Source organism: Phlebotomus papatasi, chromosome 1, assembly GCF_024763615.1.
Source record: "Phlebotomus papatasi isolate M1 chromosome 1, Ppap_2.1, whole genome shotgun sequence".
Classification (NCBI taxonomy): domain Eukaryota; kingdom Metazoa; phylum Arthropoda; class Insecta; order Diptera; family Psychodidae; genus Phlebotomus; species Phlebotomus papatasi.
The window spans coordinates 5,252,403-5,323,329 of record NC_077222.1 but is presented as its reverse complement, the minus strand read 5'-3'; the positions used below and the strand labels follow the sequence as shown (position 1 = coordinate 5,323,329).

The following is a 70,927-nucleotide window of genomic DNA, read 5'->3' as shown; positions in this document are numbered from 1 at the left end:
ATGATGAAAAATTCATTGAAAAATATGTTCGGTGTGCAGTGCTTTAGTTTTTTGCTATTTTGGTCACTCATTCTAAATTTTGCAGTGCTTTTTTTGAGAATTATTTACATTTTCAATACCTTCTTTATAATTAAGAGTTGTGGTGAACGCCTAAATTAACTTCAATGGGTGAGAAAAACAGGTGTTTTTTGGTGCCCCAGAAAGTGTTTATTGGTACCCCGGGTGGTCGGAAAAAAGCGAAAAATGCATGGTGACACAATTTTCATTTTTACGGAAAATTGAAGTGCTTCACATCATGCTTGTATACATTAATATGCAGCCTATACCTAAGACTATAACATGGGGTAAGCAACATTTTTCAAAAATTCACAGTTTTCTTAGGAAATTCAGTCAAAATCGCATCTTTCAAAAGTGTTTGGTGGTACCCCAGTTTCCCCTAGTCAAAACAACGATTTTTCGGAAGGATAAAGGCCTTTTTTTTACAAGGACACCCAGCGTTTATCGTTTTGGGTCCCGGCATTTTTCTCAACCTTATATCAATATCTTCAAAATGCGTCTACTCTAATCTTTGTATGAAGATGAACCAACGCTCATATACTTTTGATCATTTTTCATAATTCTAAAAAATAATTTTTATGCTATAGAACTGTTCCTCCATGGTTTAGAACATTGGTCCCAGAACAAAAGTTGTTACCTATACTAATGTATATCCAATGCCGCCATAGGTCCCGTTCGTGGCGATTCCGGGACCGGATTTGACCATTCTCCTTTATAAAGAAAAAAAGCCCTGTCCAAATTTTAATGATTTAATGAAAGCAGGAACACATCCCCATATTCCCAGAAATATTTATAAGTCTGATCCTGTTATCCTACAATTTAGAAGCATTTTTATAAAATGCGTATAAAATTGTAGTTTTGATGTTACAGTTTTTGGCCCAGCATTTGGTTTTCTAAGTTGTTAGTAAAGATTTCATAGATTTACTTTGTTTCTGGTTTAATATAGTTAATTAAGAGATATTTTTCACTTGCACAATATTTATCTACTTTTTTTATATAAGGTGGTAAACACTGAAACAGCCCTCGGGGCAGATGTAGCCACTCTTCCGTGGCGGGCTAAAACTATCAATGATTTTCCACTAATACATGGATAATTGTTAGATGAAAAACCACTAGGGGAAAGCACGCTGCCTTCGGACGATTTATACTTCGCACAAATAATTTTTTTCAATGTGTTACATGTGAATTTGGCTCATTATATTATTATATTTAGCATCAGTGGGCTTAAATGTATCACGTGAAACAATATTTGATGTTTACAGTTTATAATTTCGTCTGGAAATCTGGTGGCAATTAGTACCCAAAAAGTGGTTATATCTACCCAGGCCGGGGCACGTTTAGCCAATGTATCATACATTTTTCATTATCCTCTCTCAGAACTACACTGTTTCATACAACCAATATCCTAATGCTACTTATCAAACATAAAAACATTAGACAAACCTTATCATTTTTTCACACATCATGCGCGAAAAAAAGCTTCATTTGCTGGCTAAAAGTACTCCGATCTCCCCTATAAAATTTTTGAGATTTGAAACTCCAGTAATGCCTATAAACCTTAAAAATAGTTAACTTTCGGTATATAATATTCACAGGAAAGGTAGGGGGTGTCAAAGAGTACCTTAAAAGTTAAAAAAAGAATTTTGCAAAAAAATCTAATTTATATTCTGATGATTCTCAGAAATTCAGGATCTTATAAAAAAATAAAATATCCATTTGACAATATTTTTCCGCAGAAACTAAAGCATTTGGCTACCCTTTTTTGTCAAAAAATATGTAACTTTTTGCAATAATACTATTCAATCGACAATTTATTAATAAAGTATTTTATCAGTGTTGGAGAAAGTGGACAAGTAATTTAATGCCCTACGATAAAACGTCGGCTATGAAGATCAGTCAAGGGAAAAGAGCTTTATTTGTTCAAGTGATACTTTTAACATTTTAACGATTCACATCTTCGATACTTTCAATTAATATCATTGCTTTGTTTTTGCATAATTTCTCTATTTCGATTATAGTTTGAGGTGAAAAGAAATGGTTTTCGTTTTTGTCAATTGCAGGCATGGATGCATTTAGCAAAATTGCAATATCATTCTGTTTTATTTCACAATTGTGAAGGCATCCTTGCTGCGGTGGGGTCATCTTTATTTAACAAATGAGGTAGAATTTATTTCGCTTTTACACGTGTCATTGAGAGAGATCATTTGGTTGTTTTATTTTTACGAAAGTTTCTTTTATCGCAAAGCGCTTATCTTAATAAAAAAAAAATATTCTCTGTATTGTTCATTTGAGAGGAAATACAATGGAGAATAATCTTCATTTGTAAATGACTTTTCATTCTCATCTTCTTTTTTTTATATCAGTATTTTCATTTTTGCTCTTTAACATTCTCTTGTATTCGGAGATCCTCAAGTAGAATGAGGGGTCAAGTTTTATATTTTTTTTTAAATTTGATATGAGCTCAATAAAGCACTTTTTTCAAGCGAGGCAAAAGAATACATACTCCAAGAAATTGGTTTGCTAATTAAATAAAAATACATTCGTAATAGGTTATCGCTATTTTTATCATTAGTCCAATTTTCAATAAGGCGGAATGGGAATTGGTTTTATTGGCAAGACGTAGAGAATGGGCAAAATGGTCATATGATGTGGCCATATGTTGATTCCCAGCGAAATTTCACTTGTAATCCTTATTGACTTTTTTTTTTACAATTCTCTGTGTAAATATTAAAATTTAATCTTTGCTTTATCTGTGCATTGGACAATTTTTTCGGCAATGGAGTGTGCAAATAATTATTTGACGTAGAGAGATTGCGCTTAAACAATTGCGTCTCCTTTTTTGCACAGGTTTTTCTAATAAAGAAAGTGGATCACGGAAAGGGAAAGTTTGAAGGTCCAAATTGTGAAAGTATTGCATTTATATAAAAGAAAATTACTAACTCTGTCTTAAAGAGATATCTCAAGGTTATCTTATATACTGATTGATGGCAACCTTTCATGTTTTCTTCAAAATATTCCTTATATTGATTTTTTTTGCCTAACAAAACAGTGTGGAGTGTGAAGTTTTGGAATGAGGGTGATTTGGTATTTTATTTATCCGCCCTCTAATTAATGAGTAGGTCAAACGGTTAGAGATATCACCATGGAGTGTTCAACAAACTTCTGATAAGTCGTTTTTGGGACGAATGACATGACCTTAATTTTCAAACTAAACTCCACCTTCTTCATTTTGAGCTTGAAACATAGGGAGCTATCGTAGAAAATTCCATTGGATTAAAAAGGAAAGGCAATTTTTAGCACTCAAATATTGATCTAATATTGATCACTTATATTAGCTTATTTCTAATATTCTTCGTAAATTCATAATAAAATTGTACATGAATTTGAGAGAAAATGATTGATTCAAATAAGATTGGCAGATTGTATTAGGGGGACATTGTGCAGCTTCGTAGGGAAAAAGATGTTCAAGATTTAAGATTTTTTACTGAATGCCACACAAACCAAATCAATTATATCACTATGTCAAAAAAATCTCTTACTTATTAGATTCATAATTCCGCCTCACAAAATGCCTGGAAGTCCTTGGATTTTCCTCTACAGGACAATTAGAATTTAGTGGCGATTTTTACGAAGCTTCCCTGGTTTGCTCAGCTTCGTACAACATTTTGTCCACCTATGTAGGCCTCATTTTCCCCAGAAACATTACACTGGACACAAAAATTTGCGCATCACTGTCTAGCTGGAACTTTCATCTACTTATTTTCACCGTTTTTAGGAGATATCACGAATTAAAAAATCAATTTTATGCTATTTTTCTAAGACATGTTTAGGTGACACTCGGAAAACCACTTTTGCACTGCATTCTGACAGTCAGTTAAGTGCTTGGTTAGGTGGGATTCTCTCATAATCAGACCTATTGTAATCCTCAGATTTCCTCTAACATCTCCAATTGGTCTTATAAAACATAATTCGGACATTATTGTTTTTAAAAATAACCAGCCACTAATTTAAAGTGAAATGTGGGAAGTTCAACTTTAAAACAAGGAAAATCGAATGAAAAATGCTCAAAATGCATCGAAGTGCCAATGAAAGAATCACAGCTACCATAAGAAATCTGGTTTTATCTCTACACAAATCAGAAAGCACTAAACACACCTATTGTAATCTTCAAATTTGCTCTAATACCTTCAATCTGTCTTACAGAACATCTTTTCAAAATGACCAGTAACCAAGGGGGAGATATTAGAGTCAGAAGTGGTGTACAGCTGAAAATGAAGTGATTGGAAGTCTTTGGAAGTGGGAGTGTTCGAATATAAAATTCTGTCTAATTCCGTATGTGTCAGAGTACGTTACTTTTACTTGATATTTTAAATTTGAGCCGCAGTATATTTTGAAAATGTTTGTTGAAATTTTCAAGTTTTTTTTATGAGTATTAAATTGAGCAAATGCGCCCAAATTGTAATTTCTCCGAGGAAATACTCAGTAGTATAATAGTTTTCCTTATTTTTTACAGGAATTTCCAATTGAGACGCTCAGAGCAGAAGTGGTATCCTTTGTATGCATTGCTCTATTAAAATAGTCCATTTCTGCTCTGAGCGTCTCAATTAATGTACTGTCTCGCAAATAATGACATAGCTATTGCAGTTGACTTTAAATAAATTTGCTGACTTTAAATAAAATAAAATAAAATAACTTTATCGCGATTGTCGTTAAGGGGTATCCCATAGGTTACTTCCATCATTTTTTTTTGTTTACCTTTTTGCGTTTACTGGAAAGGTCTTACATCTCTTCAATGCCAAAAGTATTCTTCAAAAAAGTCGATTTGTGCTTTTGAGGACTTTTACAAGATAAGGAACGAAGAGGTACATTTGTAATATTTAATGTTAGACTAATTTTGGAAAGATTAAGTGACATACTTCCATAAAAAAAATATTTTAAGGGTTTAGTAAAATGTTAAAAATATGTATAAAAATAAATTTTTTGAGTTTTTTTTTTTAAAACTTGTTCTAATTAGATTTTTCATCAGATTAAATAAATTATTGATTTCTAAGTATGAGAAGTGCATGAAGTGCAGGAAGTGCTGGAAGTATTGCAAAATTCTCGAGTGTTGCGAATATATGGAAATGCGAAAGCCTCTTCCATATAAATATTGGAAGTGTCTGGAAGTGGTGTACACATTTTCACCCAAATATCCCCCCTTTGCCAGTAACCAATTTAAAGTAAAATGTGGTAAATTCCGCTTGAAAACAAAGCAATTAGATGAAAAATGCGCAAAACGCACCGCATGGGCAATGAAAGAATCACACCTACTATAAGCAAATTTATGCTTAATGTTTGATTTGATAGAAGTGAAAGAAAAACATCTGATGAAGTCTCATTTTGATGGAAAAGTGCGTGTTTTCCTTCGAGATTGTCGTGAAAATTGTTTAATATCCCAATTTCCTTGTGAACTTAGGGGAGACTGGGGAAAAACTTGTCAAAACGTATATTTAATTCTTTCACGAGCTCTGAGAAAACTTAAACGTTTTATAATGAGCATATTCTTATAGGAAATTACTGCTCTACAGTCTACAACATTGCAGAAGACTATTTTCCTCTATCTCGAAAGAAATGTGATTTTCGGAATCATTTTCTAAAAGTCGATTTTGTGGAGATTCTCAAAATTGCTGGAGCAGATTTTGTCAGTCTTCGGATAATTTGTGACGTTTTACTCGCGCAAACGTTAAAAATATCAAATAGACATAATTTTATAGGAAATTTATTCCTCTACAACTTTTTCAAAGATATTTTTTCTCTATCTTAACGAGAAATATGCTTAGGGGAAGAGTACCAAATTTCGGCCAGCTTCTAATTTCGGCCACTTTGAGTGTAATTCCGGCCATGCAAATAAACAAATTAAAATTATGTATGTTATCTTCGAATAGTCAATGAATTCATTTTTCTTTTAAATATTTATTCATTTTAGGATGTATTAACACAAAGGCTGTTAATTTTTAGGTATAATTTGAATTTAAATTGCGTTGTAAAAAACTCAGTGTGGATAGAGTCTTACAAAAAATGTGACAGATCGATTGTGTTTTTAGCAGTCTTACTATTTGTGGTGAACTGCAAAAGGTTTTCCTTCGATGTTTTTCATGAAAATTGATTAGTTTTCATTAAAAATTGTTTCTGTTTATGTTAATAGTAAATCAAGCTTTAAATTTCGGGTGAAATTTCCCAGCTGGATCTTGTATTTCGCGTAAAAAGTAGATACTTTGTGAGCGTCTCTCCGGTGAGGTAGTGTTGCCTATTCCGGCAACATCTTTTGCTTTCCTGAATTTCTTGTTCATTCTGTGTTTTATTTTTTCAATTTCTGAGTTCTACAATGTCCAGAGAAAATGCCATCGCTTCTATGAAAAATATTAGTAATTTTGACAGATGTTTTTACGAAGCTGTAAAATTCATTTTTCCTGAGCTGCAAAGGTGGTAATTTTTGTGAATTTTCCTCCACTGACGAAAATGACCTTCTTAGAGCAAAAGATTTTCACGGTAAATATTAACCCTGATAAATCCTCTATAACTTGGAATTGTTGTTTTTTCCAAAAAGACACTTGACTTGTGCAAAAATGCATAAAATATTATACATCAGAATTACGATTTTAGGTCCATTATTATATTTGCATTTTGGACACAGGAAAAAAGTTGTAGGCTTCCAAGTTTATCAGGAAATGTGAGCTATTAGAATATATGACCATGGATTAAATTCATTTAGGAACTTGGAAAAAAATCAACTTTTACGAAGCTGCAAAACCTTCCCCTATTCCCTAAGCTTACTATTAGCCCTTCAAAGCTATTTGTAATACATGAATATTATCTCTAATTGATAATTATTACAGGAATATTTTAGCATATTCCATAACCATCTGACTATCAAAACATTCTGGAATAGACCACACTTTTTTTTAGTCATTGTGTTCTCAGCGAAAAAAAAAAACAAACATTTACTTTGCCGTCTCCTTAAAGATGTTCAAAGCTATCCCGGTTTTCTTAGTCTAATCCGTAATTTATTCTTCCAGATAGTTTCAAGGTGAAGACAACTTCTTTAAATCTATTCCGCACTAAACCGGATGGTATTAGTGTGAAATGCACAAATAAAAATTTGAAGGGGAAATGTAGGCTTGGCGCCTTAAAGCCTAATTACATGATCTCTTTTGAGTTGATTAGTGAAGGATGCCCTGGCTATTAGTGCATTTGTCAGGCAAATTATCACATTCTCTATGGTGTATATTTAGCCAAAACATTTCATTTATGCGAGAAACTGTGAGTGTGGTCGAGCATTGAGGGCGTCAAAACAAGATGTCTAATTAGACTGATGATTACTTTTGCAAAGTGACTGAATATTAGGGTTCGCAACCAGATTGATCTGATTCCCAACCGAAATGTGTGTGAACTATGAATTTTTTATTTTAACTTTTAGTCTTTTCTACAGTCACACCTAGTGTTATCAATCAAAAAGTCAATATTCTTTAAAAGTATAAGAATGATTTAAAAAATTACTTTGGCCTGCATAATTGTAAAATAGATAAGATTTAGGGGAGGATAGAAAAAAAGAACACTTAAAAAACACTTTAAAAAAAGAACGCTCTAAAAAAGGAATTGCTGTTAGGCAATATTTTCCTTTTAATTTATTATTTTTTATTTTTTTGTTAATCTCATTCTTTTTTCTTTCTCTATCCTTATCATAACCTGGTCTCTATAATGGCCCATTCGGCTCCCGCTTCGAAAATTAAAGTAAAATGTAGCAGTGAAGTTCAATAAAAGACTACAAGAGTAATTCCTTTGCCTGGGAGCTTATTTGATCGTCTCTTCGGGCGGTTAGAAGGTTTCATCCTACCCCTAGTATCGTAACGATATTTTCTTGAAGGTGCTTAGAGCCCTTAACGATGCGAAAGAGTTATACTGGTTTCAGACAGGAGGCTTAGCCCAGTTCCTGAATGCTTTAAAAATCTAAATTACAACCAATTTTGAAAATTTTTAAAAATCTAATGGATAATTTTCCCTTAATATCCAATCCGAAGCAACAATTTCCTCAAACATCTTGCCAGATAAGGAATTAGAGGATTTAAGCCATATGGCTAAGCCTTATGTCGGCTTCAGACTGGAGGTTTAGCTCTGTCCCCGAAGGTATCAAAAATCTAAGTAACAAGCAATTTTATTGATTTTTCAAAATCTAGTGAATCATTTGCCCTTATAATAAAATTATTATTTTTTAAACATTTGTATAGGAATGAACTTCTTTTTAACTTATTTAAAACAAACAGCTGTACATGTACATTGTAAATACTTTTTTGGAGAACGAATAAATAATAAATAAATAAAAAAATAATCCAATCCTAAATAACTATTTCCCAAAAAATCATGCCTGATAAGGAATTAGAGGAGTTAAGCCAGATTGCTAAGCTTTATACAGGCTTCAGACCTAAGGCTTAGCTATCTGGCTTAACTCCTCTAATTCCTTATCAGGCATGATTTTTTGGGAAATAGTTATTTAGGATTGGATTATTTTTTTATTTATTTATTATTTATTCGTTCTCCAAAAAAGTATTTACAATGTACATGTACAGCTGTTTGTTTTAAATAAGTTAAAAAGAAGTTCATTCCTATACAAATGTTTAAAAAATAATAATTTTATTATAAGGGCAAATGATTCACTAGATTTTGAAAAATCAATAAAATTGCTTGTTATTAAGATTTTTGAGACCTTCGGGAACTGGGCTAAACCTTTAGTCTGAAGCCAGCATTAGGGTCTTGACAGACCTAAGGATTAGCCGAGAGACGGCTAACGTAATTATATTAAAAATAATGGTTAAACCATATTTCCATAATTTTCCACTAAGTCGTCTCTCGGCTTAAATCGTAAGTGTGTCTACTCTGAAAAAAATATCTTGTTAAAGAACAAATGGATTTTGTTGAAATTTTGTCAAAAGGATGTTATTTACTAATTTGACAAAACTTTTTCTTGCATTTTATATAGAAAAACACTCTTTTGACAAACTTTTAACAAGATCCAGTTGGCCGCCGATTTGACAAAACTTTTCCATATTCTGTATGGAAGAACATCATTTTTACAAACTTATCTTGTTAATTTGACAAAACATTTTTTTCAGAGTAGGGCATTACACTAGATCCCGACATTATGCATATTTTCGGGACCGAAAAAAACGCGCGAAATGGCTTTATGCATCGAGAAAATTTGCATACCCGCAGGGGCTTTCTTTTAAATAAATCGGCCGTAGAACGAATTTCACGCGGAGTAAAAGTAGTTCAAACAAAAAGATTCAACTGTTTAATAGAAATGCATTAAGAAACAGTACTTTTTGGCGAGAGTTCTTTAATAAATGGTTAGAATATTTAAAAAAATTACCTTAATAAAAGAAATTAAATTTTTATTCTGAAAAAGTAGCAAAATGTTTTCAAATTTCCCGCGTCGCAACATAATATACATTCAGGTGTATTTCAAAAATGCGTATTTCAAATTTACGGTCTTGGTTTCTATGTATGTTGTGATATCTTGCTGCATTCTTATGGCCAACAGCTAGGATAGCTAGGCCTCTATTCTTATCATTGACTTAGGCACTCATGGACAAACTCAGGATTCAATATAAAAATGTAAAAGTGTAAACCTGACAATATACAACCTGTGAAGGGGTTTTCCATCGTTTTCACCCTGGAGGTTGGTAACCAACACTAAGACGGCGATGGCCGCAAGGTATGAAAGGTTGAACATGGCCAAATATTGTCAATGATAATGGAAAAATAAATACAATACAATACAATACAATTTCATAAATTGACTCCCAAGAGTAGGCAAACTTGCGTAATTGTATGTACGTAATTCCGTCAGGTGCATAATCCCGAAGGACTTAATGCCGAGACTGAGTGTAGATATGAAGCCCGTATTAGGAAACTTTTCTAAGACACTTCTCAATTAAAGCACGAAGAGCTTTATAGTGCTGTAGTCTTTTTAGAATCATAAATTCCAAAAGCTTCCTAGGTTTCTCCTCCATAGAGGGTCTCCCAGAAAGGCATGAGTATGTGTGAGGAGAAGCCCCCGCTGATCTCTGTGAACTCTCTCGGACTGAACATGCCGGTTATCGCCAATGTGTCGCCTCTGTGCGCCTCGGAGATTGTCATGGAGAGGCGCACGCGTCTCTCTCGGGCAGAAGGCGAGGAGAGCTGGCCAGGACGAAGTGGCCGGCATTGCCATTCATAGATCATACATACACGCACATTCAGTCACAATCAGTGACCGGGAGTGGGGAAAATGTGACTGAGGCGTGCTCTTGAGAGAGCTTCACAAATCGAATGACTACTCCATTATCAGTAACTCACAAATAGCTGCGCTTGGCGCACGTTCTCACCCAGAGCTTGCCATCTTGGCTTAATATTCCTTCACTAAAGAAGCTTCCTTTTTCAAGTGCTGTGTACCAAATCCCTTTGCGGATTAGGGTGAAAGAAATTGTGGCCACAAATGTGTCCTAATAGCTACTTAATTTAAAACTTGTTCGTATTTAGTGTTACAGTAACTTCCAGTTTAGCCGCTCAATCTTCAATTATACAGTTACAAAAAGTAAAACGTTTGATAAAAAGAAGATGCAATTAGTCATGAATTGAGCCTTATATCTCTGGAAATTGTCTATTTGGTGCTTTTGCGGATGTTCTATTGCTAATTTTTATAACTTTAAAGAGTCACTAAAAGTTTAAAAGATTATGTGATTTTTTAATCGTTTCTTCAATTTAACTAAATTAAAAGAATTGAAGCAACGTTTCTTCTTCACCAACAAAAAGTGCGTGAATTGTGCAATACAGAATCTTCACAAGATATATTTCACTTCCTCCACATACTCAGAAAAAAAGGTAAGATACTTTTAATTAAGAGAGTGTTAGATATTCTTGAACCGTCTGTTTAGGAAATGAATAATTGCGTGTAACAGTCACCTTTTCATGGACATTTGATGTATTAGAGTACGACAGAGTTGATAGTATTTCCCTGAAAATTTTGACCTTCAACTTGAAGCTAAATTAACACAACAGTTGTCTCCAATGAGAAATCTATTTTTAATGTCTATTTCTTCAATTTAATATCATGCATTTCCCACAGACGATTCCTACATCATTCCTAAACATATGTTTCCTCCGTATGAGATGAACTTTCGAAAATAGCCCATTTGCGCAAAAAGCAATTCAAGTATATAGACGCAAGATATTTCAAATTGTCGGTCTCTTTTCAATTGGTATTTTAGCGGTATTTGAATTTCTAATTAAATTGAGTTTCAAATATTTGTCTTTCAGTTTATTCTCAGATAACCAATGATCAAATGTGCTTTTTGAAGTTGTATTTTATTCTGAAATTTAAATTACTTTTACATTTTCCATCAATGCATGACAAAACGTATAATTTGATGCTCTTCGTGATGTATTTTTATTTAAATTCTTATATAAAGTAAGATGTCGTATCCAAGTGCCTTCGAGTTTTCATTTTCATTTTCGTCTCTTTTTGTATATTTTATAATTGGCCTTTACGCCTGAAGTTTAGGCAAACCCATTTTCTACAATATTTTATGCATAAATGTTAATAAATTTGATTCTACCTTACCAAATTTAATAGAGTAAGTGTGCCAAATTCCGGCCATCTTGCAATTTCGGCCACCTCTTTTGTTCCTCGAATTTTCATGAACTTTTAGATTTTACGTACTCTAGAGATTATACAATGCAAAAGAATAACAAAAAATATAGCTTCGACAAACGAGATGACGTGAAAAAGATATTGGATGAATTCCCGAAGGGCAAGGAACTATGAGAATGAAGGTGGCCGAAATAAGGCACCAAAGCTATGTCAACATTTTTATTTATTTTAAATTGTATTAAGAATTATTTTAAAGTAAATAAAGACGATAAACTTTTTACAAGGTTCCAAGCAACACTCTTTCAGAAGAAAGAATAAAAAAAATAAATTTGTATTTAAAATATTACATTTCAAACTTGAGATTTTGACGCTTGTATGCAACTATGCCGAAATTTGGCACACTTACCCTAATTTATAACGGAACTTAAAGGCCTTTGAGTGGTCTACGATTCTCTAGAACAAATAAAGTTTGAAATAATTTTATTTTACGCACTAAGGAGCTAATCTGGATTTGCATTACAATTTAGTTTTATTATTTGTATGGGAAAGCTTGCAGGCTTCGCACACGCTTTTTTTTTAATGAATCTGGCCTATTTTCTTCAAAATATGTGGCTTAACTCTTTCGCGTCTTTAGGGTCATATATGACCCGGGGAAAAAAGTTTCTTTTTGGCTATTTACATTAATTGAAATCTAACTGGAGTCTTGAGAAAATGAGCCAAGAATCTTACATCCTTCTATTGTGATGTCGTGCACGAACAAATAGATTTCAATTAATGTAAATACCCAAAAAAAACTTTTTTCCCCGAGTCATGACATTACCCTAAAGACGCGAAAGAGTTAAGACCAGCTATTAAAATATATTGCTAGAGACAGCTCATTAAAGGAATGTGGAGAATGTATGAAGTGTCCAAAGCCAGAATATGTGCGAAGCCTGAAAGCCTTTCCCTAGAAAATTCATACATATTTTCTGTATTTTTCGTAAATTAATGAATGAGACATGGGGAAACTGTATAAGAATCGATCACCTAACACCTCTTCAAACTTAAATTAACAATGCTGTTTTCACCCAACAAAAAATTAAAAAGAACCACAAGAATTTAAATTAAAAGCTCAATTTCTTGCGCGGTGTAAAGAGAAGTTAAAAAATTGCACGATTCATTTTAAATATAATAAGATTTATCCCTTAACTCTTTCCGGACCGCAGCATATGCTGCAAGCCAATTTCACAATTTTTAATCAAAAATATCTAAGCTCAGGAATTAATTGAGGTCCTGCAAAAAATATCTTACATTTGGATATCCTTATCGTTTGTAATCATCCACAAGAATCGGATTTTTATCAACTCTGAATAATTAAAAAACATTGTTTTTCATAGAAAATGCATATGCTTCATTGGGTACTAGAGTCCCAAAAGAGACGAGAGAGTTAATCCTGAGATAAATTTTTAAGTGGTAAATCCCTTAAATCAACCTTTAAAACTCGGTTCATATTCTCCGATGACGATCTTGAATTTTAAAGAGTTATTTTTAAGCTTATAAACGGAAATATAACAAAATACAAAATAATGAAGCTGAAATAGTAATGGTTGACATTCATTAAGTTTTTTTTTTTATTTAAAAGCGGGCTGAAACAACCTTTAATATTTAAAATACAAAAAAATTGAATTAAGATTAGAATAGATGAAGCGTAACTGGCCTTTATGTCATAATTAAAAATATTTCATTTTAAAACTAAATATTTAATAATAGTAAAACTTTAATTTTTCCTAGTTTTGAATTTTGGATTTTTTAAATAAAACACTCAAAAAGATCAAAAATTTTGGTAGCCATGCTAAAGCCATACATTGCGAAAAAATTCATCCAAATTTAGCGTCAAAAGGTGGTTCTGAAGAAAACTGTCAATATATTTCAGCGACAATTTGACAGAAGGTTGGAATTTTGAAGAAAATAAGATACTCTTAATTTTTTTGAAAAAAATTCAAGAAAATTTAATAGGGTATGTGTGCCAAATTCCGGCCAGCTTGCAATTTCGGCCACCTTTTTTGTTCCTCGAATTTCCATGAATTTTTAGTTTTTGGATGAAAATTGACGCTCCACGATTTCTTGACTTTGGATTATTACCAATATCTAAAATATTGTCATAACAAGAATTACGATTTATGGTCACGATTTAATTGCGTATGTCAAGTGACTTCAAAATATTTCATTTTGATGAAAATTATTCAAAATGTGTAGACGCTCTTATAGTCTCAGAATGAGTAATAAATTATCTTTTACTTTTGAGCTATTGATCTTAGTGTTTTCGCAGAATTGTTTTTGGTTTTAATCATTAAAGAAAACCTAAAACTTAGACATTTTCGGACAATAATGGCCTCTACACACTAGAGACATTTATGACCATATTGAAGAGTTTTTCCCACACAAATGTAAGGAATTTGCTTCAATATGAACATAATTTTCTCTAGTGTGTATATAGGATAAGTGTAAATGTTGAAAATTGGTAAAATTTGTTTTAGATTCTTGATTTACGAGATTTTCTTCGAGAAAATTAAATTATTATAGAGTGGAGTCATTAGTTATGGACGTTATGGTCTTTACTGGGAGCAATTTTCCTCAAAAAATGTCCTTATCAAAAATTTTTGACATTTCTTCTCACAGTCACAGGCATTCTTTTAAAAGTATTTTTGACGAAAATTGCACCCAATGTGTAGAGCCCTTTATAGTCTTATTGACCGCTAGCAAAAATATTCAATTTCATGAAAAATCACAACATTTTTAATCAAATCATAAAATAAAAATTTTATGATTTCTCGAAATTTATTTTAGGTAAAAAAAATTTAAGATTTCTGCAAGCTCTCTATAAGTATATAACGTTCATAACGACCACTACACATTGGGACAATTTTTCGTCAAAAATTGCATTTTGACAGAATTTTGACGTTTTCAATTGCAGCACTGCAGTCAATTTCTTTCAAAAAACCAATTTTTGACGAAAATTGCTTCCAATGTGTAGAGGCCATAAGTGATGACTCCACCCTATTTAATCTTAAGTTTCTCAGTTGTAAAATATTATATCTAGAATCAATGTTTTTTTGTTATTCAAATTCTTAGCAATTCTTTCTTTGTTTTCTTTGGTTAATTGTTTCAAATGTAATGTGCGAACCTTATCTTAACAGTCTCAAATCATAATGATTGATCACATAATTAAAAAATCGTAAATTTCGATTTTCTTGATAAAAATTGTCTGATGTTTTCAAAATAAATAAATTAGGAATAATTTTGAACAATAAATTGTCCTGTAAATTTCTGACCTTTCTCTTAATTTTTTTAAATCAATATTTTTATCGATCTTTTTCTCTGATATTTATTGAAACTTCTAATCTTGAGATAAAGTGAGCTTAAATATTTATAAGTTAGAAGGTCTTTGTAAATATTTTCAAATTGGCTTAGAATTTAAAGGATTTAAAGTCTGATTTAAAGATTAAACATTCAGTATTTACAATTTATGTGAAGAACACTTAAAATTCTCCAACAGGTAATAGCACAAAAAGTGCTTTACATGATCTCATGAAGCATATGCTTTATGGATATCTTAATTAATTGAAGCATAAAATAAATTATTACAGCAATTAATTTTTATTACATTGAAAGCTGGCTTTCGTACTATCCCATCTTGACTTAAACAATTTCAAATAGATTAGTGTACAGAAAAGGGAACCGCGCCGTTCAAGAAATGCCACAATCAACAGTTTAGCAGAAATCCCTTGATTTTTCTGGATTTCCAGTGAAATTTTAATCAGTGATTTTGTTGAGCTTCGAAACGTTAGAAACATTGCTAAATGAGTGTTTGAGCTCCCACTAACAGTATCTTGGAACTCCTTCACATGCAAAATTCGCATGAAGAAAGATCATTTAGTGTGTGTAGGATGATGAAAACAGCAAATGGATTACTAAAGAAAATTCTTGGGATATATTTCAGTTTTTGTGGCAGTACCAGTGGTGCGATATCTCGACCCCCAAACGATCTCAATCGTTAACCTCACGTGTCCCTCCGAATAGTATTATTGCGATCGAATGCAAATTTTTGTCTTCACAACTGGATTTGCCTCTCATTTACCATCTTATCAATTTCAAGATAGAATCTCCTAAAAACCGTATTTTCTTCTCTCTCTCCTCTTACCAATTAGTTCTTGTCAAACTGGAATTTCCTCCTGCATTTCACTATATATTAAATATTTTTTCGCATAGATTTCTTCCGAGACAATCATTATAAACAAGACCACAAATAAACTCGCGAATGCAAATGATGTCTCTCCAGAATCAATTCGTTAGGCTCAAGCACAGAAAAAAAAACGTCTGTCGTCGAATGGTGATATGAAAAAAGATGGAGTGTGTCTATTATTATCATCATTCACTGGGTGCGTGACTAAATTGAGAGGTGCCCTCTTCTCTTGGCCACCGAGGCGAAGAGGCTTTAGTTTTTCGCGATCCAGATTAAACCGGTTGAAATGTACAGACATCTTCAGGTCTCTTAATTCGAACCACAAAAAGAAATGCCATGTGATTATGTGTGGTAGTAGTACCGCAATAAAATCATCGTGGTCACTCTGGAGTCTTACTTCTGCACAAAATTCAAATTTATGCCATTTTTATCAATGCGATCGTGCTGCGACAAGGTGAGAAGCTACTTTAGAAAGTCCATTACCTCTCTCGGTAAAAATGATACAAGATATACATTGAATCCATTGATATTTGAATTAAAATTGGCAAGATAAATCCATAAAAGTCCATCTGAAAATGTTAGATTTTTCACTTTAAAAGTCTAACTAGATATATATACACATATTTTCACAATTCCACCATAGATAGATTCACTAATCACGAAAATATTATCTATATTGATTGATTGATTTTCATTTCCAATGTAACAAAAAACCATATCTAAATGATTTTAGAATTAAGAAGACGATCTTGATGCAAATCATTTTTTCAATTACTTTACGTTATTCCATCTAAATGGCTTAACCGAATTGGATAAAAGCAGTATCGTTGGAAAGGCCTTGGAATTCTCAACAATCTGCATATAGTCGGTTGCATCGACCGTTGTCGTATCTGCATTTAGTGCAAACTACAATACAGACGTCTGTGTTCTTCTGATTCAAATAGATTAGTTTTCCTTAATAGTCCATTTCTAAGTCAAAATTTTCCAAATATTTTCGACTAATAAGAAATTAGAGAAGTTAAGCCTGACTAAGCCAGGCGTAAGCGTCATGTACGATTTCAATTATCTCAAGCTTTAAAGACGTGTAACTTCAGCCTTTATAATTCTTCTAAGCATTCCAGGGACCAAAGTTCACCATGCGGGCACCGACGATATGTTAATAAAATTTCTTAAAGTCGCATAATTGAAGTAAAATCTACAACAAAGTGTAAAAAATTGCTTTTCCGTAATATTACCTGTATTTATGATTCGATTTAGACAAATATTGCAGACAAATACAGGTTTTCAATTTGTGTAATACAGACAGATTGTGTAATAGTGGCCACTGCCGTCTTAGGGTTGGAAATGAACCCTCAGAGTAAAACGGTTGTATGAGATATCTGCATTATTCAAAGAGAGTTTACATAAGATAAAAAAGAAGATAATAAAAAGCAAATTAAGGCGTTGAAAAGGTTTGGATAAGCCGTTCTGTTTTCTCTAGGAGGGTGGGGCAGTTTTACGTAGCAGATTTTTTTTTTTATTTCAGACTCATTTCCGTAACGAATATGAGTCATACTAAAACTAAATAAGTCTGGGTAGTTTCTTTTGGGTATATTGGATATTTGAAAATATGCAGAACATTGGGGGAGACTGGGGCAAAAAGTGACAAAACGGATATTCATTTTTTTCACAAGCTACCCGAGCGCCTCAGAAATTTCTAATTTGCGCAGTTTTAAATTTATCGCTCTACAACTTTATGAAAATAATTTTCCTCTATTTTGTAAGGAAATACATTTATCGAGCCGTTTTCTAAAAGGTAATTTTGTGACCATTCTCAAACATGCTGGGGCAAATAGTACCAGGCATGGTATCATTACATTTTGATTCGCTTTGTTACAGGCTTCCGTAAATTTAAAAAAAAAATACCTAGATGACATATTTTCATAGGAAATTTATAGATCTCTATACCTTTGTGACACACCATTTTCTCTATTTGAACGAGAAAAGCGCTTTAAAATGATATAACAGCGACGAGACATGGCAATGACGTTTCTTTTCGATCAAAAATTGCTTCGGTTTTTGTTACTTTTTGCTCCAAAACTTTTGTTACTTTTTACCCCAAGTGGTCGTTTCGAACAAAAGGATTTCTGGGGAAAAGAATCTTTGTAAAATTGTAAAATAGATAGCGGCTTCGTATTCAAAGAATCCAAATCATTTAGGAAATATTCACCAGTTCATCAATTTAGAAAAATAAGTAGGCAAACATTGATATCTTGAGCAAGGAAAATATTACAAAAAAGGACTAAGAATTTCGATATTTTTTTATTTTCTAAATTCCTTATTACGATTCTAAGAAACTTATGACATTGAAGAAGGTCTATGGATGCTATATATGGAAGAAATTGAATTTTGAAATGTTCGATTTATGACCTTTTGCCCCAATCTCCCCTACTCATTCTCACCCTTAATGACGTTTTAATAAGCGGATATGAATACTCCAGGATTAAAATAATAAAAAAAAATAGTCTTTTGTACTGACATATTACCACTAGAGATGGAAAGAGAAAAGAAAATATAAATTAATAAAAAAAACTACAAAATAATCTTAGAAAAAATACTACGGAAGGAGTTTAAAGAGCCAAATATCAGAAAAATATTTAATAATATCACTGAAAAAAAAGCGAGGAAAAATCGTTAGTGCTTCACTACAGCTAAATAAGACTGAAGTAGTTCGGTCATATTTCTCGTAATCAATTGCTCACACTGAAATTTCAACAAAGCAATTTTAACTCAAATCATATTCAAAATTTAACGTATTTAGTGTTAAAATCTTCCAAAAAGAACAAATATTTAGATAGAATTCATTATTCATCAAATATTGGAATAAAAATCTATTATTTTAATCAATTTTTATTTTTAGTGTCCAATTTTACCCTCTAAGTGTCCAAATTTAGAAACTGTCCAAAATTATGAGCTCTTCGCCTACACAAAATTCCAGGATATTTCTTTTGAGTTTGAAAAATATTGATTAAAGTCAAAACATAAAAAAAGTTTCTCAAACATGCCGGCTCTCCCCTACTTGTAATTTTTTTTTCGAGTGTCCCTTCTGTAATACTCTTCCAGAGGATGATCAATTACACTATATTCAATTATCGTGTTTTCCAAAAGAATTTATGATATTTTGCTAAATTTAGTATACTTTTCGCACGGGAGAACTGGATAATATTTGTAAATAATGTAGAGGAATGTTGGGCATCTTTGAATTGGGGCATTTGTCAAATAGGTCTTTTCCCTATTTTTAAATGGAAATTATCCTTATCATAAGGTGATTTATCTTCATAAATGGTTTGTGGAGCTAAATTATAATCACGGTAAGATCCAGTTCCATTTAAAAATAGGGTACAAAGCTCTATATCAAAGGTACCCTTATTTAAAGGTCCCCTACATCCCGCCTAACCAAAATTTCTACGTGAAGTTAAGCCAAAAAAAGATTGAAAAGATAATATTGTAGGGTGAAAGGAACGTCTATTGACACTTTAAGAAATCGTGTCAGCACCTATTGACACCCTACTCTGTACCATTTAGGATATGAAATTTGAACATCTTTGTTTATAGTAAAAGGTATATTACAGAAAAAACGTTATGTTACTTATATTTTACTAGATACATAAAATAATTTTCAACATTTTGACAAAAGTGTCAATAGGGGTTCCCTGTCGAACAGATATTCCTCCGACCCTATGTTTAATAAATATGGATATCTGAACTGAAGAAATCTTTTCAAGACTGTCGTAAAAATATTAATCTTTGGAAGATGAGTTTCCATTTCAAAATTTTCATATTTCCCGGATTTTCTGAATATCACAAAGACACGCTTTCCACTGTTTTCATTTGAAGGTCTGCAATGTTTGGTCTCTTAATTTAGAAATTTAAATTTACTTTGTGGCAGTTACAACTTTCTTTTCTCTCTCTCTCTCAAATATGATTTTGGGACAAAACTGTGAAAATTATATTTATTCTTATCATTGGTATACCCAAAATTTATAACATTTTCCTTGCAATCAGTGTAGAAACTCTTCATAATAAGTACAAAAAGTCACTGTGCTATTTTTAAAATCTCAAGACAGAGAACATGACACTTTTTGTATGATTCTTTGAAGTGATTTATCAGTTGAATTAACTGACCTTTCTCACTTTATTCCCTTTTTCTGTTAATAATCATATTGGAAGATGTACTGAATGGGGCAGAGAGCACAGAGTTGGCGATTAAAAATCCTTTATGTTTTATATCTCAAGTGAAATTAAAATTAATCGAGGAGGGCGCAAAATGCAGAAGAGAACATCAACTGGGCACCATCATGAGAAGCATTCCATAATTGGATGCAGTTAAAGTTTTAATAAACTCATTGACTTAGAGAGACGCATCATCCCACACTCCTGTCCACAACCAGATTCTGTTCTTATGCATTTTCATCTCTTTGAGACTCCTCTCGCGCACTTTAAATTATTATCCAGAGTGTTTGGTGGTAGAATTCATTCTGGGTAACTTCACTTGTGGTCAGAGGCAGTGTGCTAAGTGTGTGTCAATCTGGACCTGGTACGGCTGAGGCGAAAACCCTCTCTCGCCATGGAGGACAACGTGGGTTGCGTGCAAATGAGAATGCATAAACCTGTTCAATTATTATTTTGAAAAATTGTAACGTTTATGTTGTGCACCACAAGACACAGGCATCTCTTGCAACATGGGAAGAACCCAAGAAAGTACCCAACATCGAAGAGAAATTATTAAACTTATGTGGTGAACATTAAATTTTATTAGGATGTGGGAATAATAAATCTTAACTCTTGCATCTCCCAAGAGATGTTTCTCTTCTGCACACATCATCGGTCTGCAAATGTTACTCGATAATTTATTCCCTTTTGATATTGCTCAGGGGGTTGCTAATTAAACATCTCCGGTGTTGCTATTCTAATCCGGAGACAGCAGAAATATTGGTCAAAGTTGTGCTTCTAGCTTGAAAAAGACATTCACCCACAGGAGTTTGCCTTTCACAACGTCATAAAAATCTTTATATTGTAAGATACAATCCATCAATTCATTCATATTATTTGTTTAGGAAAATTGTTCTGCATGTTACCTATTTGAGCCATCCTTAATTTGTTCTCTATTTAGAATTTATATGATCTTCTTTATGGTCTTGAGAGAGTACTCTGCGGCTAAACAAAAGTATAATCACATTAAAATATAGTTTCTAGTTCCATTCGAAGTTTATTGCAACGCCTGCAACTATTGAACATGAATATTAATTGAATATTACTGAAACATCTTCCGTATAACCTTCTTAATTCGTAGAACGAGGTGGGACAATAGTAGAAATCCTATATCATTTGATTGTCCAAAAAGTTTTCATAGTCGTACATGCGTGAAAAACTACCCCACCTGTCACTGAGCTTCTTAAAGGGGTAGTTTCGTAAATTCCGTTTCTTTTTGTTTCTAAAATACAATTAAAAAACCTAAATAGCAACCAATTTAATTTGTTCTTCTGATTCAAATAGATTACTTTTCCTTAATAGTCCATTTCTAAGTCAAAATTTTCCAAATATTTTCGACTAATAAGAAATTAGAGAAGTTAAACCTGGCTAAGCCTTAGGTCTGAAGCCCGTATAAGCCTCATGACCGATTTCAATTATCTCAAGCTTAAAAGACGTGTAATTTCAGCCTTTATAATTCTTCTAAGTATTCCAGGAGGGACCAAAGTTTACCATAAAATGTGCATTTTCTTAGTTTTTATCGTTAGTCATTCGCAGCAATTCAAAGCTTTCTTCTACATTTTAAACGTTAATAACAGTGACTTATTTTTTTTTTAAAATTATTTCCAACCATTCTAAACCTAAAGTCTTCATGCAGCCTTAGAAAAGGCTAAAAATATCTGTTACGGCGCAAAACGCCTCTGGTGGAAAAAAAGACAATTAATGCCATCAGGCAACACTTCTTCCTCTTTCATCATGTCACCTTCGCGAAGACACGCCTTTTTATTAGTTTAGTGAATAAAATCCGTTTTTGTTAAAAGAATCAGAAGAGCTTTTATTCAATGAATCATCACACAACATTCCCAAGGATTTGAGGCAGCGAAAGGCGAATAAAGATTGTTTTATCGGGCAATTGGAAGTTGGTTTTTTTCGCCAGATATAATAATCATTTATTCATTTATCTCACAGGTTCGTAGAGATCCACAGGATCCAGCCTGGGAATGCACAAACAGCATTCATTTTAACATATTATCACACTCACAGGTTCGTACAGATCACACAGAATCCAACCTGGGAAGATTCCAATATCATTCAATCTTACACTTATCATACACATAGGTTTGTCTCGCGACCAATATCAGAGAGGTCATGGCTTTTAAAAAATAACTAGAAAACCACATTTTACTGCTCGAACTCAAAGAGAGAGCACTTGCATAATCCACTTTTTCCAACTTGTGACACGGCTAGAGACCAAACGGTAAGAGACATCGACTTCCGGTCTTAGACGATCCCTAACGGCTCCTATGATTTTTTTTCATTTTCGGATATGTTGTAGAGGTAGTCAAGGCGAATATTTTGGAAAAAGAAAAATGTTTGAAATCCATTTTGATATCAATTTTTCGAAGTTCAAAGTTCAACCACTTTGGACGGCCTATTTTTTAACAGATTTGCTTAAATTTAGATTTTTGTGCAAGATCTTGAAATTTCCAACCCAACTGCATCGGACTTAATCGGTCATGAGCTGGTATAACATCTGTAAATGATTTACCTTTCTAGGGTTTACTAAAATATTTTAAAACCAACTTTTCTTAAGCAGTTTCTTATTTCGGAATGGTGTTTATTTTAAATCAGTTTATTCGGTTGTAAAGCGTTATGTACCCAAAAAGCATTCGGAAAGTTAATACACATTTCCGTCTATCTTCTGCTGTAAGCTTTTCTTTAATTCTAGCATTTAAGGATGGTCTTTACCAATCGGACGTGGTAGATCGGATCTGTGAAGACCAAGTAATAGAATTAAAGGAAAATTTTACAAAAATAAGGGGAGCGAGTGGAACAGTCACCCGCATCTTCAGTACTTAGAATACCAATATCCATCCTTGAATTTCATCAAACTTTCAACGTTTAAGGAAATTCATAAGGGTTATCGCTATAGTAAAAATTTGAAACCTCGATTTCTTTTATCTTAGACAATATTGAACTTTTAAATTTACGATTTTTGTGACTTTTTGCCCCGGTCACCCCCATGGAAAAAAAATTTCATTTGCTGGATAATTTTGCCTTAGTAAGGAAAACTGGGGTACCACCAAATACGGGGTAGCACCACACACTGCAATTTTTTAATAGGATATTCGACTTCAGAGGACAAGACTTATAGAAATTTTTAGGCATTATAGGGATGTTCTTTTTCGGTAGATTAGGGGAGACCGGGGCAGAATTAGTCACGTATAGTATTAGATAGTAGTATCTTATATTTTTCCTTTAAAGGAATATTGAGGAAACCGCTTTTTTATTCTAAATATATACTTCCCTTAGTATTTATTAAAATATTTATCAGCATCATACAAACGTTTTTTGTACAAATTATACGCGATGAAAAATTTCATTTAGTGGCTAATTCTACCCCGGTCTCCCCTACTGACGGCAATTCGTATAAGAAGGTCAAGGAGATGAACTCCCTCCGGATGCGTCAGGGGGTGCAATCTTTTCAGGACAGGAAAACACAAAATTTTTTGCCAAAGCTTTCGACGCTTCAACGCGTCTTCCTCAGTGGTCAAATCTGTGATTTGTCTCTGAAATTTTGTCCGCACTGTCTGTCTACTACTCCAAATGAGGATTTACAAGGAAAATCGGGAATTCGTCGCGGGTACTCCTTCTTGGACATTGATCTGAGGCCAACTTATAGGGTTGTTTGTCCACTGAAGCAAATGGTCAAGATAGTCCAAATAGTTTAGAAATAAAAATTAGTGTTTGGTGCTACCCCGTGTTTGGTGGTGCCCCAGTTTCCCATAAGTGTCAAAACTTGGATACTTTCAAAGGATCCTCGGTCATCCTTTCATTTTCACCAGTTGGCTCAATTTGACCCTTTTATTTTGACCAGTGTAATTGGAATATCGCAGTGCTACCTCATGTTTAATAGTGCCCCCTACTACGTGAAACTGCCCTGTTCTTCGTTAAGGAATCTTTGTTGAAGATTTTGATATTGTAATTGAATAGGTACAGAAATGATTCCCGTGCAATATTTTAATTAATTCACCACCCCTTTAGAGTTGAACATTGAACAAGCTGGAAGAATTTCAAGGCGTATTACATGAGAATGTACATGCTAAAGATGGAATTTCATACAATGAATTAAAATGTATCGCAATGATTTTTTGCTTAGATTTTTTTTTGTTAATGTCCTTATCGCATTTTATGCTGGCCATAATCACTGAATGTGATGGACAAAAAGAATAGGGACAAACGTAGTATTTTATGCCATGAAATTTGGCTCAAATGGGTTTATCAAGTATAATAACCATAATGATTAAAGGCCAAGAGATCCGAATGCGAGAAGTGCGCGAATTCTATTAGTGATATTAAGTGTCTCAAGTGCGATTACAGAGTTCAATGGCCTGAATTTTAGCCCAAAAGAAGATTAGTGTCTCTACCAGGCATTGAGATTAACATCTTCTTCATAGGAGTGAATCGAAGCGAAAAATTTTCACATAGTGTGAAATATTTTTCTTGTAAACTAAGAAGAGAGACACTGATCTCTCGCGACTTTGCCATGAAGGTTTTCACATTGAATACTATCCGTGAAGGTATAAATGATTTATTTATTTGGTCTGAACTTCTCTCCGCGGAAACCCACATCAGTTCATTTGGTGTCCGGATGTATGCATTTAAAGTCTCTCTTGTCTGGCGCACTTCTTGGCACTTCAAGCCTCCAAGATCACAATCGAATTTGCACTGTACAGGGAAAATAAATTTGCACCACAAGAACTCGAATGCGTGGGTGGTATTTATATCACTCAATGGAATTCTCAATTCTGCAAAATGAAAACCACATAAATTTTTGCCATTCGAATTGGGAGGATGTCTAAAAGGAACAATAGCAAAAGGGCTGGACCATCATGAGAAGTAGGAGTTAATTGACTGATCCCACAAATATTTCTAATGCAACATTCTTGCTTTTCACATAAATTCAGTTTAAAATTGAAACAGATAAAATAGCCGCAATAGAAGAGCGATTTCCTTTCGTGTGCACAAAGAAAAGTAAAAGTATTTTGATGTGCAATTAGACTAATTAATGCAAACAACAGCATGAAGCGAAAAAAAGGCCAAAATTACAAGATTGTATACTTTCATTGAGGTAAGATTTTTGTGCAAAACAAAAAAATATGCAATAAAATAGAATTAAACTGCTAATTTTATTTGAACATGGTCTCACAGAGAAAACACTCTAATCGCGAGCGATAAGGCAAACCCCTCACTTCTCTATTCATATACTAGAATTAGTAATGTGCAATAAAAATAGCCGCGTGTGCGAAATTGATAAGAAAATCGTCCTATACACTTTTACCTGTAGCTTTTCTCACAGTAAATAAATCACTATTTACAGAACATAAATTTTCAAAACAATGTCGTTTCTTATCATCTATCTCTCAGTTGCGTCAACCTTTCTTTCGTTTTATTGTATAATCCACAATTCACAGACATTGCTGAGACAACACTCTATCCAAGTGCTTAAGCAAATTCTTGAGTTATTGCTGGATTTCTTCCTAACCATTTCTATATCTGTGAAATCCTCTGAAATGTGTGAATTTTATTGGAAATAGTGAATTGCATAAAATGTTGCTAAAGTTGGGATATTTCATTCATAAATCTCCCCAGACTGGGACGCTGATTAATAAGAAATTGGACGCCAACAAATTCCACAATGTTGCAATTTTAATAGTTCTTTTCTTATTATTGAGAAATTTTGATTTGCACGACATTCCAGAAATTTTTATTCTTTATTAGGGCTTAGTAGGGGAAACTGGGGCACTATCGAACATGGACACTATTGAACATGGAAACTGAATACAGATTTGTATTTCTAAACTACTTGGACCTAGTCCCCGGCGAGTGGCCTTCAAAGTCGAAGCCAATTTCTTACATTCACATACAAATGCGTATGGGAATTTTTCTGCACTCGTGATCGTTATGCTAAATATTTAAAAAGTGAAAAGTTTTTCCGTATTATAAGATACCTTCCCGTATGGAGGGATAAATATACTAAATTTTTGTTTAAATAAATTTTTTCCTTGGAGCACTGTGAGCTGAGTCCGAGATCGATTTAGGAATTGGCTTCAAATAGCTCCATATAAAAAGGCCAACTTGCCAGATTGACTTGGACTATGACAATAATTTCTTCAGTGGGCAAGCAGCCCTATAAGTACCTATAAATTCATACAGGTCTCGTCGTCTGAAGTCTAATATCTAAATAAAAAATCGCAGTGTTCGGTGCTACCCCGTGTACGGTGGTGCCCCAATGTTAAGGACATTTTTACTTAGAGACACTGAAATTTAATGGCACGTTTTTTTCTAAAGAGATTTTTTTAATGATTCTTATATATTTGGAAATTGTGCATTAAAAACTATCTAAATATATTTCATAATTTTTGTCAAACTCATACAAGAATTACGAGGAAATTAGTATTAGTAGCCGTGTAAGATCAGCAAAATTTGTGGAGGGTAAAATTAGAAGTAGGGGGAAGTGGGGCACCTTTGAAAGTGGGGCACTTTTGAAATTGGAATTTTTCTCCTATTTTTAAATTGAATTGAGCCATATCATAACGTAATTTAGCCTCTCAATATGTTTGTGCAGCTGAATTATATCTCGATGAGGCTCAATTTTATTTAAAAATAGGTGAAAAATCCCAATTTCAAAGGTACCCCACTTCCCCCTAGCTTTATTTTTATTAGGCTTGCTACCCCCTGTTTAACCCATTAGAAGAATATAATAAAATAAATTATATAGTGTAACTATGTAAGAAAAGGATTTGTTATTTAGAATTCAAATTAAGAAAGAGAATAAGTAAAAATATTATCAAAATCGAATCAATGATAAAATATTCGAGCGTAACATTGTGCACAAACTTTGCATAATTTTCCGCGAAGTGAGAAAAATGCAGCAAAATATATATCTATTTCTGCTGAGCTATTTCTCTACGTCAGGGAAAAGGATTAAAGTAAATTAAAACCCCTTTTAAGATATCAAAAAATTTGTTAAAATTGTAAGAAATTTTTTTTGGTGCTTTGCTATTTCATTTTATGAAGAGATTCGTTCGAAATGGTATACAATACAATTTTCAATAGAATACCTAATTTTAGTCTACTGAAAGGGGATCTCAGTGGCGCAATAGGCAAGGGCGTTGGCTTTTCGGGACCGAGAAAATGGCATTAAGCATCAAGAAAATTTGCATACTCGCAGAAGATTTCTTATGAATAAATCGGCTGTAGAACAGATTTCCTACAGAGTAAAAGAACCAAATCAGGACCAAAAGATTCAACTGGTTAACACAAATGCATTAACAAACAGTACTTTTTGGTCAGAGTTCTTCAGCAAATTGATAAAATATTCAAAAATTTTACCTCAATAAAAGAAATTAAAGTTCTATTATGAAAAATCAGCATAGTCTTTTTAAATTTAAAAAAATGATTTCACAAATTGACTCCCAATGGTAGGAAAACAGGCATAATTGTATGTGCATAATCCCGTCAAATGCATAATCCCGAATTGCATAATGCCGGGACTGAGTGTACGTGTACGTATGAAAAACTGCGATAGCAAAAATTATTATATTTATTCTTTTAATATTGTATTTTTTCACTAATTTTTTTATTTATTCAATTCACAATTTAATTGAACACAAAAGTCCTATTAATTGGGTTGTGAGAAATATATATCTATTTTTAAACTTAATGAACCACGCATAAACTAAACAATTGATAAGAAGAAAAGCGAGAAAATCTATGTCACCAGACACATTACTAATTTTTCTGAATCATCCCACTACAAAACGCGTGATAAAGGATTAAGACTAAATAAATCTTCCATCTTAGTAAGCTGAAAGTGCGATTGCAACTCCAAAACAATAAATCGAGCAAAGTGTAGAAGTATTTTAAAAAGTTAGACACAAGACTAAAGGTCTAACTATTAAATTTTTACCATCATCGATAAAAGTTCATTATTATTTATTCGAATTTATGTATTTCAGATGATTTCAGACTTTAATCACAGAGTTTTCTTTTTATAAACTCATCTGTTTTCTTTTACTTTCGAAATTCTATTAATTCCGAGATTGTTGTAGTGATGATAAAAATTTAACGATCAATGTGATTTTACCCTAATTTCATTTTAATTCTCTCTACTAGGGACACGTTAACTTGTTTGTGGCTTTGTTTAAAAAAACAAATTCTCAAATTTGAATTAAAATATAGATAAATTAGATACATTTTTATTCCCACTCTGTAACTTGGTTGCGTCTATCGCCGACTAACCATTACCGGATTACTTAGGTAAATGGTAGAAACTCTGGTTCAATAGGCCGCATATGCCACTCCTAAAATCGAGTAGGGGGAGGTGCGGCTACTTTGAGCTATGGGGCTAGATTGTTATACAAACTTTCCGCCTATTTCTAAATGAGGCTGGACCGTACAATTATTTTATTTAGATCCGCAATTACTTTGTGTATCCAAATTACATCATGTTAAAACCCAGTTTCCAATAGAAATATGTGAAAAATCGTATAACAATGTAGCCACACAGCTCAAAGTAGCCCCACCTCCCTCTAGCTTGCAGTTAATTAAGCAATTATAGTAAACTTTAATGGGTTCGTCACACATTTTAGATCAGGATAATTTCATAAAATCAAAATTCACATCCGTTTCTTTCTCAAGCGTTAGGTAATCATAGGTATATCTCATTCTTTCGTACTCCAAATTCGGTTGAGCCAAATTTAAAATGTTATGATGTTTAAAAGAAGAAGAAGAGTGCGAAAGAGTGAAATAGACATATGCACTAAGTTTGAGAAAAAAAGAGATGCGAATTTCGACTATACGAAATTTTCCTGATCTAAAAGGTGTGCCGAAGCCAAGAAGGAAAGAACTAGTATCATGAGGTTAGGTTCTCTTTTTCTTTTATGACTAATTAAAATTGTGTGAGCCCTTTAAATATGGCTCCTATTTACTATCTCTTGTTTTTTTCTAAATTCAATTAATAAGATTGAAGATTTACCAATACAATTTGTGAAGAAGAACAAGGGGCAAAATGTAACAATACTTTTTAAGCCGACTGCGACTAAAAAATGTAGTCAGTATTGTTTCCAACACACCATTTAGATCAGAAAAATTTCATGAAACCAAAATTCACTTGCATATGTCTATCCCACTCTTATGTACTCTTCTTCTTCTTTTTTTGAACATCACAACGAATTCAATATAGTTCAATTCAATTTTGAATGCCAAAGATTGGCATATGCAAAACGTTTGAGAAAGAAAAGATGTGAATTTTGATTTCATAATATTTTCCTAATCTAAATGGTGTGTTGGAATCATTACTAACTACATTTACTTTTTCTCGGCTGAAAAAGTATTGTTACATTGTTGCAAGCATAAAAAATAAATTTGGACTGCGAAATATTAAATTTCGATCAGCAAGAAACCTAAATATCTACAAAAATGGGTTTCATTTATAATAATAATACTTTCAGCACACCTTTTCTTAGATCGGAAAAAATTCGTTAAATCAAAATTCACATCTCTTGCTTATTCAAACGTTTTGCACAATATCTTTGGTACTCAAAATTGGATTGAACTAAATTGAATTTGGTGTGATGTTGCAAAGAAGAAGAAGGGTATACTAAAATATCCATAAGAATAGGTTGAACACCTGAATTACTTTTTTCAGATAGAGAAAAAAAATTAGCAAAGTTTCTGAAGGTATTTCATAGTGTGTTGGCGGAAAAAGAGAAAATAGTGAAAAGTAGAAATTTCTCTGGTCTCTGGGGAGTTTCATTGGGTGTGAAATGGGGAATGGAGAGTGTGTGTGGGTAGAGAGAAAGAAGCGATTTCAGACCTACCTCATCATTATCAGCCGGCGTCAAAGACTGCCAGCCATAGCCTTCGTGAAAGTCACGCGTTCAACTCGTGCACAGTGTGCCCGAAAATGAAAAGTCTTGGCATTTATTTTGTGTACATGCACACGCAATACCTTTTCAAAATTTCTCGTTCTCTTTCCTCTTTCTTCAAAGTTATTTTTAGATCCCGCACAAAATTATACTTGTGTGTAAGAAATTCACCGACAGTCCCAAGTCAACTCTCCATGGATATTCTTGTCTCTGGATTTTTCACACATATAGCGTCCAATTGTAATCGGAGGAGATATGGCAAAAAAATACATGCCTCCATTGAGAGACCAACCATGAGACAGTCAATGCGAAAAAACAACATCAGTCGATTCTATACAGATACTTTGGGGGAATTAAAAGAGCTTTGCAGTCAAGAGTGTTGTTGGTGCTAAAAATAAACTTTCACCACCCGAATGTTATATAAAATCAAAAAAAAAAAAAAACTTGAATCATTCCGCCAATTGAATTTTCTTGGACTGATTCCGTCAGGGACATTGATTCTACTCATCCCATACTCTGAGATATTACACATAACAATTCATTGGAAATAATCAGTTTTGCTAGAGTTTAAATTCTCGATCCACTTTTGATCTATTTAAAAGTTTATTTTCTCTCCGGAAAAGTCCCTCATATTTCACTCTGAATGTCGCATTTTGTTACACATTTTAAATGTTCCAAGGACTACCAAAGGACGAATAATTCAAAAATGTCAACCAGAGAAAACCAGAAATCTAGACTTAGTTGGACTAATATTTTTGTAAATAAAAAATAATTTTGTTAGCCAAAAATCAAATAAGATCTATGTACAACTTTTAGAACAAGAAAATTTCACGAAATCAAAATTCGCATCTCTTTCTATCTCAAATGTTTGGTATGTTATCTATCTCACTCTTTGGTGTACTCTTCTTCTTCCTTTGAACATCACAACAAATTCAATTTAGTTCAAACCAATTTAGAGTACCACATACGTCGGTTCCGAAGAAGACTATTGTAAGTCTACTTACAATAGTATAAAAAGATGGTATCATTAGATGCAGAAACCTTAGATCTATATCCCCACAAAATTTTATGTTGATTAAGATATTCCTGCAAAAGTTAAAAGAAAAAAACTTAAAATCAGCGTGCCCAATTATTGAGTTTTTTGCCCACAATTTTGCTATAATTAATTTAAAAGTAGTGTTAACTAGAAGATATTCAATGCGTGTATGATGAAATAGTTTCAAAAGCTGAAAGTATACTAATTGCAGTGAAATTAATGAAAATACATTTTAGCTGTCAAACTTTAAACCTCTTTCCTGTAAAGTTTACATTTTGGACTTACAATAGTCTTCTTCGGAACCGACGATATTGGGATAGACATTTAACAAAACGTTTGCAAAAGAAAAGGATGTGATTTTTGATTTAACGAAAGTTTCCTGATCTAAAAGTTGTGATGGAAGTATTTAAGGCTATGAAATTTTCATAAAAGTTTTTGGCAAATTGAGAAAAAATAGGTTTTCATTTAATGTTACTTTTGTTTAGAACAGAGGTGAGCGAGAACCCTTTGAAACCGAATAAACGTCAAAATAATTTTGCTCAGATGGCGTTTCTACCATTGACGTACGATTTCTATTTGACGTTTGTTCGGTTTCAAGCGGTTCTTGCTCGTCTGTGGTTTAGAATAACAGAATTACAAAAGTTGATAGAACTAGAATTTAAGAACCTGATTGGATAAGCTAAGGTTGTGTTTAAAAAACATTTATGTCCCAACACTGAGAAAAAAAGAGGGTGCGATTAACTTTTTTTCCTCATAACTTTAACACCTTTTAGGTGTAAAAAAATAACAACATTTTTTAATGTTAACTTTACACCTTTTTAAGGGTAAAATTAACATGAAAAAGGGTAACTTTAACTCCCAATACGCCTAAAAAGGGTTATATTTACACCGATTTTGGATCAATACTGCAGGGTAAAATTAACATTTCCGGAATGTTATTTTAACTTTTTCTGATTTCTCTCTGTGAAGATACCATTGCATTTAAAGGGCAGATGGATAAAGTTGAGGGTTAAATAGATACATTAGGTTACTTACCTAGACCGGGCGTCTTGCACTATCATTTTCCAGTCATGGCGATTTTCCTCTACTTCCCTCAAGTACCTTAGCAACCTCAGCTGCTTAAAGAATCTATCAAGTAGTTCTTTATTTTGTTTTCTCGGGCGTTAAGTCCTTTGTGCGTCTCTGATACTCCTTGCGAGTTTCTGTTTGAATACACAAAATCCTATAATAAATTAAAAGCTTTATGTAACCCAATGAAACTGTATGTACTAGAAATTCTAGATATAGAAAGTTCATATTTTGGAATTTTTCACTCGTCTTAGCACTCATTGAATTTGAATTTTTTCTATTAAACTTTTACAAAAACTATTTATTTTTATAGTGTAACTATCTAAGAAAAGGATTTATCATTAAGAATCCCAATCAGGGGAAAGTATGAAGGAAAATATTATCAAAATCGACGCAATGTCAAACTTTTCGTGCATCACTTTGAAGAGCATTTTATAAAGCGAGAAAATAACAACAAATCGCGTACTTTCTCGAACTTTTTACTTATTAAATGATTTATTTTGCGTTTAATATAAATACGCGATAGATGCGAACTGTGTAAAATAAGAATTTAATAAAATGTTACATCATCTGCAATACCGCTACTCTACATTAAATACAATCTATCTAATATGTGATTTATTTATCATTTAATCTTTATCTATTTGTATATTTTAAACCCTTGTATATCTGTACTAAATATGTAATCATACATTTCAACTTCAACAAATGATAATGTTTATCATCATCACAGTGTAACTAAATTTTTGAACAAAAATTATTAAAAGTTAGATAATTACCAGAAGAGGTAACACCATATTTGTAAATTGTATGTTTATATACTTCTGAATATCGGAATTTATTTACTTAATGATTTTCATAACTGGTACGACCATTTCTGTAAATAGTTTGACAACAAAAAGATCGAGGTATATATTGAGAATAAACTGTTGAGTGATTCCAAGAGGTTGTAGACTTTAGATAAAAGCAATAAAGTCTCTGAGTCACAATGTCTCGAAACACTATAAAGTGTTGATAGTAAATATTTCAAGTAGTGGAAGAGCTCCGGGAGCACCAAATGAGAGACATTCTGTCCATAAGTTGTCTATTGGAACTGCCATGAAATTCGCTTAAAGGCTATGCGGTTCACAGAATATCAGAGATTCATCCAGACATAAGTGGTTTAATTGGCGCCAATCATATCGCATAGACATTTAAAAGGGGGAGTATCAATAATGGTGGCACTTACTAAATAAAAATTACAAATATACACTAGGGATCATGCTGAGTGTTCGTGATCGACGGCCTCTTAATGTGAGGCTTTCAAAAAACAGGGAATTTTTACATAATTGATTTTGAGAATTTTTTCGGATGAAATGTAAACTTATATGGTTATTGTTGAATCCTAAGGCGCTTAATACTGACGTCATAAGTGGACCCAGGATACCAGGTAGCACATTAAGTATTTATTAAGTATACATTTAAATACTTATTAAGTATACTTAATAAGTACTTAACCTAATGCAATACCTTAATTTTAAATAGTTTTAGGTAGAAGAACTAACTATGTAGGGAAAAGTGCTCTCCCTTCGAACGTTCATGCCTTCGAATAATGTGCATTTATTTTATTTTTCGTAAGAGATTTATACTAAATTATGACGGAACTATCAACAATTGATGATAAGCCAACTAATATTTAATAGAAATGTGTAAGTCTCTTAGGAAAACTAAAAGAAAATTCACATTATTCGAAGGCATGAACGTTCGAAGGGAAAGTACTTTCCCCTACCAAGTGGATATGGGAATGAGTAAATTTATAGTAAGACATTACCTAGTATTACCACCTGGTCTGATCGTCAAGACTATTAATCCCGTATATTTCGGCGATAAAGAATTATCCCAAATGAACATATACTGATATAGTTTAGGATCAAGGTTTAGGGTAAAGTACTCTCCTTTGAACGATCAAGCCTTCGAATAATGTGAATTTCTTATATTTCTCTTAAGACATATAATTATCACGTAATTATCAATAAATTGATGATTAGCTCTAATATTTAATAGAAATGTGTAAGTTTCTTGGGAAATATAAAGAAAAATTCACAATATTGGAAGGCATGAACGTTCGAAAGGACATGTTCTTTGCATAAATTTCCTTTATCTGATCCTTTACCGCCTAATTTAACGGGCTAACTATTTTCAAGGATAAGTGAAAATCTAGGAGGGATCGGAGCAGAATTTAGACATGGAGTGTCATATTTCCTATAAACTTTTTTTTTAATTTTTTTTTTTTTATTATAAGACAAGAGAAATATAATTGTTTCCTAAGTCTGCTTCGTTCTCCCTTATTTGAGCATTAAAACTGTTGATTTACTTAGTGATTTTAAGACCCTTAAGATCTCCTATGTCTTATGTAAAAGTTTAAATATCTAACCACACAATTCTGATAAAGAAAGCTTAAAGATATTAAAGATTAATAGAAATTTTAAAAATTTACGATTCTGCGTTCTGAAGCTTCATTATATTCCAATCTTGCCTCAAAAATTTCTGCATTTTCTAAATTTAAATATTTAGGGTAAAGTGGTACAAGTTGGACAGTGATACAATTTGGACAGGGCTTTTTGTCTTTGATAAATTTACTACTTCATTTTTATTTTTATATTTTTAATGCTTTAGTTTTATAATTTGGTTCTTTGTGCTTAAAAACAAATTTTGTATTGTATTTATCAAGAAAAAAGCCATGTCCAACTTGTACCGACGAATTATCCAACTTGTAACACTAACTCCAAATTATATCACTTTACCCTACTTGATTCACTTTAAATAAGTTTTGACAGGTCCATTCCAGCTCTGTTATCGTAAAGTTTGTCACATTTATACGCAAAATACTAATTATTCTTTAAAGGCTGATTTAAACAAAGAACATTTAAAGATTTATCTCAACGCTAATACAAAGAAAAAAAATATTTTGCAAAATTGTTCGTGAATTTTTGTGAATGCCTATTGGCGGCTTACGAAATACTCATAAATTGTATACACAAAAAAATGTTCGTAACATTTTGTCATTTGTTCGTAAATGTTCGTAAAATGTTGGCCAGGCAAACAAAAATTTACGAACATTTTTTGTGTGTTTACAAACATTTACAAACAAATGTTTGTAAAAGTACAAAAAATGCTCGTCAAGTGATCATGTTACAATATTTGTGAAAAATGTACAACCTGTAACGAACTTGTTTGTGGGTTATACGATTTACTAGTATTTCGTAAATCCCCAATAGGAACTCACAAACATTTACGAACAATTTTACAAAATATTCTTTTCTGTGTGCGGACTTCAGACTGGAGGTTATTTAGCTCAATTTCTACGAAAATCTCGGTCCTAAATAACAAGCAATATTATTGACTTAGATTTTAGATTGATTTAGATTTTTTTCAGCTTACTTCAAATTAAGTTAATTTTTTCAAAACAGGACTTTTGAAGAATACGAATAAGCCTTTAAAGAATTGGGATTTATCTCAGAAAAAATTGATTTCAGGTTGATAGGAAGATCAATATTTAAACATGATTTCCTAAAAATATTGATTTAAGGCTCCGGTACATCTTTTATATCAGGAAAATTTCATAAGGGCCCAAATCTAGGCAGTAAAGATTTATCCTGTACTGTCATACACTAAGGGCTTCGGATCATCAGATAGAAGTTCGCAGCATAAATTTCCTTTACCTAATCCTTTACCACCGCATTTTATAGGCTAAATATTCTAGAGGATCAGCCTGAATCTATTTAGGCCCTAAGATCAAAATTCACATTCCTTTCTTTCTTAAAAATTTAGCATATGTCTGTCCTACTCTTTCGCACTCTTCTTCTTCTTTTGAACATCACACCAAATCAAATTTAGTTCAGTCCAATTTTGAGTCCCAAAGAGTGGGATAGACTTATGCAAATCTTTTGAAAAAGAAAGGGATGAAGGGATGCGAATTTCGATTTCATGAAATTTTATCGATCTAAAAGGTGTACCGGAGTCGACAGAATTTTCACGTTTGCCATACTTAAAATTCAAAGGTTTCTTCAAGTCTGAAATTTTAGGAAAACTTTAAACTTTAATAATTTTATTATTGTTGTTAGCTGTGCTGGAAGTCAAAGTCTGCTTTGTAGGAGTCGGAAGGTCATGTCTTGGGGCTCCACTTTCTTTTATTAAATATCTCACATTTCCCTACAGTTGTTTTGATGCATCTATGTGAAAAAAAGTCCCCTATGGTCTGCTTTAGTAACAAAACACATGGGGTAGGGGATTTCATATCAAACTATTACTAAGAACTTAATCGAGATCCTTGACCAGAATTGCTGGATCAATTGCTTATCATGATAGTTGCTTTGCTTTGACTTTGATTTGCAACACACTATTTTTGTTTGCCAATTGCATTTCCCGATTTTTCCGAAATATTGCTGACCTCGTCCCACAAAGATCAAAAAATTTTTTTCTTATTTTGTACGGCCTCACGACAGTGTCAAGAGATTTTGCAAGACTACAATAAATTAGGAAGAAGTGCTTTTTCTGCACAAACTTATCGCTATTTTGTTCACAATTTCAAATTTAGCTTGTAAACACTTTGCGGGGGGACAGATATAGGCTCAGCAGAAGAATTTTTGACTGTTTGAAAAAGAAAATCTCATGTGATAAGACTTCGGAGAGAGGTGGTTGAACCATTTGACCTTGTGAGTCCTAAACGTCTTCTAAAAGACACCAGAATCGGATGATGTGTAAATAAAACTGTGGGATGTATTCTTAGTACATTAATAGTTCATCCATCTGTTCTTCCCGCAATAAACATTTATCCAAAAATTATGAGAAGAACTTCTACACACAGACTAATATTAACACGAGGCAAGCCATCCTCTTAAAGTAGACCGGTAACAATAAACACTAAAATTCTAGATTTTGTCAACAAACATGCAAAGTATTCTCAAGACAACTTTTTGAGATATCACAGAAGATATTCTATATACTATATAAATCCAAATTTAAATTTCTTTCTATGAAAATAAACAAAATGGTTTAATAACTATTTTTAACCACCAAACACGCAATTTCAAATGAAAATCTACAGCATTCTTTATCCTAAAAATATATATTTAAAAGAATAATAATAGCTCTTTATTAGTGCAGAGATATATTTTTCGTGCAAATAAGAGAGATGTACAGTGGCAAAGAGAAAACATTGGAGATCCATTTGAAAGACTTAATTTAAGAAACTTTAAGTGCTGACAGAAATTTGGAATAAAATTGTTTTTATGATTTTACCTGAATACATTTGAAAAGTCATAAACGCTCAAAGATACCGTTTGAATTTCACACAAAGTTATTATGAATGTGAAATGAGAAGTTTGTTCTCCTTAATTGATGTTGTCTTATGACTTGCATCTTGTTTGACTTTAAAGAAAAATTCTAAAAATATATCATTCCTTGTTTTTTTTTTGCAAAGCTCTGGTAATATTAATTTTTCAAGAATACAGTAGACTCTCGCTCAATCGGCTCTTTTTCAATCGGGCGCAAAATTTTGTTGACAATTTTCACATTTAATTATGACGCTAATTTGCTCAAATTCGCTGTAGTTCTTCCTATTTTATCATGATTCTTTATAATTGAGCGCTTTTTGTGGAATTTACAAAGGCTTTGACGCCCAAATCTATCGACAAACCGGATGACATTTCGCCCCAAATGCCCAATTGAGAGAGAGTCTACTGTATGTACGCTTTTTTGCATTAACCCTTTAACGACGAGACAGTTTTTGCTGATCGAAAATCAGCAATAAAAATGAAAGCGATAAAAATCAGTAAAAAGTCTTACATCTAACCTTAGGAAATCCAACAGTCTGATTCGGTGTATTTTACTGCTCGAACTCAAAGAGAGAGCAGTTATACAATCCACTTTTTCAACTTGTGACACGGTTAGAGGCCAAACGATAAGAGATATTGACTTCTGGTCTTCGACGACCTCCCCCCTCCCCAGTAAATCAACATTAGGACAGTCTCTTTTCTTTTTTCGCATACCTCCTCCTTCCCCTCCAAAACCACGATTTTTGGTTTATTTCGAAAATGGCTCTTACGACTTCTTTCATTATCGAATATGTTTTAGAGGTAGGGTGGAGTAACCACTTATCGCCACTTTTAAGAAAAAGACAAATTAATTGTATTATAACATTTGACCCCTTATTATTAGAAAACTCAAATTTGATACAAAGCTACTCAGATATATTGGCTCTAGATTCGTCAAAACAATTGTCGTACAATTTAACGCGGGAATACCTAAAAAACTGATTTTTATTAACAATGCAAAAATAACTACTTCGTCGCCACTTTTTACCACTTTTCACCAGTTCTGTAACCACTTCTCGCCACCTACTTGGAAAGGTTCAAACTCGATTTTTTTGGCAATATTATGCAAAGAATACATTCAGCATTTCTTTTTCCTCATGATTACCTTATTAGTATTCACATTAAATGATTTTTCTTTACTTTTATTTGAGAAATCAAATTATTAGACTATTGCAGAAAGTAAACAAAGCAGATTTGACAACTGAGAATCTATGAAGTGAAGTTAGCATCGCCTATTGAAAAGCTATGGTGAATCAATTTTAGTATATTACCACTTTCCGCCATGGCTCATTTTACATAAAAATTATATAAAATGAAATATTAACTAACTAAATACAAATTTTACGTATTCGCCGAATGTAATTAAATGTTCAATAGGCAAATTGCTTATTAAAAAATTAAATTTTGTTCGATAAAAGTTTCATGACACTTACTATATTTGGTAAGAAATATTGGATTCGATGCACTTGCTTAAAATATTCCTCTAAAAAAATGCTCAAACATTTAAATTCAAAACAAAAAATTAGTGTTTTTTGACTCGTATTTTCGAACAACAAATTTTAACCACTTTGGAGGGACTATTTTTCAATTAATTTGCTTAAATTTGGATTGTTTTGAAAGATTTTGAAATTTTGAATCGGTAAAATACACAGCTCTCTCCGATATCCTGAACTTCGATATCCAGCTGATAGCTGCCAAACGCTGACGGTTGATGAATTCAAACTTTTTTTCCTAAGTATGCAGCTTGTCCAGTATGAAATAAAATGTTATTTTCACTTTATCAAAACCTTTGATACTTAATTGTAGTACAAAATGAAACATAAGCGCACCACGAAGAAAATTCTGTTGTTTTTCAACAGAAAATAAATTCACACAGCGCAAAATAGAAAAACCGTCGACCAGATTCAAGAAACCTAATTCAAGAAAGCTGTGTACCCATTTCTCGAATTTACTTTTTATTTGTTCGTATGCTCGTTATTCATGTTAAAATATTTTAAATATTTAAAGTTGTAGTGAAGCAGTATGTACCTTAAAAGCATGAGATAAGATAATACACAGGTAGCTCTTTCTTGTGAGTTCGAGCCTCGGCAAAACTGGGACGCTTTGCCATCTCTTTTTTTTGTCTCTATATCCGACAGGGACAGAAATAGCCCAAAAATTTTAGTAATTTTTCTGACAATGAATGATAATTTTCACTCTAATGAAGAATAATAAGTTTCATTATAGTAGTTTCTTTTTCCGAATCGGTTGTGCTTTAAAAAAATTGGAAGTACATAATTAAAATCAATTTTCAAAGTGAAAATTTTAAAATTTGTAATTTTTGAGCTTAAATATTTATTATATAGCAAATAGCTGGAGACTTGCAAAAAAATATTATAGATTCCTTTAACCTACTACTTTGCAATTACGTACAAACATAAGAAAAAAATAACTTTAGATAGTAAGAAAAAATTATTTTCTTCATGGGACACCGGTGTTCCAATCGTCCTTAAAGGGTTAAAAATTAGGTTTTAATAAAAATTTCAAAAGCTCATGACTATTATACTGTTATGAGCTTGCTTTTAGGCACAAACTGCTTAGGGAATACTGCAAAGTAATCTGTATGAGTTCCGTCCTCAAGGTCATTTTACTTTTAACATATACTTCGTGTGCGCAACACACATGTGCCATAAATTAGTCGCGTTGTTTCACGAAAGAGTTCACTCTTACGGCCTTATCACACTTGCACATTAAAATTTTAATGTGATTCACATTAATTGTCGCTTATGAGCGTCCAAATATGTTATTTGTGTCTTTGAGTCACTTAATATTTGGGTTTTTTCTATTTATTGATAAAGAAGTGGACTTGGCCTGCAAAAATAAGTTTAAATTTACCTAAAGCATAAATATTTTCACATTAAAAAATTAAAGAGAAAATCGCATTAATTTTTCGCATTAATGCTATAAATCAATTTATATCAAATTTTGCGGGCCAAGTCTACCTTTTTATCAACAAATAGTTCAAATTTTGAATATAAAATGATTAAAACACTAGCGACAATTAATGTGAATCATATTAAAATTTTAATGTGCAAGTGTGATAACACAGGTGAAATGAAATAACTCGCCTCTTAAGTGAATTATTTGGTTTAATAGAACACCTAAATATTTATTCAGTTCTATTCAAAATTCGCAAAATATTCCTCATCTCAGCTATTAAAATTTAATCGATTTAGCTCAATTATGTAATCTCTCGTCTAGCCAGATATTTCCCTCTTGAAATCTTCGATCATTGTGCAAATATTAAAATGAGATATTCAAAGCGAAACCACTTAAAATTTCATATTTCCAGACAATCATTTTCTTTTTTTCAATATTTTATTCATTAGCTTTCATTCTGTGTATTTTTAGAATAACATTTTGCAACCATGCCTGTGAACTATGATATGGTGATTTCTCAGAGCCCTCCGGTGTTCAGTCACAGTCCACCCACCGGATTTCTCAGTGATTGCACAGTTAATTTTAGGTAATTGTTTTAGTGAAAAAGGAATTGGGCTTAAGTGTAATCTGCAATATTAATCCCCATAGAAGACCATTCGAAACACCATGCTACCGACCATCAGTTCTCTTGGCGTCGCCAACAAACCAAAGGAAGAATACATTATCGATAAAAATGGCAAATACGCCCAAGAGATCCTGCCTGATAACTCACACCGATACCAACATCCTTAGCGATTCTTCCTGCCAGTCAAGTGACAAGAAAAGCGACATTGGAGTCTGTGGTCGAACGAAAAAGCGTGTGATATTTGCTGATGATAAGGGACTAGAGTTAGTGCAGGTGAAAGTAATGTCGGAGCCATCCAATGTGCCACCCTTCTGGAGTCTACAATTCCTGGCCCACGTGACACAGGGTATGATCAGTCCTGTGCCACCGGAACAATGGGTAGTGGATTTCCAGCAGCCGGCATCAGACTACTTAGCATTCCGGTAAGGCTACAATTTTGCAATTTCATTTTCAGTCAAGTTTAAAAATTCGTTTAACTCTTTCCGGACCACAATATATCCAGCGAACGAATTTCAGTAAAATTCACTTTATTGTAACTCATAGTGGTCAAATATGATACTTTTACAGAGAAAGATTTTTTTCCGCCTCTGGGAAATTGGAAAACTCAAGGGTACTCTCGTCCCCAAAAGAACGCAAAGGATACGAACTTCAATTTTCCCAAAGCCAATATTTTATCGATTTTGTAAACTATTTGTGCGTATCAAAGGATTCCTGTACGATGTTAATAACTAAAACAAGGTGAATTATTAACCAGTATCTTGTGGGATGTCCAGGAAGTGCTAAAAAAGGCACCCAGCTCCTGCTTGTAAACAGATTCCTCAACATATTTCACACAATAACACTTTAAAACACATTTCTTTCAACACGATGTTATTGTAGACACATTAAGCTTTCTCAAAAGCATAAAAAACACTTCCTGGACAATCAGAATTCACCAAAATCAGGAAGAATAGGAAAAACTTCCTTGAAAGCAATCTCCCTCGCTGCCAAATGTCAAAATTATCGGCCATATTGGCAAAAATGTCGCTCCCGCTTGGAATTTTCTTACAAGGTTGGTGTCAAAAAGCAAATGGCGGGCATTGGCGGGATAACCTTACATGTGACCTCTAGATTTTTGCGGATGAGAGTACCCATAAAGTTTGAACAAGTTTTTTGAAAAATTAAGAAAAAAATATTTTTCGAATTTATGTAATCTGTAATTGTTAGTTATCATACTTATTGGCCCCGAGAGGTTTTTCCTTATTCGAGTCTAGAAATATCAAAAAAGTCACAATATCTCCAAGGAAGCAGAAAATCGAAAATTCACGATTTTTGACCAAAAATATCTAAGCTCAGGAGTTAATTGGGATCCTGCAAAAAATATCCTAGATTTGGACATCCTTATAGTTTGTAATCATCCACAAGAATCGGAATTTTATCGATTCTAGATAGTCTAAAAAAATTGTTGTTTCCATGGGTACCCAGTGTCCCAAAGGAGACGAAAGAGTTAATCAAAAGAAATTGAGAATCATAGATCATATTTTCCAATAATAACTTTTAGTTTGTGGAAATATTCCATTAGTTCAGTGTGATTAGGAATAAGTTCTTCCTGTTTTTGTTGTATCACTATTGATCCGATGGAATTATCAACTTAACTAATACCGCATTTTGTTATTCCCTTATTTTTTCAATGCAACTCAATCAGGCAAAAACTTGAGATGAAGAATGTATCTCTGGAGAATGTGATTGTGAAGGAGAATGACTCGATAGTTGTGGGTACAGTGAAGGTGAAGAATCTGCATTTCACCAAGGAGGTAATAGTCAGAGCCACATGGGACAATTGGAAGAGCCAAGAGGACATCTTCTGTGTGTTCTCCAAAGTGGCTGGTGCATCTGGAGCTTACGTCCTCTACGACACTTTCTCTTTCCGTCTCACCCTTCCTCCCGCCTCAAAGACCCTAGAATTCTGTGTTTGCTTCCGTTGCAATGGCACAGAGTTCTGGGATAACAATGATGGGCGCAACTATACACTGTCCAAGCGTCTGAGTGACAAAGCTACAGATCCTTTTGTGAGCTTCGATCGGGCTAAGAGCCAACAAAAATGTGCCATTAATTCAGGTGATCAACAGGGAATAAAGGTGCCCACATGGTCAGAAGTGAGCTCGTGGAATCAGACGGAGAGCCCCTACTGGTGAGTCTCTCTACGTTGATCGTCACCATCACCGGACGATGCACCCTACAGGACTTTCATTTCTTCTGCCACTCTCTCTGGGAAAATCGTCATCAAAATTTTAGGGGTGATACGCCGCTAAATTAAAACGTGAGTGTCTCACAAATGGGATAAACTTGACCTAATTAGTAAATTTTATAGTGAGATAGTAAAACATACACACATACACATTCTGCTTTAGCCTTCCTTCTGGCCAAATTCAAGTTCACAGCCACAGATCAAACACAATTCTATCTTACCGTCCGTGGAACAAGGGGTATTCATTCGTAATTTTAGACGTTTATCAAAACATTTTTGTTTTAAAAAATTGGAAATTAACGTGAATGATCCATTTATTTAATCGGTCATTAGGAGAGAGCGGCGCTATATTGGCTATTAATTCCATATTCAAATTTAAAAATCTCAAAAAGAAAAATATATCGCACAAGGGTAAAACGGGATAATTTGGATTCATACACCTCGAACTCAAAGAGAGAGCAGTTGCTAAATTCCACTTTTTTCCAACTCGTGACCGCCCTGGAGCACAAACGGTACGAGATATCGACTTTCGGTCTTCGGCGACCCCCTCTTTGCCCTTCAAAACCATGTTTTTTGGTTTATTTCGCAAACGGAACCTACACTTTTTTTTCATTTTCTAAACGAAAAAAATGTTTGAAGGTAGTGATGGTGAATATTTCGTTCATAGAATTACAAATTTTCTTAAATTTGGATTTTTTTGAAAGGTCTTGAAATTTCCAACCAGCCTGTCCCAGATTTAATAGATAATGAGTAAGTAAAGTATTTGTAATTGATGTATTTTTTCGAATATTTGTCAAAAATACATTTTATTTGTTCGAAAACTTGTGACATGGCCAGAGGCCAAATTCTTAAGTAATTTTCTTAATTAATTTTCTTAATTAATATTCGGGATGGATTTATTATTTATAAATTAATTTAATCGGTAGAAACCCGGTATGCAATGCACCTTAAAACCTTGCAAAAAGATAATTTACGGATTACGGATCAATACTGCAGGGTAAAAATAACATTTCCGTAATGCTATTTTGACTTTTTCGAATTTCTCTCAGTGATATCATTTAAAGGAAAATCTGAAAATTTCTCACTGTTTGAGATGCGTAGAGATAAAAAGGAAGGCAATGAGCAAGAGTACAACTCTTTTGTCCTAGACAAACTTACGGCTTAAGCGGAGAGACGGTTTAGTGAAAAACTGATGGAAATGTAGTCTAATCAAGGGGTGAATACCAAGGGCTTTCTGAATAAACCGTGAGCGGCGATCGGCAAAATCGTGCCGATCTGGAGGTAAAAATCGAAATTGGCACTATTTTGTTAAGAAATCGGCAGATCGGCACAATTTGGCCAGAAATCGACAGATCAGCATGTTGCACATGTCATGTTAATTCACAAAAATCGGCAGATCGGCACGATTTTAACGAAGAATCGGTGAATTTAAATGTCAGTTCGCTCTAATGAAGTATAGCGTTCGTTTAAGCTCATGTAACATTGTAAATGTCCTACAGACAATTCCAGTGGTAAATTTTAATATACTGTACCGGAAACACTGATCTTGTAAACTTACTTGAGGTAGATCGGCACTCGAGTGAACCGTGAGCGGCACAGTTATCTACCCCTTGAGTTTAATCATTATTTTGATTATAATTACGTTGAGCCGTAAGTGTGTCTAGCACGTCTCGGCTTATCCTAGAAATTATTCAGCCTCTAAAATTTGGCAGTAAAGGATCCGGTAAAGAAAATGTATACCAAGGATCTCTAATAGATTATCCTAGACCCTCAATGTATAAACAGTTTAGGATAAATCTACTGCCATGTTTTATAAGCCTTCGATGATCAACCTGAATCTATTTGGGTCTTTACTCAAAAGTAATTCATCATGTTTTTTTGTCTTTTTCCTTATAAAACCGTGAGTAAATTACAAAATTCCGAATTAGAAGTGATTCCCAATTATCCCATTCAACTCTACCTAAATTTGGTATGAAGTATTCAATGGTGGTAGTAAAAAACCTGGCAATTTACCATTGATTTTTTCGTGCCAAAATTAGGTATTATACAATGTTTCATAAAGAAATTCATCTTAAAGTACGAACTACGAGGTCTTTCTTTGTGAGTGGGATTCTTTTCTTTAATGATTTTATGAAGCAATGGATTTAATAGACCATTTGCTATAATTTTAAAGTGCCAAGAGTTTGAAACTCATTTTGGTTATCATTATCAATTGCTCTATGATGCAACAGTTCCTGGCTCAAATGTCCTTTATACGGGCTTCAGATCTAAGACTTTGCCATATGGCTTAACTTCTCTAATATCTTATCAGTCAAGATTTTTAGGAAAAAATTGACAGAATTACATTATTATCTATTAGATTTTGAAAAATCAATATAATCGGTTGCTGTTTAAGGTTTTGAGACCCTCGGGAACTGGGCTAAACCTCTAGTCTGAAGCCGGCCTTAGGTTCCTAGGATTTTTTCTTGCATTAAAAGTGTTCGAATCGGATCCAGCGAGCCCCAATGGACTGGATCCACGGGGTATCAGACTGAAATCCCCATCCCTTTTTAAGAATAATAATAATGCATGTTTTCATCTGTCTTTGCCAGCATTCTTCTAATTTTTTAAATGCAACAAAGATTCGAACCTAGAACATTTGCATCATTGTGCGAGCGCTTTGCCATTTAATCCATTTTGCAAGTATTTCTTTCATATCTTCTCTTGGATAATGGCTATTTGTAAATACAGTCATTCCTGAAGTGCCTCACAGGGTATAGGATCCAAATAGACTCAAGCTGTTCCTTGAGAATATTTAGCCTGTAAAATTTAGTTCTAATCGACGATCCTAAGCCCTAAGTGTATCACAGTTTGAGATAAATCTTTACTGCCAAATTTTACAGGCTCAATATTCTCAAGGATTAGCACAAGTTATTTGAGCCCTTATAGGGCTTCAGATCTAGGCTTAGCCATGTGGTTTAGCTTCTCTAATATCTTATAAGTCAAGAGTTTTTGGAAAAATTTGACTTAGAATTAGATTATTAAGGTCAAATTACCTATTAGATTTTGAAAAATCCATAAAATCGGTTGCTGTTTAAGGTTTTAAGACCCTCCGGAAACAAGGCTAAACCCCTGGTCTGAAGACGACCTTATTCATTTGCTCACTGACATTCCGCAAAAGTAAATTTTACCCTGCAGTATTGATCCTAAATCGGTGTAAATATTACTCTTTTTAGGTGTAGGGGTTAAAGTTACCCTTTTTCATGTTAATTTTACTCTTAAAAAGGTGTAAAATTAACATTAAAAAGTGCTCAGTGCTCTTTACTACAATTTTTGGCCAATATAGCCCCGCTCTATCCCATTTTCTCTCTATTTAGAGTAAATAAATATTTCACTCAATGAGGAAATTTTCTCAAGAACATATAGAAGTTAATCAGATGCCAAAGTGGAAATGGAAAATTCCCTCCAATGGAGTTTTTCCGTTTTTCTCAATACTCAAAACATATCACATAATCACTATTCATTACATGACTGTCAATTAAGCAAAACACGTGCTAAAAGGCGCCAGATTGTTGTTTTTGCATTTCATAAGCGAAGTGCAAGGGAAACAAAAGGCGCAATAGCACTAAAAGTTCGCTATCTCAATCTTGTTAAAGTTTAAAAGGACGGAGAAAGAAAAAGAATTGGAGATTGACCCATCATTTGATCCCAACTAATTGATTGCATGATTCTTTTTTTCTCATCTCGTGATTCTGGTCGGAACAAGATGGGAGGCATTTTAAAATCTGGTACTCGTATCAATTAAATGTGGCGGAAAAATCGTGATTTTCATTCCATTGACCTGTTTTTTTTTTAATATTTTTTATGACCTTAAGTGCATTTGATTCTAAATGGTTTTTTATTTAATTTATTTCAGGCTCAAAGAAACAATTTGGGGGTTTGCTATTGAAGAACCTTCCCAAGATCATACAAACTCAAGCGAAAGATGATGCTTATAGACTGGAAAAATTTGTGAAAAAAAAGCGGCTAAAATCCACGGAATCAGTAAAAGAGGATTGTGAAGAAATTACATACTCAAAAGAAATTTAAGTTTACTTTACCTGAACATACATTATTTTTGCCTTACATGTACCCTTAATTCTTTTCCACATTAATTCCTTTTAAGTGCCTTTTGATATAATAGAAAAGTCTCCTTTTTTATTGTGTAAGACAAAATACAAAAAAAAATTGTAAAGTCTTCCCAAACTACAAAAGAATATCACAACTTGCTAAAAAAATTTTTAATTCTCCTTTATATTTAAAAATATGATGAGAAAAAAAGATGAATTGATGAAAATGGTAACTAAAAGACTGAAACTAAATGATGAAAACAAATTGTTGAGAGGGAATACAAATTACTAATTTATAACACTGTCTGAAAGGGAAAAAAAGCAATACGATTTTATGTAAGCGACAAAGCCATCAAAATGTACAATTTGCCTAAATGTTTAAAAAGAAAAATAACAAACTTCAAAAGAAGAAACGATATTGTGTATGGTTTATTTCACCTTTGCTTTATTTCTTTTTATTATTATTATTTTTTTTTTGCAAACTGATAATACCGAATAATAAATTATATTGCATACTTGCAGTAATTTTGATGATAATACTGATAGTGATGAGAAATTGTTTGTAAATATGCATACTGATAATTTAAATTAGTGTCTAGTCCTGATTTTCAATTTGAAGCCTATTACAAACTTTCAAAACAGTCTGTTGTCGATAATATTATTGTTTTGTTCTTACCTATTTTTTTCCATTTGGATTGATTATTCTTATCTGTGCAGCCCACACATAATTTTTTTTTTATATTAAATTGTCCCTATAATATTAGTGTTAATGAAAGTGTAAAGTTGAGATTATCAATAATATTTTTTATCATGAAAACTTTTGTTGATCGAAAGCCAACATGGTAAGCAGGAGTAGCTACTTTCTAGGTGTCTCTAAACATTTTGAGAGAATTTTAATAATGTGAAGAACTGTATACAAAATAAAAATATTTTTTATAAACATATTAACATGTTTTTTTTTTTTAAATTTCTTTAATTTGAATGCAAGTGGTTTATTTGAGTCTTATCCGTTTCTGCGCGTATGAGCTTTAACTGTTTCGCGTCACACTTTTATCCAGCAAGTGAATTCATGTAAAATTGAGTTTTTCCTAATGCTTTATGATCAAATATAATAGTTATGAGAGGAAAACAAAAATTCCATTGCGTGAAAACTCGGAAAAATTCCGGGTCATATATGACCCTATTGTCGGCAAGGGAAGTAAACATACCATTTTCAAAATCTATATCACGGGCTTTCTAAGAGTTTTTTTGCTTGAAGTTATTATTTTGGCCAAAATCATGGCAAACTGGATTGCTTTGATGAACACTGTACTCCTGGTGTTCAAGGAATCTTCCTGAGTAATCCTTTGAACAGTTTCTGTCACAATATTTTGAGTGGTATTTGGCAAAAATAAACTTATCCACATATTTATTCACACACAATACAATTGCACAATATGGGACGCTTGCAGAGTACTCTACAATATTGCAAAATATGTTATAATTCATCATAGGAGCAAGATATTTTCCTTCTGGATTTCACAAAGAAAAACAATGTCCCAACTGTCCCAACTACATGGTTGCACGAAAACACTTTCATAAACTTTTACCCTTGCCGACAATAGGGTCATATATGACCCGGAAAATTCTACGCGCTTTTCTGGAAAATTGAGAGTAGTTTATTATATCAAAATATGCAATATACAATCTTTGGATGTTCTATTTTGTGTTGCTAAAGAACTTTTTGCTGAAAAAAATATATGAATATAAAAAATTTTGAAAAAGAAAAGTCATTTCACAATGTTCGAAATTCGTGATTTTTTATCTCAAATATTTTCTTTTCCTGAATATCTGGAGTCTTGAGAAAATTAGCCAAGAATCTTACATCCTTCTATTATGATGTCGTGCACAAACCGATAGATTTCAATTAGCGTAAATAGTCAAAAAATAAAATTTTTTCCCCGGGTCATATATAACCCTAATGACGCGAAAGAGTTAAACAACTTGGGGTGCTTCGGTGTTGGAGGGAAATGGCCGAGAGTCGCCAGGGCTGGAGAAGGTTAAACCGAGAGGCCTGGTCCCTTAACTCTTTCGGGACCGCAACATATAAGGTAAAGTGCCCTCGCTCGACCGGTTCCTCGTCTCGTCTGGTAGATTTATTTATTCAATTTATTCATATTTGCTATAATATTTTGCGTATGATCTTACATTAATAGGTCAATATGAATAATACGAACCAGTGACAAATTCATAGAAATTGACGAAATTGACCATTAAACATGAAAAAATTAACCCTGGTCGAGCGAGGGTACTTTTACAGCGAGCCAATTTGAGTAAAATTCCTTTTTTGTAACTCTTAGTGGTAAAATATGATACTTTTGCAGAGATTTTTTCCGCCTCTGGGAAATTGAAAAACTCATGAGTTGTCTAGTGCCCAAAAGAACGAGAAGGAGAGTCAGATTTCTTCGATTTTAAAGAGTCTAAAAAAATTGTTATTCCCATGGATACGCCATGTTCCAAAGGAGACGAAAGAGTTAAAAGGACGTTGCAACCTCCTACGTAAGTAAATTTCGACCAAGAACTGTAATTTTTAAATAAATTTAGTATAAGAAAATTATGAAAATATTAAAGTCTCTTTTATCTTGATAGAGATTAGTCGGATTCGTCGGATTAGTATTGTGCTTAATATTTGCAAAGTATCAAAACGATCAAAACACGAAAAAGATCTTCTGAATTCTGCAGGGAAGTTGAAGAGTATGCATAACCGTTTGAGAAACAGCTTATTTGTATTCAAATGTACAATGAATTTTATCCATCGAATTTGCATAACTTTAGGCTATAATATCCCAATATAGGGGAAAATGGGACTTTATTAGATAGGGGCTATTATGAACAACTTTTAAACAAGTATCAAAAGCCTTAAAATTGTAGTAAAGTGAATTATGATTAATTACTGGAATTATAAGATTAAAATACTGTTTTTTTTTAAGTTAAAATGGATAATAGTTTGTATATTTCAGGTTTATAAGTCTTTTCTTTTTGTTTCTGAAAAGTAAATCAATAATATTTCTTTTCAATTGACGAGTTAGGAAAAAATCAATGATTTTCTAAAGAAAGGATTATTATAATATCCGTTTATTATCCGTTTGCCGGGCCCAAGGAATAGTATTTACGCAATTTTTTTGGGCAAGATGTTATTCTTTATAATTCAATAAGGGGCGAAGGATGGTGACTATCTTGCTTATATAGTCACATGGCTACTACTAATTCTTCAAGTCCTTTGAAACCTTTAAAATTATAAATGTTTATGGCATTTTTTACAGTGGAAAATGTCCTATTTTCTTCGTGTAAAATTAAATCTGAAGTAATACAATTTTAGTTCAATTAATCCTGTACAGTAGAGTCTCGCTATAGTCCATATTTGGTTTCAAATTTGACACTTGGGTCGCACTAGTCCATGTAATTTTTTTTAAAATTATCAACGATTTTTAGTATTGAAATTGCTCGATTCTTTGCGATTGTGGTACTTGTCTTTGCTCTCTTCATTGTGGATCACAATTATCACAACTACTTAATAAAGTTTGCCAAAAATATTAAAATAATTATGAATTTCGCATACTAAAAAACATAACCTAACTTAAAATCAGTGTTTTGAAATCAACGGTCGATAAATTGTGGACTATAGAGCGATGGCTTATAGCGAGACTCTACTGTAAGTCCTCTGTGAAATATCGAATAGGTGGAACAGTCAGCATTTTACAAGCCAACAGTCTTCAAATTTCACTAAGAATTAGGGTAAGTGTGCCAAATTTCGGCATAGTTGCATGCAAGCGTCAAAGTCCCAAGTGTGAAATGTAATATTTTAAATTCAAATTGATTTTTTTTATTCTTTCTTCTGAAAGAGTGTTGCTTGGAACCTTGTAAAATGTTTACCGTCTTTATTTACTCTAAAATCATTCTTAATACATTTTAAAATGAATAAAAATATAGACATAACTTTGGTGCCCTATTTCGGCCACCTTCATTCTCATAGTTCCTTGCCCTTCGGGAATTCTTCCAATATCTTTTTCACGTCATCTCGTTTGTCGAAGCTACATTTTTTGTTATTCTTTTGCATTGTATAATCTCTAGAGTACGTAAAATCTAAAAGTTCATGGAAATTTGAGGAACAAAAAATGTGGCCGAAATTGCAAGCTGGCCGGAATTTGGCACACTTACCCTATTAGTCTATTGAAAACTGTTTATCTTGCGGATTTTTAAAATGGTTTTCACGGGTTTAAACTTTTAAATAATTAACAAAAATTATTGATATGACGTAAGTCAAGCTGAAACAACTCAAATAACGGATTTTAAAAATACATAAAAGAGATATTATATAGTTTCTATAAAACGTTCTATCAAACTATTCTTATTTTTAATGTCTTTTTGCGAAAACACTGATGATAGTTTAGGGAGTTTTAATGGACGAAGTTCTTAAAGTTACTCAGGGCATGAGGAAGTGCATAAAACCAATGCGTTTCTTTTAATGCTACTGCATCAACATCGCTCACCAAACAAGTTTGCTAAAATGGATTCTGAATTAATTTGAATGTGTAAGATTTTTTCGTGGTCAATAAACCCATTTCTTTCTTTAATCTTTATTTCTCCCGAATCTTCTTGATAGAATAAAATTCTCTGCACAAAAATCAATTTCTTCAGTGTGACCAAATCCGTCAGAGTGGAAAGATCAGTGAAATTGAAGTGAAATTTGGAAATATGGCAGGGTCTTTAGGAGTATTTTCACTCCTTTTATTCATATTTGCTATATTCATAAATGAAGTTAAAACCGTTCCGCAGAGTAGTTCAACTAAACCAGTGTACAGTTGGGATAAGTTTGAATTTGAGGCATTGCCACATAGTCGTGAGTTAATTGATGTTTCAAGTAATTCTTTAGTGATGATATACTAATGAAAGTTTCAATAAATAGAATTCACGGAGGTGGAAGGCCATAAGTATCAAGATCGTGATAATATCGTTCCAACTGCATTCTCCTATCACTACCCCTCTGGATGCATTTTAATGGCTATTCCGAGGAGAGAATATGGAGTACCAGCAACTGTAGCTTTCTTCAACAGCAAGGACTATCAAAAATCCTATTCACCTCGTCTCCGTGGATTTCCCAGTTATTACGATAATTATGTTCCGGTAAAATATCTTTATTTCAGTTATTTAATAATTTTGAAATGAAAATCTAAATGAAGTGTTACTTTCTTAGGGATGGTTTGGTGTCTACGATCTTACAGAAGATGATTATAAGTACGATATTTATCCGGATTCATACAAAGTGAAAAGAGATGTAGCAGGAAGTGATAGTGGAGACGAAACAGAGCATGTAATTGAAGGTGAAGAAGATGATGAAGTTAGGAAGAAGAGACCTAGACCACCTTACGGAGGTGAATACTACAAACCATCGTCAGGACATGGAAGTTCTCATGGCCATTACAAACCTAGTCACAGCCATCATGGATATCCCTCCTATCCCTCATACGTACCCACTTCGAAACCGACAACAACTTATCCCACACCAAAACCAACCTACAAACCCACATATAAACCTACATATCGACCCACGTATAAGCCTGAATATAAGCCTGAATATGAGCCTGAGTATGAGCCTGAATATGAGCCTGCATATAAACCCACATACAAGCCCACATACAAGCCCCCAACAACTCCTAGGCCGACTTACAGGCCTACATACAAACCTGTGCCAACTGTCTCTAGGCCTACATCTAAGCCCACATATAAGCCTACATATCCTGAAGCAAAACCCCCTACGTATTATCCGGAAAAACCCCCTGCATATTATCCAGAAAAACCTTCAACAAGTTATCCAGTAAAACAACCCCAACGCAATTCTTACCACTTTATATCGGTCTACATCAGCTGCATTATCAACCAATGCAGTCGTCTATTCTTCGTAGATACCGGTGTCCTACAATATCCTGAAGGAAATGTAGTTATCCGGCGCCCGGTTCTCTGGGTATTTGACATATATGGATGCGATGAGAAATCTTTGGATAAACCACCGGCGCTTAAAGCTACACTACCAGACAAAGTTGTAAATGATGCAACAGGATTTTACACCCTTGCCGTTGATATCTATGGAACATGCAATGAATTTGCAATTTACATTGCAAATGCCATGGACAATCGTATTGTTGTCTACGACAATGCTAAAAGAAGCTTCTGGTACTTCAAGCATGAAACTTTCTATCCAGGAGCAGAAAGGCCCTACCTACACAGTTTTGCCCCACTTCCGGATCCTTTCAATTGGGGTGTATTCGGAATAACAGTGGGACCCAGGACTAGTTACACTTACGCTGATGTTTTCTATGGTCCAGGAACAAGTTTGGGAGTATTTAAGACTAATACGGAAATTCTAAGGGATAAATATCAATCTCCAGGAGATCCTAAATCATCAAACTTTGGATATATTGGCTATCGAGGGCCACAGAGCCTTGCTATGATGCTGTATGATGACCCAACCCAAGTTCTCTTCTTTGTTAGTTTAATGACGAACACAATATCTTGCTGGAACATTAATACACAACTTAAGGAAGATAATGTACCTATAGTATTTACTGATCTTCAGTACGCAGTTGATGTTCACATTGATGAAGAGAGATACCTTTGGATTATGATGCAGAATATGGATTGGGACTTCACTAATGAATTTTTAACAGTCACTGATTACTACTATCGTCTCTATCGTGTACGCATTGATGATCTAATTCGTGGAACACCCTGTGCCTCTTCAAAGCTAATTTAAGTTTCTAAGAGATGAATTGTTTCAATACTAACATTTCATATAATTAAAAAATTGTCAAACTTACTTCAGTGGTCAATAAAATCATTAATTTAATTTAAATTCTCTTAATTACTGTCTAGATGTCTTTTGACCTCTTTGAAACACCCGAAACACCTATAACTGTTTAAAAGGAGTTTAAATGTATAATTCTTGAAGTCCCTCAAAGAATGAGAAAATGCATAAAATCAACAGGTACGTTTCTTATTGCTACTGCATCAACATCTCTCACCAAACGAGTTTGCCAAAATGAATTCTGGATTAATTTGAATGTGTACGATTTCTTCGTGGTCAATAAACCCATTTCTTTAATCTTCTTTTCTCCGGATTTTCTTAAAAGAATAAAATTCTCTGCACATCAATTGACTACTTCAGCATAATCGAATCCATAGACCGAAAGATCGTTAGAATTTAAAAAGTTGAGAATATCAATCTGACCTAATATTCGAATATGGAAGGTCCTTAGACATATTAGGTGAGATTCTTAACAATCTCACCTACTATAATCCTAACAAAATTTCATGTCGTCCGATCGACCTCAAATTTGGCCAAAATGTGTTTCGCCACTTCCTGATTCCGAATATATGGGGGGCTAAGTTACGTTCCCGGCCGGCCGGCCGCTCTTTGGAGCTTAATAGCTCCTAAACTAAAAAAGATATCGACTTGCGGTTTTCGGCAAAGGTTATATATCGGGTGAAAATTGCAACTTGGTGCATAGACCCCCCACCCCCCACCCCTCCTTCCGCCATTTTGAAGACCTCCCTTTTTTTGTTTTCTCAATAGCTCCGCCCCTATGGCATTCAGCGGACTCAAATTTTAGTATGTTATAGCTGGGCCTTAGAGCTTTCCATCAATACCAAACTTAAGGTCCCCCGATCCCCCTGACCCGAGCTATAAGGGTCCAAAAAAAATTTCTTAAAATGGCCATAACTCCGGTTCTAATTGTCAGAATTTAAAAAGTGAGGGCTTTTTGGAAAGCTCTCGTGAAATGCCACTTCCCCTTCTAACATCGCAAGTTCATAAAACCACCGCTAGGGGCGCTTTTTTTAAAAAGAAAATTTTTAAATCTTAAACGTTAAATAACTCAAAAATTCCATTGTGCATCGGGCTGAAAATTTAGTATGTTGTAGCCGTTGATTATACCTATCAAACAAAAAAAAACTTTAAGTCGATCTAAAACCCCTGACCCGAGCTATAAGGGGTCAAAGTTCGAACATTGACCGGCCTCTATCTCCGGTTCTAATTAACATAGCGACCTAAATTTTACCTTTTTGGTTTCGTCTCGATGAGCACTTTTAGACGAAAGTTCAAAAAGTCACCATAGGTGGCGCTGTGATAGCGTCAAAATTCATCGAAATTCAAAGTCACTTTTCTCAAAAACGGCATTGTGCAAGTTAATGAAATTTTAGTATGTTGTAGTCCAGTCTAGGACGTTTCCAAAATGGTGCGTATGCGCGCTGTGGTTAAAACAGAACCGGAGATATGAGGGGTCAAAGTTCACGAAATTCAAAAAATCATATCTCCGGTTCTATGTGACCGATTTTGATGAATGAGGGCTTAAACGAAAGATCTCACCAAATGCTACAACTTTCTAAAATATTTGAACTTCGTGGGACCAACACCAGGGGCGCCACAGTCGAAAAACCAATTTCAATATCACATAACCTCAATTATCTCGACTGTTGCTGAACCGATTTTGATGATTACTTCAACATAATTGTAGAGCACATTTGTCTCTACATTTCGTCCATACATCATTTTCCGCTCAGACTACGCTATCACTCCGATTTTGCCGTTTAAGTGTGAAAAAATTGATTTTTCCCATAATAACGCTTTGAAATCACTCAGATGCCAATTTGACTGCCTCTACTCCACCAAGACAACTAAAATAGGGGTTTAAATGGAAAGTCCCGCAAAATACAACAATTCTTTGATATAGTTGAAGTTCAACAAATGAACACTTGGGGCACTCTGGATGAAAAAACGAGTTAAGAAACAAAAAACCTCGCTTATCTTGGCTCGGGCATGGGACTGACAACCTCATCCCGTACAAAAACAAATAATAATGCATGTCTAAAAAATCCCCTTGCGGGAAGGCCTTGTTCCTTCATGGGATGTTGTGCCAGCATTATTATTATTATTATTATTATTATTATCTTGGCTTCTGAGTAATCGATGAGTTCAAGTTCTACGGCAAAATTATAGAGAACATTCTGGTCTACATTTCACCCATATAACACTTTTCTGTCAGTTCATCCAAATCCTTGACATTTTGGTTTAAATACAAAATTTGTATAATTTCACGAATTTGATTCAAGATAACTGAATGGCGTCTCCCAACTTTAGCTCTAAATCGAATTTGCATGCACTCCGAGTTAGCTCACGTTAAGAATCTCACCTACATAAGCCGGTTAGGATTATCTGTCCCTTTTTACTTCTTTTGTTCATGTTTGATACATTTTTACAAAAGTTAAAGGCGTTACACAAACTAATCCTGCTAAAATAGTATACTTGCCATATAGTAGTGAGTTAATTGCTGTTTAAAATCATTATGTAATGGTGATATACTGATAACAATAATATTAATATTATTAATAATATTTTTCTGGGTGCATTCTCTTATCATAGCCCCTCTAGATCCTCTAGATGTATTTTGATCATTCCAAGAAGAGAATACGGTACCAGCAAATAATAGCATTCTTAAACAGCAAGGATTATCAACAACCCTATTCTCCTCTCCTCAGTGGACTTCGAAGATACCACGATAAAATTCAGGATCAAGTTCAGGAGTATTTAAGGTAAATACAAAAATTCTAAGGGATAAATCTCAAGCTCAGGGAGACCCTTAAATTATCAAACTTTACGTTTAGGAAAAAGAGTTATGATCACTCTTTTTAAGAGTTTAAATAACTTTTTTTTTTCAAATCGAGAAATGGATAAATTTTATTATTTTATGTTTATTTTTCTTCACTTTATTATTTTCTTTATTTTTATTTTTCTCTATTCTTTTTTTTCTTGCACTCAAAATTCATAGAAATTGACGAAATTGACCATGAAACATTCAAAAACTGACCCACCGGTCGAGTCGAGGATCCCGGTCGAGTGAAGGTACTTTACCTTAAGTATAGAGGAATTTTTGACAGATATCCTAAAGAAAAGACCAACCAAGAACCACTGAGGAAGACACGATAAGAGTCGAAAGCTCCGGTGAAATTGTGTGATTGATTCATAGGATTTTATCAACAAATTCCGACGCTCACCGGAAGGACAGATTGTCCAAAAAAATCCAGCTCAGTTCTACCTCCGTCGGCTATCTTTATGCGGCCCAATTCAAAGATGCCCCACTTCCCCCTAAGCATATTTCTATTTGATGTCCCGTATAAAGTTTGCCAAATGAAAATCATCTTGACTGAAGTATATTCCTAAAAACGTAAACGTTTAAGCTTATACTTCAGTTGAGATGAAATCAATATCTTTCGAGTTAATTTAACTCGGCGATAGAGTTGTTTCAATTTTACAGGTTTTTCTTAGTGTTATGAAGCAGAATACTGATTAGGAATTCATTAACCCTTTAAGGGCGAGAGGGTCAAAAATTGGGGGTTAAAAAAATCACCTTTCTGACTTATAGCCTCTACACACCAGAGAAATTTATGTCCATATTAAAGAGTTTTACCTACACAAGTGTAGGGATTTTGCTTCAATATGGACATAAATTTCTCTAGTGTGTAGAGGCCATTAGAGCAAAAATAACTTGAAAAGGCCGTAGGAAAAAAAATTTGGAACACTGGTGTTCCTGTCGTCCTTAAAGGATTAAGAATAAGGGTACTTGGTACCGTAGATGCAGAAGACTGCCCCTGCTGTTTGTAAGTTTTCTTTTAATTCCAAGATTTAAGGATGGTTTTTTACCGATCAGGTTAACACCTATTTTGAGTGCTAAAATCAGAGAAAACTTGCAAAAAGCAGGTTGGCAAAGTCACCCGCATTTACTTTCGTCTCTATAGTGTACGAATTGATCATCTAATTCGAGGAACTGTCTGTGCATCTTCAAACACGATTTTAAGACTTCAATGGACGAACAGGTTTTTTAATCCTAAAATATAAATTTAAAAAAAATTGTATATATTCTTTTGGGGTCAATAAATTCATTCATCTAATTTAAATTCTCCTAATCCTTGTCTCGTCGTCTTTTGACCATATAAAACATCCAGCAAAATGCAGAATCTTTCAGTGTTTTAAAATCCAAAGCAGTGAACAGAGGTATCGAATTTTAAGAAAATCCTTCAAATACGGAATTATTTCTAGAAATGTTAATATTTTTGATTGCAATAGTGCAGTTCATTAGTGAATCTGTAAGTTATCCCCCAGCGCAAGTATTCCAACAACCTCAACAACTTTACACATGGAATACTTTTCAATTTGATTCTCTTCCGCACAGTCGTGAGTGGATTTATGATAAATCGATGCTTGATAAATATTGAATGGAAATTTTCTCTTTCACAGCATACTCAAATGCTGGAGGATACAACTACTACAACAGTAGCAATATTATTGTTACGGCTTTCTCACATGACTACAAGACCGGATGTATGTTTTTTGCCCTTCCACGGAGAAGTCCTGGAGTTCCTGCAACAGTTGCATTTTTCAATTCAAGGGACTTTAATCGGAATGATTCGCCTCATCTTAGAGCATTTCCAACTTATGAAGACAATTACGTTCCGGTAAGGAATTTAAATTAATTTCTTATTAATTCCAATCTAATGCATAAGTCTGCGGGAGACTTTACAACCGGTCGGACCAGAGTAGAAAGCTTTGTTTTCTAACCGCATAAGGCGAATAGAAGTCAATATAAAGTGTAAATTTATAAATAGACAGTCAATGGCAGACCGCAGTTTGCGCATCTTGAACACGTTTCATTAGACGTAGAATAAAAAATTGCTAGAAGAATAAAAGAAGAATCAGGGTAAAAAGCAGGGTGAAAACGGGATAACAATGTCCATTCCGAAAGAGTCAGGGAATAATGAAGAATTCCAAATTGATACCTTCCCACTGACTCTTCCGAAAGGCACATTGTGTCCTATCTTCATCTTCTAGTTTGCTACGTTGGCTACGTTACGTTGTTATCACACTTGCACATTAAAATTTTAATGTGATTCACATTAATTGTCGCTTGTGAGCGTCCAAATATGTTATTTGTGTCTTTGAGTCACTTAATATTTGGGGTTTTTCTATTTATTGATAAAGAAGTGGACTTGGCCTGCAAAAATGAGTTTAAATTTACCTAAAGCATAAATATTTTTCACATTAAAAAATTAAAGAGAAAATCGCATTAATTTTTCGCATTAATGCTATAAATCAATTTATATCAAATTTTTCGGGCCAAGTCTACCTTTTTATCAACAAATAGATCAAATTTTGAATATAAAATGATTCAAACACACAAATTACACATTTGGACTCTCACCAGTTAATGTGAATCATATTAAAATTTTAATGTGCAAGTGTGATAACACAGTTAGACTAATATCTATTCAAAGTTAAAGGCCTCTACACATTTGGAGTAATTTTCGTCAAAAAATGCTTTTTGAGGGAAATTGCTCGCAGGACTGTAGGCGGAAACGTCAAAATTCTGTCAAAAATGCCATTTTTAACGAGAATTGCTCCCAATGTGTAGAGACCTTAACCCTTTAACGGCGAGACACATTTTACGGACTGAAAATTAACAATAAAAATTAAACTGAGAAACATGATCAATGATAAGTCTTACATTTAACCTTGGAAAGTCCAACAGAGATTGATTCGGTGTATTTTGTGCTTCTATGAACGATAGGGACAAAAATAGCCCAAGAATTTAAGTAATATTTTTCTGACAATACCAATGAATAATATTTTTCGCTTTAATGAAAAATATTACGTATGAGTAGTAGTTCTTATTGTCAAAAGGGTTTTGCTTAAAAAAAATTGGAAGTATAAAAAATAAATAAAATAAATAATGAATTTGAGAATTTAAAAATTCGCCACTTTTGAGCCTAAATATTTACTACATAGCAAATAGCTAGAGGCTTGCAAAAAATATTCTAGATTCCTTCAACCTTCTACTTTGCAATTATGCATAGACATAAGAAAAAAATAACTTTAGGTAGTCAGGAAAAATTATCTTCTTCATGGGACACCGGTGTTCCAATCGTCCATAAGGGTTAAAAGGGATACTTTTACAGATCAAAATGCTTCTTTCACAGGGATGGTTTGGTGTTAACGATTTACGGAAAGATGATTACAAGTACGACATTTATCCGGATTCAAGAATAGTAAAAAGAAATGTTGATTTTGATAGCAAGGACGAAGAGACATACGATCTAGGGGTCAAGATACCACAATATGGAGTTGAATACTACAGACCTTCTTTCGACGATTACACACCAGATTTCAGCTATGGCGATTACAATCCTAGTCTGAATTATACCTTTGACACTGAAACCGAAGATGAAGATGACGATACCAGGACGAATATGCGTAAGCCATCTTACGGAACTGAATACTACAAACCTCCGTCTGGTCATTTTAAACCAAGTTATCAACATGTTTCTCAAATCGTACGTCCTATTTATGTACCAACCAGACCAATAATAATTTCAACCACAACAGAATCAACAACTTCAACAACTAAACGTACACGGCCTACTACAACGACTGCAACAACTAAACGTACATGGCCTACTACAACAACGAAACGTCCACGACCTACTACACCACCAACAACAAAACCTACAACTCAGTCACCTCGAAGAAGTTCCTATCATTTTATATCTGTCTACAACAGCAATTTTATTGATCATTGCTCCCGACTATTCTTCCTGGACATGGGCTTTATCGAATATATAGAAGGAAATATATTTATTCGAAGACCCGCCCTATGGGCATTCGATGTAGATGGATGTGATGAAAGATCTTTTGATCAACTTCCTGTGCTTAAGGTTACACTACCAGATTATGTTGTGAATGATGCTTCAGGACTGTACGATATGGTTGTGGATGTTTACGGAACATGCAACGAATTTGCAGTATATATCGCAAGTACCAAGGACAACCGTCTTATCGTCTTTGACAGTGTAAAAAGAAGCTTCTGGTATTTTAAGCACGAAACATTCAAACCAGGAGCAGAAAGGCCATACCTTTTAGACTTCATACCACCTCCAGATCCTTTCAATTTTGGTCTTTTGGGACTTGCACTTGGAAGTACAACTAAATATACATATAGAAATGTATTTTATGCTCCTGGTTCAAGCTTAGGTCTCTTCAAGACTTCTACAGAAGTTCTTAGGGACAAATTTAAGGCCCCAGGAAATCCTACATCTTCTGATTTTTCATACATCGGCTATCGCGGTCAAGAAAGCCAATTGAATATGGTTTATGATGAAAAAAACAAAGTTCTCTTCTTTATCCATTTGCTCACCAACAGTGTTAAGTGCTGGAATACAAATACTCATCTGAAGGAAGGTAATGTCGTAACATTATTTACTGGCCTTCAGTATGGAATGTACATCGATATAGATGGTGAAAGGAACCTTTGGTTTTTGATGCTCAATGCAGATATACTATTGGGTGGGAATAATCCAATACTTTCTAATGTTTTTTATGGGCTCTATCGTGTATCTGTTGATGATATTATTAGGGGTACAGCTTGTAATTATAAAGGGTAGGGCCTAGTCCCAGGTGCGTATGGAATTTTTTCTGCACTCGTGACCGTTACACGATATAATATCAAAATTGAAATGTTCCTTGTGTACAAGACTTTGGTCCTTGTAAAGAGGGATAAATATACTACACAGTAAAAAATTTTTGGCTGCTTTACCATGATTTTCATTGTAAATTTTACATTAAACATGTAATCGTGTGTACTAATACACATTTGTGTAATTTGTACACCGTTTGTCTGAAAACTGTGTAATTTGTACACCTTTTATTTGAAAACTGTGTAATTTTACACGAAATATGTAAGAAATATACAAAACTGTGTAATCATTCACAGTTGATTACATGTTTTACAATTACATAAAATTTGAATTACACATTTTCAGATTACACGTTTTGTTGATATACATAATTTGTGTAACTTTACAAGAATAATCGTGGTAGAAAAGCAAACCAACGATTATCCTTGTAAATTTTTTTTACTGTGTATATTTCTGTCTAAATGCGTTCTAGTTCTGAGCAGTATAAGCTGAGTTTTGGATCAATTTGTGAGTTGGCTGTTGGCTTTAAACAGCTTCATATAAAAAAGACACTTCGCCAGGGCATAGGGTAGGGCAATGGTCAATTTCGATATTACTCTGAAAAAAAAAATATTTCGTTTAATTGACAAAAACGTTTGTCAAAAGGATGTAATTCCATACAGAATACGGAAGTTTTGTCAAATCGGCACTTTCTGGATCTTGTCCCAAGTTTTGTCAAATTGGTAAATAACATCCTTTTGACAAAATTTTTGAAATATTCATTTCTCCCCTTAAAGCTGTCTACACACTAGGCAAATTATTGCAATCATAACATTTCAAAGTGACATTGAAATAAAATTTAAATAATGCAGCGAATATTGAAACCAATATTTCAATATTTGCCTAAACACTGAGCAAATTGACTTCAATATTAAAACTTCAATATTACAACTTATTAAAATACCATTTAGCTCAGAGATTCAGTTCCAGGAAAACATCTCAGAATATCATCGTAGACAGGACCAGAGATTCTGCTCTATATCCTGTTTAAGTCTTCCCAAAATCTTTATCAGAACTTCTCCCGTACTTCCTCTTGAAAATCTCAGATCTTCTGGGATTTTGTTGTATCATTTGTCAAGTACGCCCGGAATACTCATGTTTGTCAGAAGATTTCTACTGGTTCCTCTTGTAAACCACAGATCTCCTGGGATTTTCTTTTGTATTTTGTCAAGAACACCCAAAATACCCAAGTTGGTCAGAAGATTTCTCCTGGTTTCTCCGGGAAATCACAGATCTTCTGGGTTTTTCTTTTGTATTTTGTCAAGAACACCCAAGATACCCAAGTTGGTCAGAAGATTTCTCCTGATTCCTCCAGAAAATCACAGATTTTCCGCGATTTTCTTCTGTATTTTGTCAAGAACACCAAAGATACCCAAGTTGGTCAGAAAATTTTTCCTGATTCCTCCAGAAAATCACAGATTTTCCGGGTTTTTCTTCTGTATTTTGTCAAGAACACCCAAGATACAAAAGTTGATCAGAAAATGTCTCCTGATTCCTCCAGAAAATCACAGATTTTCCAGGATTTTCTTCTGTATTTTGTCAAGCACACCCAAGATACCCAAGTTGCTCAGAAGATTTCTCCTGGTTTCTCCAGGAAATCATAGATTTTCTGGGATTTTCTGTAGGAACCAGGAGAAATCTTCTGACCAACTTGGGTATTCTGGGTGTATTCAACCAAGTGCACAACAAAATTCCAAGATTTGACAAAATGTACAGCGAAATTCTGAGAGAATCTGGGATTTTCTGGATGAAGCACGAATAGATGTGTTCTGACTTGGATTTTGATCTTGGATGTGTTTTCATTCATGAACAAGGAAATCCCAACAGTTCTGTGATGTTCAGAACCCAAAAAGCCTCCTGACCATTAGAAAATATTGAAGGAAATATCAAATCAATTTGATATTTAGAATTTCTTTGAAATTTTATTTCAATGTGACTTTGAAAAAAGTATTGACATTATTTGGCCTAGTGAAACAAATATTGCAATAATTGCCTACACACTGGACAATTTTCTTCAATATTGAAAATTTATGTCAATTACCTTTGCAATGTGGAGGCAATCCTTATTAATATTGGATATTGAAAAGAAATATTGCAATATATTTAGTGTAGTGTATAGCCAGCTTAACGCAACTTGTTTTACGTTCTACCAAAAGGGCTTAATTTCCAATGCGAATAAAAAATATTAGTTTATAGGATAAAAGGGTAAGGACTCTCTTAAAATCTTCAATTTAACGTTGCTTTTTTAGAAAATAGATAGGGTAAGTGTGCCAAATTTCGGCATAGTTGCATGCAAGCGCCAAAGTCTCAAGTTTGAAATATAATATCTTTAATAGAAATTGACTTTTTTTTATTCCTTCTACTTAAGGAGTGTTGCTTAGAACCTTGTAAAGAGTTTACCGTCTTTATTTACTCTAAAATCATTCTTAATACATTTTAAAATGAATAAAAATGTAGACATAGCTTTGGTGGCTTATTTCGGCCACCTTCATTCTCGTAGTTCCTTGCCCTTCGGGAATTCTTCCAATATCTTTTTCACGTCATCTCGTTTGTCGAAGCTACATTTTTTGTTATTCCTTTGCATTGTATAATCTCTAGAGTATGTAAAAACTAAAAATTTATTGAAATTCGAGGACCAAAAAAGGTGGCCGGAATTGCAAGCTGGCCGGAATTTGGCACACTTACCCTACTTATGGCTCCGGCACACCTTTTAGGTCATGACAATTTCATGAATTCGAAATTCGGATCTCTTTCTTTCTTACACGGCTTGCATATGGCTATCTCATTCTTTCGCACTCTTCTTCTTCTTTTAAACATCACTCCAAATTCAATTTAGCTCAATCAAAATTGGAGTGCGAGAGAATGAGATAGACATATTCAAAGCGTATGAGAAAGAAGGGGCTGTAAATTTTCATTTCATCGAATTTTATCGATCTAAAAGGTGTGCCGGAGCCTTTAGGAATACAGATAAACCTTCAGTTTGATGATCAGAATAAGGATAAAAGGGACAACATACTCCCCAATTCTTTCTCACATTTTTAAGAGCATTGAAACACAAAAATTTTAATAATTGTTTTATTTAGTTAGTAAAACAGTGGGAAACCGTCATAAATAATCACAGAAATCCCAATGGGAATCTCACTATGTTAATTGTAAATTTACATCTGAAATATTAAATTCAGTGAATAAAATCTTCAAAATTTTCATAAACATTCCTTTCGGCTTCGTCAAAATCGTCATTTATAGCACTCGAATCTTCACAGGAAGTTCCTTGAATAGCGTCATTCACAGAAAGACGGAATACCTTTGCATTAACTTCTTTGGTGTCCACTCCTGAAACCCTGAATTTAAGGGGTTTATTGGCCAGAATCCACAGCTGTCCTCGTGAGTCAATCTGTCCGAGAAAAAACGAGTCAAAAAATTGCTGGAAAGGAAAAAGTAATGGAGAAACTCACAGATATATCAAGTCCTTCAATATCAGAGGCATTGAAATTGGTAACGCCAATGTGGTCAGGAGTTAATGGCCTTCTAACATTCCAGCATCTGATACTCTGCTCTTGAGCATCAGCATAGAAAATTATTCCAGTCTTGGGATCAAATACATGGCGATTAGCTTGAAGTTGCTGACCTCGGTATCCGATGAGTCTGAAGTCTTCTGGATGGAAGTTTCCTGGAGCACGGGATTCATCCTTGAGCACTTGCGTAGATACGGCAAATTGACCAGTTCCCGAGAGTGGAATGTAATAAGCAGCTCTGTAGTCTGATGAATCCCTCCAGCCAAGAGTTAATGAATTGATTCCCTCTTCAATCACATACTGATTATCTCCAGCCACAATAGCACTCTCCCTTACGATCGGATCAAAGGAATAGTGTCCGCGGAATGCCCAGGTTTTACCCTTACGGTAATCATGCACTACAATCTGACGACCCAGTGAATCAGGCATGTACACATGAACATCATCGCAAGTGCCATTTTTGGCAAAATCCAGCGCCAAATCAGCTAATCCTGAGAGATCTCCCACTTCATCATCACTGAATTCAATCCTCTTGATCACCTTGAAAGCATCCTTAGAGCAAGATTTCTCTGGCAACTGAACCACCCACATCGAAGGACGATGTACAACAATTATCTGATCAGGATACCAAATAGCTCCAGTGTCCAGGAACCACAATCTATTGCACTTATTGTCGATAATCGGAGTTGAAACGGAAATAATTGGCTTTAGATCATCTCCACTTGCGCGGGCTTTTCTCGATACAGCATCTGCAGAAGTCATCTCTTTAGCTTCACTGAAGAATCCCTCCTTGAGGGCATTGAGTTGTCCATTTGGAATAGGGAAGATCTTAGGACTACTACCCTTCTTCCAATCTTTTGCACAGAATGCTCCAACTGTTGCGGGAATTCCTGGCTGACGCCGTGGAATAGTCACAATCATTGAGCCACTTCTAGCATGATACCCAATTCCAGAGACATGATTTCCACTGGCCACATAAGATGGATAGCCACCGACTGTGGCAGTTTTCTCAACATCCTCAAACTCAACACTTTTCCACGAGAACACTGGGGTATCGTCTGCATGGCAGATGGCAAGGAGATGAAGGATAAGAACTGCTAGGACAACCCGCATGATTGGAAAACACTCACATCCAAACACTGGTCAGTGGAATATACAACTGAACGTTTCACTCTCACTTGCCGCTCTTTTATAACAAACACCGCGACGCCTTCACGTCCAATTTCACCTCTCCCAGTGCAAGAGTGAAACTCCCGCGGACTGATGGTTCATTGACATCGCAATCTTTTTGCCATACAAACACACAAATCGCTCACTTTTTTTTTATCTCACCAGTTTAGAGACAATAGACCACATCTAGGGATGCAAAAAGTTGGAAATTTCACATTTTTTTATCCCTTCGGCAATTTATTAAGTGAAGAATCTTAAGTGAAGAACAAACCATTAAAAAGATTCGTCATAGCCATTCACAAATCTTTGCAGAAAAAAAAATCAAAGAAAAAAGAGTCGAATATGGTTTTCTAAATTAGGTTTCAGTGAATAAAGGTAATTTTCCAGAAAAAAATCTAAAAATCAATTTTTTGTTGTAATTTGAGAAGAAGAAACTGTGTTTGTCAAAGGAAGTTCATTTCATATAATAATGTCAATATATTTTTAATGAACAAGACAAAAGGAATTGAAGATCTTAATCCAGACGTGTGCAAGAACCGTTTGAAACCGAATAAACGTCAAAATAAGTTAATTCAAATAGCGTTTTGATCATTGACGTACAAGTTTCATTTGACATTTGTTCGGTTTCAAACCGTTCTTGCACTCCTCTGTCTTAATCATTGGAAATTAAAAAAAAAAAACAAAAGCTTATTTTTTTTAATAGAAGAAAATCTATTTGAAAAATTTCTGAAAAACGTTAACATTCTCCTTTTGAGTACTCTGAAAAAAGTTTTGTTAAACAAACGAATTTTGTTAAAATTTGTCAAAAGTGTGTTATATACCAATTTTGCAAAGGTTTTGTTTTTAAAACATTTTTATAAAGATAAATGTCCTTTTGAGAAACTGATGACGGAACATAATTGATCCTCAATTTATTTACTGTCTGTTTTTCTTAAAATTCCTCATGTTTTTGCTTCAAATTAAAAAAAAAGTGCAATATAAGGAAAATACGCCTAATAGGGGAAAGTGACCATGCTTGATACGATCCAAGCTTGATAATAACTATTTTTTTCCTATGTTAATCAATAGTTATGACTCATAGCAATATATTTCAATAGCTTATGCTAAGCCTCACATTTCCTAAAAAAATTAGGATCCTAGCTCTTTTTTCCTAGTTTCAGGAAGCAAAAATCAAAAATAGGCCCAAAACTGTAATTTCGATACATGATATTTCATAAGTATTTCTTAATTAATGTCGCTGTTCACGAAAACTACTATCATAGGCGCATAGAGGGGTCATCAGTACTAATATTTATATAAAAATATTTTTACTTGGTGGACACTGTTTTTGTGGGTGGTAACAAATTCATAAATTCTACTTGTGTCCATCCTATATTTTAAGAAGGGTCCATGAATGATAATTTTAATGTGGCAACTATATCATTAGATGTGATTATTTCATAATTACACATATTGTAATCCGCCAATTTTATCGACAATTGACATAATCTTCAACCCTGTTGCCTGAATTTTAAGGTTGCAGAATGACATTTTCATGGACTCAAAGTGAAAAAATGGTTTTCGCTAGCGCCCTAATGTCATAAAAACATGGCTTAGAAAAATTACATAAAAGTGATTTTAAAACTAATAACCAGTCTTACAAATGACTTAAGCAGATAGATTAGAGTTCCGTCTAAATATTGATGTGCAATTTTTTTGTATCCGGTGAATTTTTTGCAGTGAAAATGGGCCTCCGAATTGTCGAAGCAATTATTATACAGGAAGGCCCCGGACCCAACTTGTATAAAAATCGCTACTGAATTTCCATTTTCTTCTTGAGGAAAATCTAAGGATTTCCAGGAATTATTTGAGGTTGGATTATGAACCTAATAAGTGAGACATTTTTTTGTCATAGTGCAAGAATCGCTTCGGTTTGTGTGTTAATCAGAAAATAATCACAAACCTTGGACATCATTTTACAGTATCAAGCATGGTCACTTTCCCCTACACAACTTGCTTCAAAAGAGAATTTTATTAAAATTTATATCAATACGAATGGATTTTCGATTTTTCTGGAGCGCAAAGAATAAAATAAGATTCTCACATAGATTATATAAGTATAAATACAAATTTAGTATTTTATTTATTAAGGGAAATCCTATAGGGAAAGCGCGCTATCTTCCGACGACTCAAGCTTCGAACAATTCAATTTTTTCTCAATTTTTCAACTTCATTTTTTTATGGATTTCACCCATAGCTTTTTTCAGAAAATTTGAGCTATTGGACTACCTATTAAAATACAAGATTATAATGGGCCAAATTCATTTATAACACATTAAAAAAAAATGATTTGTGCGAAGCATAAATCGTCCGAAAATAGCGCGCTTTCCCCTATTTTCATTTGGAACAGGTTCTAAATTAGGCTATCTTACACTAATCATAAAAAAAATAAGTAAAGAATAAGCGGTAAGAGATATCAACTTTGGATATGTGGTGACCCACCCAAAAGTCCAGGGGTGAAATGATAACTTTTCGATACTATCGAAGTGATAGTATCAACAAATCTTTATCTCTTATAGAATACGTGAATAATGACTTTTTACGCATTGTTGGAACATTTATTGTGATATTCTTAATAGGAAGTGACTGTTGATAAATATTTGTAGTAGCTACGAAAAGTACAGCTATCGTTTAAATTTTTCGTAATCGACAGTCGATACTATCGAAGAAAAGTTATCATGTCACTCTAGATTTTTTTTCATATCCGCTCACTGTCTTTCTTTCTTCCCAAAAAAAATACTTTTCTTTTTTTTTTGTTTATTATTTTAATTTGTCTTCCACCCGGGTCGCAGTCAAAATCACGAAAGCCATAATTCTGATTGCCAAAATCCAGAATACTTAAAAGTTTTATAGCTACTCCTATGATTTGCTGGAGATTATAATGTCATTCCATTTAGGATTTTGATCGTTCGATCGAGGGTTTAGATAGATTTTAGAATTTTGACTTTCGAGATTTTCTCAACATTCTTCCTAATGACGGCTTCAGATTGGAGGCCCTGGAGGCTTATCCCAGTTCCCGAAAGTCTCAATTATCTAAATAACAAGCAATTCTCTTGATTTTTCAAAATCTAATGGATCTTTTGCCCTAAATATTGAGTCCTAAACAGCAATTCTCTAAAAAATCATGCCTGATAAGGAATTAGAGGACTTAAGCCAGATGACTAAGACCGTTTTCAGACTAGAGGTTTAACCCAGTTCCCGAAGGTCTCAAAACCTTAAACAGCAACCGATTTTATTGATTTTTCACAATTTAATAGGTCATTTGCTCTTAATAATTCAATCCTAAGTAAAAATTTCTCAAAAAATCTTGACTGATAAGAAATGAGAGAAGTTAAGCCATATGGCTAAGCCTTATACGGGTTTCAGACCTAAGGCTTAGCTATCTGGCTTAACTCCTCTAATTCTTCATCAAGCATGATTTCTTAGGAAATTATTGTTTAGGATTGAATATTAAGGGCAAATAATTCATTAGATTTTGAAAAATCAATAAAATTGCTTATTATTAAGATTTTTGAGACCTTCGGGAACTGGATTAAACCTCCAGTCTGAAGCCGGCCTTAGGTCTGAAGCCCGTATAACGATCTATTCCCTACAACGATTCAACATGAAATAACTATCAATACCACTCCTCTCCACAATAATCCTTCCGAAGGGGTAACTCACACTAGCAACGGTCCTATGAGAAATCGACGCCGCTCCTAGAGACATTTATAATGTTAATTCAAATACAAACGGGAGGTTAATCGTAGTGAAAGGGCTAGTGCTAACAGACGATAAAGCAATTAAAAGATGCCACTTGCAATCAGCGCAGAAATATTCCCGATGTGTTCGATCTCGAGTTAGAGCATACTGCAAAACTGAAACGCTTTGCCACTGTTCTTTTTGTCACAATTCAAAGACAAATTCGAAATTTCTCGGCATGATTTTTACATATTTTAAGATTTATCAAAAAGTATTATAAAAACTATAAGATAAACTTCTAAGTCCCTTACATTTAGTTCATAGGAAAAATAAGGAAATTAGCTAAATAAAGGGAAGAGCTGAAAAAGCAAGAAAACCTCTTAGACGTCCAGACCCAAATAGTGAGACCGCACAGAGAGTTACGACGTTCTGGACGTAGGTGATTGTTTTTTTTTTGAGGTCTTCCATTACACGGTTTTTAGATTATTACTTTCTTTTAATTGA

General features: G+C 33.7%; 4 protein-coding genes across 4 annotated transcripts; 3 read left to right on the top strand and 1 right to left on the bottom strand.

Annotated features, from left to right (window-relative positions):
* Positions 1-10,214: 10,214 nt before the first annotated feature.
* Positions 10,215-48,367, top strand: LOC129798544 (protein phosphatase 1 regulatory subunit 3B). The gene is made up of 5 exons (XM_055841744.1): positions 10,215-10,953; positions 40,955-41,069; positions 41,132-41,530; positions 42,793-43,407; positions 47,231-48,367. Exons 2-4 carry the CDS (start codon positions 40,972-40,974, stop codon positions 43,280-43,282), a joined length of 987 nt encoding a protein of 328 aa, XP_055697719.1. The 5' UTR covers positions 10,215-10,953; positions 40,955-40,971; the 3' UTR covers positions 43,283-43,407; positions 47,231-48,367.
* A 3,737-nt stretch (positions 48,368-52,104) lies between these two features.
* LOC129798543 (uncharacterized) lies at positions 52,105-54,306 on the top strand. The gene is made up of 3 exons (XM_055841743.1): positions 52,105-52,302; positions 52,369-52,586; positions 52,657-54,306. Exons 1-3 carry the CDS (start codon positions 52,158-52,160, stop codon positions 54,211-54,213), a joined length of 1,920 nt encoding a protein of 639 aa, XP_055697718.1. The 5' UTR covers positions 52,105-52,157; the 3' UTR covers positions 54,214-54,306.
* A 3,781-nt stretch (positions 54,307-58,087) lies between these two features.
* LOC129798779 (L-dopachrome tautomerase yellow-f2-like) lies at positions 58,088-61,946 on the top strand. Its single transcript, XM_055842121.1, has 3 exons — positions 58,088-58,112; positions 58,750-58,967; positions 60,486-61,946. Exons 1-3 carry the CDS (start codon positions 58,088-58,090, stop codon positions 61,944-61,946), a joined length of 1,704 nt encoding a protein of 567 aa, XP_055698096.1.
* Positions 61,947-65,079: 3,133 nt separating this feature from the next.
* On the bottom strand, positions 65,080-66,765 carry LOC129798541 (L-dopachrome tautomerase yellow-f2-like). The gene is made up of 2 exons (XM_055841741.1): positions 65,474-66,765; positions 65,080-65,412 (listed from the first exon to the last, which is right to left on the bottom strand). Exons 1-2 carry the CDS (start codon positions 66,644-66,646, stop codon positions 65,197-65,199), a joined length of 1,389 nt encoding a protein of 462 aa, XP_055697716.1. The 5' UTR covers positions 66,647-66,765; the 3' UTR covers positions 65,080-65,196.
* Positions 66,766-70,927: the final 4,162 nt, after the last annotated feature.

What these genes read in the sequence shown, in the direction of transcription:
- LOC129798779 (XM_055842121.1), top strand. Translation starts at nt 58,088, where the DNA reads ATGCAGAAGACTGCCCCTGCTGTTT. An exon ending in GAAGACTGCCCCTGCTGTTT is followed by an intron (nt 58,113 to 58,749) that starts GTAAGTTTTCTT and finishes TCTCTTTCACAG; the next exon opens with CATACTCAAATGCTGGAGGA. An exon ending in ATGAAGACAATTACGTTCCG is followed by an intron (nt 58,968 to 60,485) that starts GTAAGGAATTTA and finishes CTTCTTTCACAG; the next exon opens with GGATGGTTTGGTGTTAACGA.
- LOC129798543 (XM_055841743.1), top strand. Translation starts at nt 52,158, where the DNA reads ATGGCAGGGTCTTTAGGAGTATTTTCACTCCTTTTATTCATATTTGCT. An exon ending in TGAGGCATTGCCACATAGTC is followed by an intron (nt 52,303 to 52,368) that starts GTGAGTTAATTG and finishes TTCAATAAATAG; the next exon opens with AATTCACGGAGGTGGAAGGC. An exon ending in ATTACGATAATTATGTTCCG is followed by an intron (nt 52,587 to 52,656) that starts GTAAAATATCTT and finishes TTACTTTCTTAG; the next exon opens with GGATGGTTTGGTGTCTACGA.
- LOC129798541 (XM_055841741.1), bottom strand. Translation starts at nt 66,646, where the DNA reads ATGCGGGTTGTCCTAGCAGTTCTTATCCTTCATCTCCTTGCCATCTGC. An exon ending in TTGAAGGACTTGATATATCT is followed by an intron (nt 65,413 to 65,473) that starts GTGAGTTTCTCC and finishes TTTCTCGGACAG; the next exon opens with ATTGACTCACGAGGACAGCT.
- LOC129798544 (XM_055841744.1), top strand. Translation starts at nt 40,972, where the DNA reads ATGCCTGTGAACTATGATATGGTGATTTCTCAGAGCCCTCCGGTGTTC. An exon ending in GATTGCACAGTTAATTTTAG is followed by an intron (nt 41,070 to 41,131) that starts GTAATTGTTTTA and finishes TAATCCCCATAG; the next exon opens with AAGACCATTCGAAACACCAT. An exon ending in TCAGACTACTTAGCATTCCG is followed by an intron (nt 41,531 to 42,792) that starts GTAAGGCTACAA and finishes CAACTCAATCAG; the next exon opens with GCAAAAACTTGAGATGAAGA.